This window comes from Brachionichthys hirsutus, chromosome 18 (genome assembly GCF_040956055.1).
Source record: "Brachionichthys hirsutus isolate HB-005 chromosome 18, CSIRO-AGI_Bhir_v1, whole genome shotgun sequence".
In the NCBI taxonomy this organism is placed as follows: Eukaryota; Metazoa; Chordata; class Actinopteri; order Lophiiformes; family Brachionichthyidae; genus Brachionichthys; species Brachionichthys hirsutus.
This window is the reverse complement of record NC_090914.1, coordinates 3,002,550-3,065,108: the sequence shown is the minus strand read 5'-3', so window position 1 is coordinate 3,065,108 and position 62,559 is coordinate 3,002,550. Positions and strand designations below refer to the sequence as shown.

Here is a 62,559-nt window from a genome sequence, read left to right as displayed (position 1 = left end):
TATGATTTGGGCAAGTTTGGCGGGCCGGATTAAAAAGACCAACGGGCCGCATATGGCCCCCGGGCCTGGGTTTGCCCATGCCTGATCTAGTACCTAGTAGTACTACTGCAGTCCAGACATTGTAGTACTACTACAGTCTAGAACACAATAGTACTACTACAGTCCCGAACACAGTAGTACTACTACAGTCCAGAACGCAGGAGTAGTACAGTCCAGAACACAGTATGAGCTAACGTTGTCGTCTTTATACGTGCGTGTCCGTAGCGACGACAACGTCTTCTTGTTCAAATAAACAGCATGAAGGACGACAAAGGCCAGACAAATGGTTTTTTTAATTAAAATGATTTAAAAACTACATCATCCGCAAACTTTACAAGCACTCAGTACGGAAGCAGTGACATTAACATACGTAGATGAGATTCTTAAATTAACATATCAGTTTCAGATGTACATGCTTTGAGCATAAAGAGAAATGAAAGGCGCAGGATTAATGAACAGTTTTGGTATATGGGAAAAAAAAGAGGAAATGGGCATCTTGCAAAAAGAAAACAAAGGTAAAAAGTAACGTTGTGCTCTTTAATCCCATATACAATAAAATAAAGCTCACTCGTACATTTTTGACTTTCTAGCTTTGCATTAAGAACGATGGTAAAGATCAAGACATAAATCACTTTCTTAACAGTATTACAGGCAGTTGTGAAGATCTTTGGTTTTTTTGGAAGGAACCACACAAATACATGTTTGGTTTTTCTAGCTGCATAATATTTTTTTTTTGCCTATAATAAAGTAAGGCCATCTACAGTAAAAAAAAAAAAAAGGCTCCAAAGGAAAAAATAGGAATAAGGCAAATCTTCAAAATACCTTGCATATTTTATTTTATTTTTTAAACCTGAGCTGCAAATGCTAGCCTTTTTTTTTTTGATCACTATTCACTTTGAAATGAAATCTCACTTTTATAGCAACTAAATATACCCATCTTGCAGAGTCAAGGCTCGTGGAAGGCTTCTCTTTATAGACTCGAGTCACCTGATATCTGCCTTCACACAGCTCATACTCAGATGCTCTCTGCAGGTGTGTGACATATTGCTGGAGCCGTGAGCCCTTGACACTGATGATCAGTAAATTAGACCAGAAAAAGACAGAATCAGGGCCATAAAACCTTCAAAGCACTCACTGATTGTACAGAACAAAGGGACATGTGCACAACAAGGGAAGTTTTTTTTTTTTTTAATGACTGCCCTTGGTGTTTGTAAGAAGATACCACTCTGACCCCACCTCCTGCCTCTGTTCCTTCATCCTCACACTCTTCTTCCTCCAGGGATAGACGTTCTAGACTCGCATGTGTACCTGCCTTATAGTCCGCACATCAGGAAATCCCTGACTGCATTTGAAGGAATCATTAAAAGGATTTCTTAAAGCACATTGAGCAAAATGCTGTGAAGGAATTGTGTTAATATTTAGTTTGGCAGAGTTTGAGCGAGGTTATTTGTTAGAACATAACCAACAAAGAGAAATGGAGGTTCAAACATAGTGCAAAAAAAAAATTATGAATGTCTTATTTGGTGCTGGAAGGCAATTGGAAAATGTTTCAAAGATTTTGGCTCGAGATACACCGTCTCGTCTGCCTGGGCGTTGTTCATAAGGAATAAAGGTTTTTAGTGCATCAAAGCTACAATGGAAGACAAAATAATTACATTAAAGGTTTTGTTTTTATAATTTAGGAGCAATATATTACACAAATCCAAAATTTATACTTAACAACAAAATACGCTATATATACATATATACGGTTTGTGTGTATATACTGTATATATATATATATATATTTATCAAGGAAAGGGACAGAGAAATGCTTAAGGATTTGGTATAAGCGGACATTTCTTCACAATTTGGCTCAAATAAATATCAAAAAGTAAAAACTTTTTTTTTAAACAAGGGCTTGGATAAGAAATCAACAGAAACAGTGAAGATCAGACACAGCAGGACCCAAATATTCCTGCTAAAGAAAGCAATAACCCCCCCCACTGTGTTCGTCCTTTACATTCCTTATCAGCCACTGTCCCGGTGACGCAGCAGAGGAGAATGCATTTCCTAAACACGAGCCATGATGGATAAAATGCTTTTTCCTGTCTGGGGCTGTGTTGAAGCATCACACTTGCACACCCCACACACATAAGGCTGATGTGTCCGTTTGGGTAATAAATTAGGCAACGAGGTACTGCATAAGCACCGTGAGCGCGAGTCAAACAGCTCGAGAGGCAACTGTTTCCACAAAAGTTATAAGAGACGTGGACGGGACGGGTCGCTACAGCAGCGCAGCGACGTCGGAGTCGCTCTGGGAGCGAGCCTCTGGTCCGACTGTGGTTTTCAGTTCATCCACCGCTCTGACTGCTACCGACATTGTCCTTTGTCTTTGGCGATCACCGGTTAGCACCAGACAGGTAATCCTGAAAGGTTTACGCCGGCTTCTCTGGTTTGACCCTCGCATCTATTTACAATTTTAAGCCCGATATAATCTCAACCTTTTTTTTTTTGGCTTTGCTATTCGTTTGGGAGTACGTGGTTGTAGCACAGTGCAGGAGTCCGCCCGAAATGTACAAAATACGTAGAGAGTCTTGGGAGAGTCGGGTGAAAGCGAGTGCAGGAGAAATGAAAGACAAACATGCAGCATTTCTCTCTTTTTTTGGTTTGTTGTTTTTCTGTCAGTGTTCATTTTTTGTTGTTGTTGTTGTTCATCATCCCACTTAATTTCCACCCCTCCGTTCTCCGCACCCTTCAGCTGTCACGCTGCCCGTCAGTCAATAAGGCCTCCAGACGGACTCATCCAGGCGGCCCGAGGCGCTCATGGTGGTGGGGGAGTTGCTGTGGCTGCCGTCGGCCTCCACGCCCTCGCTCTGGGCGTTGAGGCCCGGATTCATCAGGCTGTTGGTCCCGCCGGCGCCCGTGGCCCCCGAGCAGGACAGCAGGCGTGTCGGGGAGCGCTCGCCTCCAGTGTTCCCCGGCGCCACCATGGAGAACTGGTAGGATCCAGACCCTGTGCCGTAATACAGGTAGGAGTTGGACTGGAAGTTCTGCGTTTGGTTGTTTGAGTAAGGGGGTGGCAGGTAGGTGTGGTATCTGGTGGACGCCGACATGCTGAGGCCGCTGATGCCGGTGCTCGGGGTGTTGGCGGAATACGGGAAGGCACCGGGGTAGTGCATCCGAGGGTCTGAGAAGCGAGGATCGGTCAGCGGAGAGAGAGATGGAAAGGAGGTCCGCTGCTGGAAGAGGTCTGTAGTCCCTGTTGGAAGAAGCAAAGAGCCAAACGGTTGGAAAGACTCAACTCAAAGTGAACCAAAACGGCTTTCTACTCTGAAGACCGACCCCCCCCCCCCCCCCCCCCAGTTCAGAGCTCGGATTCCCTCTGATATGACCGTCTGTGGAACTGCTAGAAATAATGAGCTGAGACATTCAAACACTGACAAGCACATCAGCCTACAGCCCCATGCACAAGAGCCAAGTTATGGAAAGACGTCCTGCGACTCCTTCAAACGGAGATGAACACACAGTATTATGTCTTCCTACGAGCAATGAAACGCATCATTGTCAGTGCGGGGGCGGGGGGGGGGGGCGGTGCCTCTTATAAACACAGACAGGTTTGATGCGCTGTTGTGCAGCTCATCATAAATCATACTTAGATGACAGGAGCAGGCAGTCACAATTAGAGACAGACATGAAAGGTAAGAAGGAAGGAAGGGAGGGAAACAAAGAAGAAGAAGAAACGGTGTTTCTGTGTGAATATCGTAGAATATCGTAGAAAAATATTGTTCAGGTGTTTAACGTCTCCAAACATTGGGGGGGGGGGGCGACTTAGCGACTTAAGTCGAACACCATGTCGTCCCCTCTCATTTAACTGAGCTGTGTCCTACGCCCTGAGCCTCACGACACCATTCTCAGCGCTTGTAGTCCAATTTAAAAGGTCAGTTTTGCGCGAAGTACAAAGCGCTCTCTCTCTCTCTCTCTTTGTTTCACTGTCTGTTGAATCGCACCCTACCATCATCGCTGCTTTATATTTGTCATTTAGAGACTTGCCCGACGAGTCGAGCACGTTGAGTCTCAAGCTGTTTTATAATCAAGTATACCACGATACTGGAAGAAGATAAGGTGGCCAGCGGCCAGGCTGAAAGCGCCGTAGACGCCCTCAACCTGGTTGTGTGCCACACAACGACGACTGGGCGAGTTCCTCATGCTTGTAGTCGATACACAGGACGCTCCGAACACCCTTGCCGTTCACACACACAAACTCAAGTCCATGGCTATTTGTTGGTCTGCGTGGATCCAAAGTGCCCACATGACTACAAGTGTAAAATGTGGATTTGGATGGCAGAGAAAAGAGAGCCTGTATTTGTCTAATAGCAAGCGCTTGCACGCCACAGCCCTGGGGGGGGGGGGGGGGGGGGGATGCCAATGCTGCGTGCCACAGCACAGACTTGTTGAAATGTCTTTTCCCTATGTGTGGAGAACTGGGTCCATTTTCAACAACAACAAAAAAAAGAAGCTCTTTTGCAATTTCCATGGCCTTAACCCTAACCCTATGGTATTTTTTTATTTTTAAACAAAAGATTTCTGCTGTTGAGTTGTTCTTCTATTTGGAATGAGTTTGGTGTTGGTGGTAGTGGCAGTGAGGGGGGGGGGGCTGTTTCTTTTTCCAGACACTGGAGTTGGGCTGCATATCTGATTTCATACAAGGAAAACTCAAGCCTTCAGCTGCTGTTGATTCGGGCGAAGTGGAGTCGGCGCGCTAATTCCTATCGGACTCCCAAAGCCTCCTCTCTCTCTCTCTCTCCCTGCTCAATTTAGGCTTCAGGGTGAGGCTTGGGACTTGATGGCCCTTGCTGCTGTGGCCCAGTCTGCACATGATTGCCCAATTGGAGTCGGTGGAAACATGTTGGCTGAGCTGCGGTTGGGGATTGGGCCCTGTGTTCTGTCAGGGGAAACTGGACTGGACAGTTATCACAACACCTTAATGGGACTCGTGCAGGACGGGGGGGGCCTGGAGACGCCTGCTCCCACATTAAATGCTCCACAGGAGAGCAGCTCCCTCTGGAGGAGAGGGCCTCCACAAACATTTGTGCATCAGAGAAGCAAAGTTTTGCAGCTTTTTTCCTCTATCTTTACCAAGTTGCTTACTTCACCCCCCCCCCCCCCCCCCCACCCAGTATAAGTACAGGCTGCTCCGTTGCGGCTGTGGTAACCGTGGTGTGTCTTTGGCAGAGATGGTCTTCCTAGCTGGGTCTACTGGTAGCTGCCTGTAACCACACGTGATCTCCATTAGGCTCATCTGAAACATGTTGACTAAATTGCAGGGACAGGAGAGGGGACGGACCCCAGAGGGCTCGCTGGCACAGCCCGCTTGTCTGTGATGTTCCCAGTCTATGAAGCGGGTAGCGGGAATCAAGGGCTTTTACAGAGAACATTCCAGCCCCGTCTTTCCTCCTCGAGCTTTGAAGCATGAGCCACGTTCTTATTTAATCCAGTAACACCAAGGGTGGAGTCTTCCTCCTTTCTGCTCAGCTCAAAAAGTCCACTAGTCCACAGTCAAGCGTGCAACCCAGATATGACAGGGAGGTTTGTCTCATTTGCGTCAGGAAGAGAAACTGATTTTGCTTGTTAACATAAGGACAAGTTTGAGGCGGTCATGTCTACGTGTGTACTTGTGCGCAGCGCTGTGTGTGTGTGTGTGTGTGTGTGTGTCCACATGTGGTGGCTGGTGATGGAGAGATGCAAATCCAGGCGCTCACCTGTGAAATGTTTACTCAGGCTTGATGCAAACTGTGACGGCCAGCGCTCAGGGAATGGTGTCCCAGGCAAATCAGTGGAGGGAAGGGAAGACCGGAGAGACGCTGGTCCAGCTACACGAGACGCTCATCTCATCTTCTCCCCTCACATCATCGCTAAAGACACATTTCTGCCCTGCAACTCCTTCCAGATGTGGAGAGGTTCTGTTTCATTCCCAGACTCTACTGTCTCTGAGTAGTTTTAACAAAGCGGATGCCATAAGGACGAGCAGCCCCCGCAGATAACAGGGCAACGTAACACCGGGGGGGGGGGGGGGGGCAGATTTGCTGCTGTCCAGGCCAAAGAATAGGAGACCCAAATGAACACAAATGATCTCCAGGTGTTGTTTTAAGGCAGCGGGCCTTTGGGGCCGGCGCATCATGCCGAATGCAAATGATAATCACCTCTGCGCCACGGTCAACTGCCCCAAAGCCTCGTCCACGTTGAGCACTTTGGTCATGTGAGCAAAGAGGACTTTGCATGTCTCCAAGTTGTGACACACAATGCAAGCAACAATAAAGGAAGTCTGTGATTGCAGAAAACCGGATATTTTTCCTAACGTGTTGACAAAGAAGGTGACGTGTGTTCATGTTGTATTATGTATATATACAGTACATGTATATATACGTGTGTGTGTAAAGCCGCAGATGTGGGCTAATGGTTGTTAATCGCTGGACCGCGTAGTGCTAGTGTAAAGATAAAAGCCTGTGACCTCATTATAATTTATGACATATTACTGAATCTACTTGATGATTTTAGTTCTCTTGGTATTTACAACCTCATTTTCGCAGGCTGTAAAAAATGCCTTGCACGATCAGTAGTGATCAGTCACTTTAGGATTGTGTTAAATCTGCGGCGTAGAAAAAGAAAATTCCTCCTTCCGTGCATGCGTGCCAGAATGTGTGTCCACGATTGGATTGCTCAGCGTGTTTTACGTGGCGGTCTCTGGGTAGAGGACGGGTATAGGAGACCGAACGGATTGTTGGACGGCATTGACAAGCACCAAATCTCCAAGAAAGAAATGAAAGGGAGAGGGAGTGGAACAAGGCAAGGCTGGGTGGCGGAGTTCTAGGAATGTTGTGGGGTGCAATTGGACCCTGCGGGCAAAAAAATGAAACACTCCGAAACCGACACAACAAATGACACATCCTACTCCTCTTCCTCACCTTTGTTGTCTTCAGTCATGGAGTACAGTAATTAAAATAATTTCAACAATATGTCATTTGAAGGGCGTGGACTTTCTTTTGTATTCCAGAGCACCTCCTTTATCTCCTCTGTTTTTTCAATACCGGTTTTCTCACTCTTACCGTAATAATTAAGGCAGACAATGACATGGTTCTGCACGCTGCAGTGATTCTGTCTCCGCAAACTAACAAACACCGTTGACAAGAGTAAATGCTCTTGTTAGCATACGCAGAGGCGTTGATCTAGGGCTCTGAATGAGGAAAGGAAAGAAGAAGGGGAAATCTATGCTACACAGGTGCATTTGGGAAAGCAAAATGTCTCACCTGGCCATGGTCTCAGGTCCTCTTCCACCTTACATGTTTTTCAGAGTCGGGGTGTCCATCTGCTCCTGCCACAGGGCTGGTGAGAAACACAATTTTGAAATCACGTTAACACTAGACATGGAATTCTTAGAAGTCAAGTCTAAAGCAGGCTCCAAAACAACAGTTCCTGAAAGACTTGCCAAAGCGGTCCTGACACCTGGCAGTTAGGAGATGTGTCTTCCTGTCACAGGTTGGGGCTTTGCTGAATCAGCAGCAAAAGATTGGGACGAGGAGGGGTCGATTTCTCACCAGAGTGAGACCAGGCATTGGAAAAAAAAAACATGCTTGATGGGTGTGCACGGTGAGATATTTTTGGTGTCTTTTCAGGCGAGACGCTGAAGGGGGCTTGCGAGAGGACACTCGCTAGGCTGACCCGCCAAGCTGTCAGGAGGCAGAGGCGGGTTTGGAGACCTGCTGGCTCAATGCGTGGGACTCTGCTTCACACTCCACGTCCATACCGCTCCTTTTGGTGGTTCCACCAAAAGGAGCTGTTTGCTTTAGGTCTGAGCTTGTACAGTCGATACGTGACGGCTTGCACAGAGCCCTGCAGGGAACTCTAGCCTGCATGCCTCTAAACCAGGGGTCCCCAAACTACGGCCCGCGGGCCGGATCCGGCCCATTTCCACATTTGGCCTGGCCCCCCTGAACAATACCAGAGACCCAAAATAAAGTGACGTCGTACTGGATTCAAAACCAGTGCCTCTGGTCTAAAGTCAACAATGCTACTGTCTATTTATCCTAACGCTTGATAGGGTAAAATCTAGGTGGTGTAGTGGGTGGTGCACTTGACTCCCTGCCAGGGGAGCCTGGGTTCGAAACCGAGGTGTGCAGCATTCGGGTTTTCTACAATAATTTGAGGTTTGTTGTTTGCTCCTCTGCAGCTGTATTGGATCAGCTGATTGATCCAGTCGTTCTTCGCCTCTGCACTTCCTGATAGTGCTGGAGAGAGACTGAGTTTGGGTGTGAGAGGCATTGCGTGTGTGACACTCCATTCACGTCACTGTGTGTAGTTGTGATGGTGAGATGAAGCCTAAACTACAGCCTGCCTCCGCATTCGGCCCCTAAATGTTTTGGCACCCCTGCCATCGTCACACTTTTCCTGTACAAACTGACCCCGGCCCTCCATCAGAGAAGGGAAAAGTGATGTGGCCCTCACAGGAAAAGGTTTGGGGACCCCTGCTCTAAACAATTGCATGCATTGTTAAAAACATCATCATAAATACAGACACCTGCATTCTGCACAACTAAACGTCTGGTTTCTGTCAGCAGCAGATGACCGTGTGGCATCCCAACGAGATACCGCAATGTAGTAAACTCCTACCCTCCTGTGGTGGCAATTAGGGAAGGGAGGGGGGGATCATGTTGGACAATTCACCTATAGCTGCACTGAGTTTAACATGTGTTAAACCTGCGTTTCCTCTCGAGCTCCTCCACTTCCTCTGCCAAGGCCCAAATCAGCACTCAGTCACCGAGAGGTCCTGCACCGCGCCTCACAATGGCAAATTCTTACGCATAAATGGCCTTATTCAGAAAGACTTCCAAGCAGCTGGTGCGATTCGCTCAAGAAAATAAACATTCCCTTCAAATATTTTGATTGGCCAGCAGACAACGTCAATACCAGGGGCACAGATTTACCCCTGTTAATAAGAGGACCAACCCCCCCCGTTGGGCGGAGCTGAGGAGCAGGGAAGGCTGGGGCTGGAAATGGGAAGAAGCAGTGGCTGCGTCACCAATAAGAAGCCTTGGAGCGGTGCCAGAGCATAGTTTGGGTGGAAGGACGCAAATAAACGCATGCCCTGCTTTTGAAGTGCACGCGTAGATGAAAGCAGCGGCCGAGGGGACGTTTTTGAGCCAAGATGGCATCCGTCCTCGTGACTCCCGGATCCAGCGACGCCTCTGAGACATGCAATGCGCCTGGCGAAATGAAGCGTGTCATTGAGAAACAGTGAATGCCGGTCCTTGTGCTGGCTTCCTGTTTCGCTTAGGCCTTAGGCGTCGCAACGGGGAGAGAATGTGAGCGAGCGAGCGAGAGAGAAATAAAGACGCCAGCGAGGGAAGGAGAGAGAAAGAGGCCGTGTTAGAGAGGGGAGGAACACGGCCTTGGCTCAGCTATGTGGGACATTTGATATGTCTTTTGAGCCCTCACTTATAATGTGAGCAAAAACAAACACATGGGCTGAAAAATCCTATGTTCTCTTTGAGAGCTCGCGGGTCCTCCCACCATTTCCCTCGCCCCAGACTCAATAGAGACTGTTCATGGCACACATGCAGTTTCTGTAATTGCTGAAATGTAGAACGCAGTTTGGCTCTGATGTGAAATTATAACTTACACAAAGAGTTGAGTCTGGTAAAAAAAAAAAAAGAAGACAGCTTGCTCGCAGTTCTCTTTTTCGTTTTGTTCTTTTTTTAAACAAACCGGAAAATTCTTTTTTTTTTGGAGGAAAACAATATTTTATATTTGAATTATTCATGTCAGGGCCACCAAAACAAAAAAAAAGAAGGGAATAACCACAAATGAAACTCGGGCTCTTAACAAATGGACTCCACGGCGGCCATTGGCATATTATGTAAATAGTGGCACACAGAACAGAAGTAAAACACGGTCTAAAGGGCTGATGCAGATTCCTGCTCGTTTTGGTTGCATTGGCCTCTGAGGGCCAACTTCCTGCTTGGGTTTGGCAGAAATCTGCACGAAATCCAACTGGCGTGACGGCTCCGCTCAAAAGTCCACACCACGGCAACCTGACGGCGCTAATTTCCTGTCCCGCTCTTGCTTTTAATTGGCTGATCATGTCACTGGATGTGCGAATTAGTGTGAGTCCTCCTGCCCGCAGCAGTAGCGGAGCGCCGCCTCAAACCTAGGGTGGGTGGGTGGGGGGGCCCAGGCCGGCGTGTTTATGTGGAGTAAACAGTGTGGTCGCTGTGGACGGGGCGGGAGGGGCAGGGGCCGCGTCGGGCTGGTCCGCCATCAAACGGGACTTTCTGGAGTTAGGTCCAGAGGCCGCAGCTGAAAAGCTGCTGGACAATGCGAGCAAAGCAGGTGTGTGTGTGTGTGTGTGCAGGTCGAGCGGCCGGAAGTCAGAGGCACCATGAACGCATCACACGCTAGAATTTACAGGGAAATAAAATACATGCTGTGTTATTTCTGCAAGATCTCCATATTCAGACGTAGAGGACACACACTCATGCACACACACACACACACTGAAGGTGCTGAGGGCTTGAGTTGACAGCGGAACGCTATGTTACCATCTGATATTCATCTTCAGAGAGGAACACACAGGTGTTGGAACAAATATCTAGGTAAATGATACCCTCTCAAACGTGCCAGGATTTTTTCTTCTTTCTTTTTTTGTATGGTTAAATTGCTTCTGTATTTATCCCCCCCCCCCCCCCCCCCATATTGACACCACCTGCTCTTTGACTGTTAAAACACTTTTAAGTTGAAAGGGATGCTTTTGTCTTTCCTGTTTTGTTTTTTTTGTCGGTTGGAGTTTTTGCCCAGTGGGCCTGTTCACGTTTGTCTACATGCCAAATAGAAAAAAGTAAAAAAAAAAAATGAAGTCAGTTTACAACTTTGCACCTTGGGAGGGAAAACAAAACAAAATCTAATCCTTCTATGCCCTGTTATGATTAGACGCAGAGGACGAGCCGCCACCCACAGACGCATTATAGCATATCTCCACACACGCCTCACTTTGAGGTTTTGAGAACCAGAGTAACAGTTTAGCGCTGGCTTGTTTGAATTCAGATACGCTCGACTGCACTAGTCGAACCACACACGCCCTCCGCCCTGGCTGAGAATCATTCCACATGTCTAGCGAGCTTACCTGTAGAACAAAACAAGCAGTGAACGCAACGCCTGCCAACGTACGGGAATCCTGTCGCTGCATGCACCGTAATGAGCTCTTAATTACCCCGTCTGTCTGGGACGCTAACAGAACTTGCAACACTGGCAGAGGATCGTGTTTGTGAGCGTGCGCTTTCTATTTGTGCCTATGGCGCAATTGCCAGTGTGTGTGTGTGTGTGAGAGAGATTTAAGAATCCAGGTTAGCGTTGAGCAGATGTCTGGAGACGCGTCCTGTTGACACGAAAACTGAGACAGTGTTTCATAGCTCAGACAACAAAATGAAGCAAGGAGGCTTTAGGAGGAGATGACACTATTTTCTTATTTGGTTGCTTTCAAGGGGGGTGGGGGGGATGCAACGTTTCAGGCACGGCACGGATAGTGGAAAACATCTTTTGAAACAACCAGACGGGAATCCATTAATTATGACGTGTTGACGGCGATCTGTCACTCGGCAAACCTCAAACAACAGACCCCGGGATTAAAAGTATCTGCAAAATACACCGGCGTCTGGCAGAAGCAGAGTGATGTGTGTGCTGTTGATACTTAACCCTGTGTCTCTGAACGGGGGGGGGTCTAAAACAACAAGCCTACTTTTTTAATGCTGCAGCTCCGTGCGTGATACGGGACGGGGAGCGTTCCAGGTCCGCAGGTACGCCGCTTCCCTGGCCTATTTCTTAATTGTTTTACCACACTTGCCCCGCAGTATGATGGCAATACCACAGATTAAGGTGTGTGGTTTTAACAGCCCTTCTCCTTGTCTGCTTCACACACACACACGCACACACACACTTCTTACAGATGGCCTCCAGTCACTGGCAGCTGTAACATGGAGCTCAAGGCCTTCACCCTCTGACTGTTCCAGCCGATGTTAATGTGTTGTGTCTGCTCGCAGTATTTGTTCTGTACATGTGTGTGTCGCAACATCGCAGCCCTTTGAAGCCTGACAAGCCCATGACGCCTCTAATTCGTGCACTAATTCCCGTGTGAGGCAGACGAGCAGCTCTTCATCCGCCGTCTCGACGAGGCCTCCACGCCTCTCTCTGCCGGCCCGGAGTCTCTTCTCCGGGGGTAAGCTCAGCCGTGGGTGGGCGGCGGGGGTGGGGGTGGGGGGGCAACCTCTAAAGCATCAGGAAATGATCATCGCACCGGTTGACTCGTGTTGAAGTTCCACTTCGGCCTAAACGGGTCAGTGCCTTTTTACGAAAATGGCTGACACGCGTTTTCGCTCGTACACGCTGTGCGAGAGAACATAATCGACACCAGCAACAAGTACGGACACAGGAGAGCAGCACGAGACGCCCGGCGTCCCCCCCCCCCCCAGTCAGCCGCTAGATAGGCCCACGCCGGTGACTCAGTGCTGGCTAAGCTGAGCACAAGGCCAAACACCGTGTGTGTGGCTGTGATACACACCGATGGATTTCCTCCCACACATGGCGCACGGCTTCCCAAACAAGCCCCTCCCGTGCACAGCAACATGCCGATGCACACGTAATGAGATTCATTAGCAGAGCATGAGAACCAGGGAGTGGGTGGGAGAGGAGGAGTGTGTGTGTGTGTGTGTTTGGTCTGCATGGCACCCTGTTAAAAAGGCTCTGACAGACGGCGAGAGCGAACACGCATCCTCCATCCCACACACGGATGAACCTACCTACCCGTTCTCCTCCCCCACATCACCTCAGTTTGAATCTCTACCCCCCCGTCCACCCCGCCCCCGCACATTTGACCAGTCTGAGTGTGACGTGATTGCCAAGGTAACGGGCTGATGTTCCATTCCTGAGGCTGTAGCGTGCGGCGTGTGGAGATCAGGTTCAGCGCAGGCCAAGCTCTGCTGGCATCGCCCACCTTGCCACCTGGCCACAGACTCACCCCCCCCCCCCCCCCCCCCCCCCCCCCTCACCGAGCCCACCAACGCAGGGCGTCCGGGGACAGGAGTGACACAGGCTTCCCCAGCAGGAAGCTCTTGTCTCGCCGTAATGTCCGATTTGTAGTCGACCTCTGGCCTGAGGATGCTTGTTTTCATCCACGGTGCTATTTACATCTGGGGGGGGGGGGCAGTGCATGGTCCTTACCTTGCGTGCTGCCGAGGTGGCTCTGATGGATGGGGCGGGGATTGTTGTTCACTGGGCCTATCCTCATGCTCCGCTGGTAGCGCTCGATCTCCGACAGCCTGTCTGAGAACTGCATCTTCTGGGGGTCTTCCATCTTCACCCTGTGTCCTGCAGCAGCGACAGAGAGACAGAGAGAGGCGTTAATGAGCCGCCTATCGGACTACATATTTTCACAATCGTGCCAAAAATAGCAGGCAGTTTGACACGTCCCCGAAAAACTGCCGCAATTAGTGCCAAATCGACTTTGACTGCATGCTGAGTCACAAAGAATGAAATTACTACGAGGAGGCCAAGACAAAATATTATTATTTTTGTGCATTTTATCAGACCTTGACACGCATTGGCTAGACGCTAAAGTGTTACCCAAGCTGCACCTGCTGCGGTGTCGTCCACGGCTAACACAGATAACGCGCTGGTTGAAACCGACACCTTGAGGAACGCCGTTTTCCCTGAACCGAACCTCAAATGGAATAAATAATAAACAATCGCCCTTTATTTTACACACGTCAAGTTATCTTTGCTCAGATTGCTTAAAAACAAGATAAAATGGGTACCCGATAACCCCCCCCCCCCCCCCCCCTGATAAACACCCACCCACACACGCATTCAGATCTGACTGACACAGCACTTAGTCAGACGGCAACACCCTGACACGCCGCCCAGACCATGTAGTCATCAGTTTAAAATAACAAGAATAGAAAAACCAGAGAAGGACAGAAGATTTATTTGGTGTGTCTCTTTAATCCAGACCTGGAACAGTAAGCAGCACACTTAAGCGCCACCATCACTTAGATGTCCCGTCCGGGAGACGGTAACCTCTGGTCAGGCCTTTTACAGGAGACACACACACACACACACGTATGTGCACATGCTTTACGTGCGAACACGCCTTAAATGTCAGACGTCAGTCCGGATGAGGCTGCGCTCTAATGGGAGGAAGACATTTTAATGTAACTATCAATGCACCAAAACCGTGTGTTGAACCGGTACGTATACATTCTGTGGTTTTCTCCCTGGCATCTCTACAGAGCAGCCTAATGTGAAGTAATGGCTGGATTTGAATATTTTATCACTATATAAAGGGGGCAAGGCAGACGGACCAATATAGATTTTGCCCGTCCTTTCTCTTCACTGACCCATGGGCAATATATCTTCCCTTTGTGGCTGACCCATGGGTAAAGTTTCCTCTCGTTTACCGCTCTGTCCATTTGTTTGTGCCCACCGCCTCCCCTCCGTCCTCTCTTTACGAACTATATAGAAAACATCCAGCATTGAGGACTTCCGGCGCGAGCGCAAAATGAATGAGCTGTTTCTGATGCTCCGATTGGCCGGGGGCTGTCCAAAGTCAGAATGTTCTCACGCAATATTCTGGTGCAATTTTTATTTTTGCGCCAACTGGTCAACAGTTGTGTTGCGTTTTTACATCTGTGAGGAAGAGCGTGACTCATTTGTGACTCGGTCTGAGCGGAGAGAGCGGTTCCGTTGCTGCAATCGAAATGTTTGTTTCCTGAAGGACGGAGATGTTGGACTGCAGCGGAAAGTAACAGTGTGTGTGTGTGTGTGTGTGTGTGACAGAGATTCCACCCCCCCCCCCCCCCCCCCACCACCAACTTGCTCCGTGCCGTTACTGCAGGAACATATCCCGGGCAGCGTACACAGAGCCACACACGCTCAGCGAGATCTTTTTTATTCACACTCACACTCTTTAAACTGTGATGGAAGGAATGAAGGTCTGCGTTCTCACTCTATCTCTCTCTCTCCTCTCCCCTCTCTCTCTCTCACACACACACAGACAGCGCCAGCTCCAGGCTCCATCGCCCACATAGACACTGTGGCTACTGTCTACTCCGAGCCAAAGCAGGGGTGGCCGGGGGGGGGGGGAAGCAGCCATCCAAATATAGCCCCTATATGTGTCCTTGTGTAGTTATTAAGAGATTTACACCACCTCAAACGGCTGAGGTCAGGGAAATGATACATCCCACCACTCTGGTTGGAAAACAGGCAGACGGCAGGAGGAAAAAGAAATGATTATTGGTCAGTTTGGTGTGGCCAGTGTTGGTCTGAGATGAATCGGCTGGACTTTTATGGATGAAAGTGATCATTGAGCCGCCCGCTACAACACACACACCGGAGCCGGGCGGTGGGCCCCGGTTCCAGCTGGCTGGGGCGCCCTTCATTTGGCGACACACTGTTCAGAGCTTCCAGCAGTGGGGGGGGGGGGGGGTAGTGGGCTGAGAGGGCGACTTTTTGGGGGGGGGGGGCAGCGTTAAAGCAGGGCCTGGAGCTCATTTAGCCCGGACCCACAGTTGCTGTTAACACCACTTATCAACGGGGAGGTGCCTCAAGATCCCCTCTACCCCTGGCTTTGCGTCTCTCACAATATTCTAACATTTTCAGGCACTTTTTAAACTAAAGCTTTTTTTTTCCACATCACTTTCATAACTTTATCATGACTGACTGGTGATCGCAACAAGGCTCTGCGCTTTATTCCACTCTACGTGCATTCTGTGATGAATAAAGTGTAAAGGCTTTGACATGTTTTACTCAATGAAATGGAATCATTTATTATTATCCCCCCATTTTACGTGTGTAGTTGTGGATTCAGAGATAAACATTTATTTGTGTGTAAACGTGATCATTGTGGCCGGGCTGACCCCCCCCGCCCCGTTCTGTCCACCGACATTTGACTTCTACTCTGCAGGTCCGGGGGGCCAGAGGGGTGCCGGCTCTCCACGCCGGCCCCCTTTTCAGAAGGGTTTCTGTGGTCAGATGAATATTTAATGTGTCAGGGTGCACTTAGGAGAGAATGCCCTTGTTTTTCTCTCTATGATATCATAACCACAAGATAGAGCTGGGAGATGGGGGGGTGGAGCGGGGGGGCTGGCGCACACATGAGGCCTAAACATGGATCTGAAATGGATGCTAAGGGCTGCAGATTTACTAGCCTCCTCTAGAGTAGCGGTCGCATCATCTGAAAGCATTATGGAAGCCTATGAAGAACAAATAAAATGCTTGATATAAAATGTCTGGCATTAACGGCGTGCTGAAACGCAGTGGCTGTGTTTTGGAAGGAATGGGTGTGGCCTGCTTTGTTTTCCGAGCGAGCGCCTCTTTATTTTCCTGATTGTGTTTTATCCTCTGTGGTCTAGCTTCAGACGCTGCTTTGACAGTTTTTAGATAGTGTGAAACGCAAGTAATGTGAAAAGTTATTTTTCAGAAAAGGTTACCCCCCCCCCACCACGTGAACCAACAACCTACGGCAGGCCCAGCCTCTCTCTCTATCCGCTTGTCTCCAGCCTCTACTGAGAGAAAGAAACATATGTCGCTGTCCAATGGGGGTGGGGGGGGGGGGGGCATTAAACACAGGCTCTTTTTTCAGGGGCAAAATGAAACTCTATCTGGACGGCAAAAGGCAATACGTGCTTTGGCATCAGCCCAAGTCTGCTCTGAATATATTTGTGATGTAAATATTTGGCCTCTGATAAGAGACCAGTATTGATTTGGAATACAGGTATCACACTGACGCAGTACTGTAGGGATTACATGCAAAAAAAAATATCTGCGTAAAGTAGGGAGTATTCGTGATTGTAATACGCAGGCTAGCGCGATTTAGTTAGCAACAGAGGGAGTTTGGAGCTAATTCAAGTCAATAGAGCCACAACCTGAAAAATGCATCCAGCTTCACCTCTCATGCAAAAGGCCTCCCTGCTTCTCGTGCTAAATGTAGAGAGCATCAAGCAAAAAAAATAAATAAAAAGACGAGCACGACCCGCATCTCTGTCGAACTTTTACACCCCAATGGTGAGATGTGAGGCGACAGTTGAACGCATATTGCAGCGAGTCTTACTAGCCTGAGAGCAAACTTCCGCTTGCGCTCAACAGACACTGGGGTGGGGGGGGGGAGTTTTGACATCTGTTGAGCAAACTCTTGTTACACCTGCCATCCTCTTCCTCCTCTCTCACAGAACTGAACCCGCTTTGTTTTGGTTCCCACCCTGCTCGTTTCCCTGCTTTCCCGTGCACCTACTGCTGGCATCATATGGCAGCTCAAAGTATTTTGTGCAGGAATGCATTGGTTTCCCTGGGTATGCACGGTGGGGGGGTGGGGGGGGGGGGGGGGGGGGGAATCAAAGTTTCTCATTTTAAGGCTGAACCTGAAGGATGTGGGTTTTCGCCCTTGGCTGGTGATTGTGGCTGTCTCGTCTCGGCCTAAATGAGTCGATGCAAGCCACACGCAGGCTTCACGCTCATTTACATAAAACTCTCTAGCATTCGAGAATGATTGCTTCAAGTCCAACTATCATTACCATGCATTTAATGTACATGCTATTATATCTCAGCTGGAGCTGTGCGTCCGTCGTAAACAAAGGAGGGGGGGGGTTGTGAAATGTTATTTTCAAGCTTTCAGTAGCAAATATCTTGGCAGGTTCTTAAGTGTATTCCACCCTATCTGACCACCGCTGGGGGATCGTGTGATCCCTCAGGCAGATGCATCAGCCTCTCTGGGGACATCAACAGTGTGACCCCCCCGCGCAGCACTGAAAGTAGGCTGCTCACAGCGGAAGTTGCCACATAAGTCAGTTTGAGCAAAGAGCGTGGCCTTCCTTTTCTGATAAGAGGATAAAGCTCTTTGTATACGTCTGTTTTTTTGTGTCTTTGTGGAACAGAGGCAGTTCCACACAAGGGACATCCCCACAGCGGGGCAGGTTGAGGCAGGCAAAGAGAGCGGAGGGGTAACCCAAAAAAAAAAAAGAGGCCCGAAAACAAATGCACCCGGATTCCCTGACAATACAGCGAGGCCCGTAGCACACCGAGAGCAATCATCCCTCTTTTGTCCCACCATTCCGTACTCTTTGTCTGTGTGTGTGTGTGTGTGTGTAACTGTCTTCTACTCCGGAGTTGAGGCGTGCTCGGGTTGATATGAGCAGGGCTGTTTTGCAGACCTTTTTTTTTTTGGCTGCTTGCCTGCACACTTTGTAGAAACTCTCAGTGCCACCGCCGCCGCCGCCGCTGCAGCTCCCGCCTTCGTGGAGCACAGAAGGCTCCGGTTTGGCTCCGGAGGCAGATCATATTAAAGCAAAAAAAAAAAAAAAGAACGAAGAAAAATGCTTCTCTGAGTGCTGCTACTCTAGCGCTGAAGGTGAATGGAGTTGCTGTGCGTGCCTGTTGCAGTCGGGCCGAAGCAGCAAGGTGCCGAGGGGAAGGTGGCGGCCTCGCTCAGGCGGTGGGAAAGGAAGGGGGAGCTGCTGCTGCTGTCAGATACATCAATACCGACGCCAGCAGATGTGTCAAACGGCTTCGCATTCACACCTCCGTGCATACTGAGTTGCACACAATCACGTGCAAAAGGTGTACATTGACCCCCCCCCCCCCCCCCCCCCCCCCCAAAATATATGCACACAGAGTTCCTCAGAATGGCAACTGATATTTCCAGGTGGGTCAAAGCAAATGTGTGAGATGTGAAATGTGTGAGTTTTCCACCGCACGTGTTTCACGTGCAGAGCCTTCGCTGAGGTTAGTGTTAGTGGACCGTTGCCGGCGCGTCCAGGCTGCAGAGGCTGACCTCGCCTTTTCTATCCAGCCTGTTCTGAAGAGCCATGGCTTCCCTGCGTGTTTACCCAAAGGATTACAACCTTCTCGGGCACCTGGAAGCAAAAGAAAGGCCTTGCTACACCTATTATTTGCTCACTGTTCCTAACCATTAAGACCTGAAGAAATAAATATCCAAAAACCACAGGGTGGTGTTTTTTTTTCCAGTAGCGGGTACCTTTCTTGCCTCAAGCCGCCCCCCCCTCCCAAGTCCAGCCTCGTCTCCACGGCCCCAACACAGAATATGGTTTATTGTCCCAATGCAACAGGGGATAAAATATTCCTCCCACTCATGGATCATTTATGTTCTAAATGCAGAACAGAACTTTTATTACATCTTGACTGAAACGGTGTAATGGCGCCTTCCTCTGTGGGTCAGTTTAAATAAGGAAGCGTGAAAACACACAGAGCTGACATTTTATTTCCCCTCATAGGTGGGTAAACAGGAAAGACGTTTGGCCACTGAGTTTGGCGGGGTGGGGGGTGAAGGAAGGTGGGAGAAAGGCCTGAGCAGCAGCGTGGGCACAGCTCATCCCCAATTCTGAGAAAACGACTTCTGCTTGCATCGTCACAGGAATTAAAAGTGTTTCCTGGGGACTGTGTGAATAATTCGATCGTTTTAAATGCGTCTTGCTGTTCTATCTGGCGTCAGCAATTACTGGGGGTGGAAAATTTTGTCTGTGGAAAAAAAAAAAAAGCCCAATTCGCCCTGAGGGTGTTTTATGTGTCTTCGCCAGTCATTCACTGACTCGAGGAGGACACATCATGCTGTCTGAAAGATGTTCCACAATGTTCCTCTTTTTTCCTCGCTTTCGGCTTTGATGCTGAGCGTCAAGCCGAGGAAGAAACCGAAGGCCGAACTGCGAGGAGACGAGAAAATCGCCAGTGATGGACGAATGGATGCGTTTTCGGTGTTTTTTATCTCATTTTGTTAGTTCGACTAATTAGATTCGCTTTCACAGGAAAGCCATAAGTAGCAAAAGCCTAAATAGGATTATCAGCAGCTGTGCATGCATATGCGTGCGTGTGTGTGTGTGTATAACCCTCAAAGGGAGTTGGCCTCAAAGCTTCTAGATGTGGTTAAGGTGGCAAAAGTGGTCAAAGAGCTCCCATCTCAGTCCTGTATTTACTCTCCCACATCAACATCTCATTACAATATGCTTTCATGTCGAATGCCATCGCCCCTCAATAACAGGAACTCTCCCAATTTGATTTAGATGTGACTTAAAAGCACTTAAAACGACTCATATTTGTCTCTCCGTGACGCAGACATGCAGCCTGGTGAGCATTTTGTCCTGACAACTGAGCTCTCCTCTCTGAAATCAATGCGCTCTTAACCGGCATGCACCACTGCATTCCGGCAGATTTATCAGTCTGCCAATATTTGCTCGATTTCTAATAACTGAGGCTAAGTATGACGCATCTGGATTGACCCCCTGGGGTAGAGGAACGCCACAGCCGATGGCCTCCAGTCAGCGCAGACGCCACAGAGTGTCGTTTCTCTTTGAGGCTGTAAAACGTTTTGTCTTTATCTGCTCCGATCTGTCCGTTAGTGGTATTGGGCAGAATATCTCCTCAACCCAAATCGTAAATTAAGTCGTCATGAGTTGTATTGGAGGGAACAGACACTATCTGTGTGTGCGTTTGTGTGACTGTGTGCACGTGAGTCGCTATCATCTTCGGGTTTTGGGAGCCACGGTGAGCTATCAGCAGCCAGGAGACAACCTGCCGCTAGTTTTCCCTCCGCTGGCCTACCGATACACCTGTAGGCCTTTTATTTCAAAGACGCCCATCTCCATTTTCAAACATCAAAGTTGCCTTTGAGAGCAACTCGCAGCTGGGGGGGGGGGTGGGCGAGCCTTTCATGTGATTTGTGGAGCATGGGCGTGGCCCACGCGGGGGCAACTCAAAGAGATGGACACACCTGACAGGTGTACACACGCACACTCACACGCACAACAACACGCAACGTGCTCTCTTCGTGTTGACTTTACACAGAGAATGCAATATCACAGGAAAAACAACACAGCAAATGTCATTGTTTGAGCATTTGCATATGTTGTACAGTCTGTGTGCTAAATGCAAATACAGACCAGCCCCCCCCCCCCACACACACACACACACATACACACCTCCTCCACACCCACCATTCTCCTCATGGAGCTGGTTGAACACACCCAGCCGAGTAAACAGGCATGCAGCTAAACACAACAGCACTTGTGTGATTCAAGTAGATGTGTTGACCTTTGCATAAGGTCTGCCCGACCATGTGCAGGTATATTGCACGGGCACCGTGTCATTGTGACAGTGGCTGGGGTGCATTCGTGCACGTCGTTTTCACGCACATGCTCTACTTTGACCTCCCTGAGCCACCGTACATCAGGCATCAGCCCTCAGACCTCCCGACTGGGCATAAAACCAAACTAAATAAAATAAAATCCATAACATAATATTTGGGGAGTTCGGTCAGACATTTTTAGAGGGGCTAGAATTTTTTTTTTTTGCTTTGTTCAGTCAGAGTCAGCAGAAAATGTGTTCCTTGTGACTTCAAACTTGATCTTTGAAGGTTGCTTTTCACACACAGCAGCTTTGATTCTGTCCTCCTTTATTCAGCTTTTTTTCTTTTTACTGTCTCAAATTTCAAAAAACCATTCAATCTTCAAATGGAAAAAAAAAAGCAATCACACATCTGAACAATAATTTTTTTTCACAATTTTAAAAAAACAACCTGATTAAATAGTTTAGGCCCCAATTGCATACTTTCTGGACGCAATCCTCCTCCTTTTTTTTTTTTTTTTTATCTCTGTCCCAGCCTGACCTGAGCTGAGTTCATCTTTTCTTCCTGGGGTCTGATTCATTTCAGACCGAGAGAGATACAGAAATACAAACAGCCCCCACCCCCCCGTGGGTAAATAAGCAGCGGCTGATGTCATGTATAAGTGCGAGAATGAGAGGTGCACCAAAAATATAGTAGCGGGATTAATGAGAAAAACCTGCAGGGGTGCATTAGTGTGTGCGGCGGTGCGCGGAGGATCTGATTGCAGCGAGTTTAATTCATCTGCTTTTATACGTTTTGTTTTTTTGTGCGTCTCTCCTGCGGCTCGTTGTGAAAACTGCTGCTCAGCACTGAAGCGCACGGGAGTGTTTCAGTTGTAACAGTTGTGCTTCCAGTTTGGTCTCAGCAGAAGTCGGATAATCTATCATGACAGACAGACAGACGGACAGACAGTCCGGGAGGGAGAGAGGCAGAGGGGAGGCGCGCAATGACGAAAGGCGGATGTGAGATGAGGAAATCGGCATGTGAAGGAAGATAAAAATACTTAGAGGTGAACATTTAGCCTTTTCTGTTCGGGGATTAGATTCCCGTCGGTGTGTGCGTGGATGCTTTTGGGTAAAACATAGAAATAAAAAACATTTATGCGTTATCTAAGTGTTTTCCTGCGCGTATGACGCGCGTCATACATTTGCAGCAGGTGAGGCGGCGCGGCAGTCCTGCCCGTCAGGTTGACTGGATCAGTCAACAAGAATAAACTCCTCCTCCGTATACCTGCGCCAGATCCAGCCACGCAAATGCAGGTCCTATGCAAACAGCCCATGCATGAGGAGCGGGCCGGCCAGCGGACAGCTGCGCGCAACGCTGCCAAAGGTTCGGCCTGCGGGCCGTCTGCGGGGCGCACGATAATGCGGAGATGATGTTTATCGAAAAGTGATATCAAGGTCGCGTTAGAATATTTAGCTTCCGACCCTAAACTCATTGTAACATTATCATACATTAAGGAGGCTCCATTACGCGCACGCTTCAGTCGTGTTCCCATGTTGTCTTTGTTAATCAAGCCTTTGCAGAGGTTTATTTTCTGTCACTCTCAGCACCAACGGAGCCTTAAATCCCCCCCCCCCCCCCCCCCGCCCTATAATAAACAGTGTCACTCTATAGCCCCAGCACCGGTGTTAAAGTAGCACGGCCGCGCCGACGCCTCGGCTGGACAGACAGACAGGAGACGGCCTTAATGTACAGTTATTTCAAGCTGAGACGCACGCAGATGCGCATGAGAATGCGTTTACGCGCGCAGACACGCGTTTAGCCCCCCCCCCCCTTCAATACAGCTCAAATTGAAACCATTCACACGCGCGCGCGTACACACACACATACACACACATATCAAGTGTTTATTATTATCTAGTCCCTTCCTCTGCAAATAGTATTAAAGCTGGCAGGTGGGGGGAGGGGCGATGGTCCCTCTCTCTGTGCCCCAAGCTTCTTCTCTTCCCCGTCGTACCCCATTTATGTGGCCCTTGCTGCCCCCCCCTGCTGTTTCTGTTTTGACTGGGTTAAATCCAGCACCCCCCCCCCCCCCTACTTCACATGAGCGCGCGCCATGGCAACCCGCCCGTTCAGAGACCTGTAAAGCCATTATAAACACGCTCTCTCCATTTATATACACCATGAAATCCACCCCATCTTATTTACACCCCCCCCCCCCCCCCAGCTCATGAAAAACTCATACGTGCGTGTATACGCACAGCCCCTGACTCATCCGGGTAACCCTCCCACCAGTCCTCACAGCAGGAGCTTTAAACCACACGAGAATGGAGCTGCGGCTCAACGATGGCGCTAACAGCTCCAGCGCGCCGGGTCTTCCTGCCGGGGCCAACAGGCCAGAGTCTAGCCGGTGTTAAACCAACGAGCCACTTATGTGGTCGGCCAGGTACGGCCTCTCTGACCAGCGCTGGGGAGGGAAGAGGGGGGTCGACTGAGCACAGCCACCTGCGGCTTGGAGACTCACTCAGCTCCTCTTAGTGGTCTTGGGTTTTTCCTTAATATGCTTTACAATTTCCTCTGACTGGGCCCTGCCCTGTGCCCCCGCGCACGCACGCACGCACACACACGCACACACTATAACACGCTTAAGACACACGCACTATCAGATGCTCAGGTGTTTAGTTCAACATCTATACGCATGCGTTTGTTTTAACGCGAACACATTCTGACACCCACCGCGGCAGCGTTCACGCAGAAAAACGCACAATCAACAACAGTAACAGCGTTGGTGTACAGGGTGCGGGTGCGTGTGCGTGTGCGTGCACTCACTGCGCGGCTCCCGGGGCCCATCCACGGTGACTTTGATGGCTCGGTGGTAGGTGGCCACTTGTGGAGGTCCGGTGAACACAGTGATGGTCAGAGTGAAGCTCTTTCCTGCAGGACAGAAATGCGCCAACTTTCATTTACTTACAGGCCTAATTATATTATTATATGATCACAAATACCCATTTTGACTTATCTGCACACAACAAACTGTTTTGTTTGCAACAATGCGTCGCTTGTTCAATTTGGATTCCGTCTCAGCCTTTGAGTTTAAGAGGCAGAGACCACCTCGTTCGATGGCCTGGCTGCGGGTATATGATTTTGATTATTGAGAGAACGTGTTCCAGATTGTCCTAAAAGGGCTAACAGCGATAGTTTATTGTTCAACAAGGCGGGATTTTTTGCTCCCATCCCTCCCTCCCGTTGGCAGGGAGGGAAGGAGGCTGCGTGCGTCGTGCGTCGTGCAGCGGCTCCGGTATACTTGTCCCTCTGAGAAAGGCGTCTCTTGTTAAAAAAAAAAAAAGAGAGACGGCGTGGGAAGAAAAAGCATCATCGGGTGAGGTAAGAGACCACAGAAATGAAAGGTATTTGGCTTGCATGTTAATTTGGACAAGAGGCCTTTTAGATCATCAAATGGCAACTGGAATATAAAAGGCCACAAAAGGCCTGAAAAGGCTCTGAAATTATTACATTTATTTATACCCAAAATTAAGATATTTTAATTTATACTGCACAATAGTATTGCTCAAAAGCCCAAACGTGACGCATCTTTACGCGCCACGTGAATAGTTCTATCCGAGGGATTTTGTAGATATAAATTTTTAATCTAAGTAGTCCAACCCAATGATAAGAACATACATCAGCCGACACGCCTTTTTAGCGGCTGTCGCTGTTACACGACGTGGATTGCGTGGTTTTCACGCGCGGGTAATTACGCGTATTCCTTTGGATTTAGAAAATTACAGTCACATCCCCAACTGCGCACACACCGTGATGCAGACCAGATGTTTAGATGTCACCCGCGGACGTCAGATGGAAAAAACATGGGCCGTTTCTTTACCCATGCAGTGTTTCCAAATGAATAGAACATTTTTTCCTTTGCAAAGAAATCTGACCTAAACGGATCTGTTCTTTATTTTATTTATTTGCTATAATTTAATTGATCAGCTTGTCCTGTATATGCATGTCTCACGAAAGATGAACATCATGTTTAATAATATTTATAAAAAAAAGCCACACAAAGAAATATCACGCTGTTTTAAGTCGCTCTTGAGACCCATATATTATAATATTATAACATTAAATCTTTATTTTGTTGTCCAGGTATCACAGCAGTGTTTGCGCGAAAGAAAGAGCGATATAAAGACAGATAGAAGAGAGAGAGAGAGAGAGTTCTGCTTACCCCGTCCGCTCCTGCCCACGAAGCGCAGGTCGTTGAAGCGGGCCACTTGGTTCTTCATCACGGCGGAGGCGTTCCTCAGCTCGGCCGAGTAGTTCTCGTCGTTGCCGGCCATCACCGTGACCAGAGTTCCGTCGGGGACGTCACCGAGAGCAACGACCTGCTCAGGAGAAAGCAGTCGGTAACTCAGACTCACGGAATCAAGCGCAAAGCGTGCGTAAAGTGTGCGTAAAGCGTGCGTAAAGTTGCCCCTTAATATTTGCCTGCAGTTTCACCATAACACAGACCGTCTTTTTTAGACACAAAAAAGTGGGTGGAGATGCAAACGTTAATAATAAGACGAGCAACAAATCTTTTAAAACTACAAAAAAATAAAAAAATAAATAAAGTAAAATAAATAAACACTTCGAGTTCAAATACAGCTTTATATATATTCCCCCCGGTTCGATTTATGACATAATTACATAGATGCGCTGTTTAAAGTCTATAAAACGACTGCCTTTTTAAAATACATATAAAATGTTCTACAAAAAAATATGAATGCAGAAGAAAATGAAACCGGATTTCCTGAGCCCACTCCGAATAAACGTAATTAGATTTATCCAATAAAATACAGCTAATTGACTTAAATAAGTTCAATTGAATCCATTTCTAAAGCATTTCCGGGTGAATTCCAAACCACCAGCGTGCGTCAATAAAAATAAAAATATAATAAAAGATAATTATGCGCCATGCGTCTTGCCTTGAAAGCCACCGGGAGCGTCTTGTTGCACCTCCAGTGAGACGGGAGGACGGAGCAGAGGAAGTTGGGGCTGTCGGTCCGGACCAGCTCGCCGGCGTGGTCCGCCAGGACATCCACCACGTTCCTGGCTTCCGGCCGTGACCTGAGGGGCCCCGGGGTGGCCATGGAGCCGCTGCCGTCTCCAATCTTACTGCAGGGGAAGGACGTGGAGGGCGGCGTGAACCGTCTGGTGGTGGGCGGCTCTACGGGAATATGCATCACAACAGCGGGGGTCAGCGCCACCTGACTGGCTTTTGTGGAACCAGGAAACTTTCGGATAAAGTCTCTGTCTCTGTCCCTCCAGACGCGGGACGGGTCTCGGGAGTCTTTGCGCGCTGAGTCCGACTGATCTCAACAGAAGCAGTAAACTCGGATTGAACGTGAGATCATCAACGCGGAGGAGGTGACAGCCCGACGGGGCATCCGCGCTTCTTTTTGCGCCTCACACGCTCCAAAGGCAGGTAATCCAGTCGTGACGCAGAATGCCAGACAATCCAGACTCTCTTTGACTCGCACCTCTTCAGGTTTCACCAGAACCCCGCAAAACTAAAAGGTCTCAGACTGAAGTGGGAGAAAATCACTGTCCTTCCCGTGCGTAAAAAGTTCTTACAACTTCATCCGTGTTGGAACAACAACAACAACAACAATGGGACGAGCTGTCCCGTCGCTCCCGTTCAGGAGTTTTCCTTGAAGTTATCCTTTTAGCGCAGCGTCACGACGCACGAAGGAGCCGCGGAGCCGAACGGACTGCGGAGTGCCGCGATATTATTTAACGCGAGTCGTTTTACTGTTTAGTGGTCGGGAGTATGGAGACGGTCTCCACCAATGAGTGGGCTGGGTTGGGCTTGCGTCGGACCAATCAGACCTCTCTGGCGCTCCTTCTGCAGCCGTGGACTGGAGTATTGATCCATATCTGAGGCGCTTCCCTCGCTTCAGAATGAAGACGCGCGTTAACGCAGGGAGGAAATACGATATGTTTTCTTAAAGAAAGGACAAATATAGGCGGTACAGGTTTGCACGGAAAATAAATGACCGGATATTAGCTCATAAAAAATGTCTAGAATAAATTTGTCATTAATTATTAGACGGACTAATAATTGATTGTCTAATAAACATGTTCACCTTTACCTCTGTTGCGTTTTGTTCTGAAGGATTGACGGCGCGCAGGCCGGGTGGGCTCTACCGCCGCTCATTCACCTTGAGATCCTGTCTGCAGGCTTTCACCTCTCTCATGCAGGTAAATGACTTGTTCCATAAAGCTAAAATATGAGCTCAGGCAGATCTATATCATTTTAATAGACTTCATAGAATTAACCAGATAATTAAAGCAAATAGACTCAAGCGTTTTTTTTTTCTTTTCTCCACATCAAACGGCACGAGAGTATCGGTTGGATCGCCTGGGGAGGAATTCACCCGAAAGCTGAAGTATTGAGGGTTCCACACCCTGTGAAAGCCTCCGCCATGCTGCTTACTGACACTAGTTGGCGCATTTGCCTTTTCAATCGCTGTCAGGCTCAACCAGTCGGAGGAAGACATTTAACATCGGCACAGAAAATGAATAAAAAATAATAATCTGCGCTCTGAGATAGAATAATCTGATATTATTCACCATTACATTCAACTAATTGCTTTTCGTGAGATGCTTCGGTTTTAAGGGAAGGCCCACTTTCCCCCCCCTCCACATATATTTATGTTTGTCTTTAATTAAATTATCCCCCCGCTGTTTAGAAGTCAAACTTTATTTTAGAAATGCGAACGTTCCGTTCGTTTGCGACGCTCGTTACGAAGTCATTCTCCGGGATGGAGTAATGCGCAAGACTCTAAATATAGTATTTATTGAAATAACCGCGCATTTTGTTGTCTTTTTGCTTAAATCCATGAGCAATTCTCAAAACAAAATAAAATGCTTTCAATAACTTGACTGTCTAAGAGGACCATATTATTTATTTGGATCTAAAAAGGTTTGTAACATTTTTTTGCGAATTAAATAGGTCCTAAATAAATAAGCACTTTAATATCATGTCAGCTTTGGTTCAATACAAAAAAATGTGTCAACAAAGTTTATTACATTAAAGATTATTTATGCGAACAGAAATTGACAGAAAGAGGGGCATTGAAGAAGACGTCTATAGATTTTATTCCGTGCGCATTTTACAATGCAATCATTTTCCTGTCGTGTGTGTCTATTTTTTTTAATTGCGCGAGAATAAATCAAATACATTGATGTGACGGGAGGAGTTAAGAGAGTGAGATCTTCCATTAATTCCGATCATCAAATTAAATCTGAGACAGTCACAGAGAGCTGCAGAGGGATTCAAAATCAATTAATGACATTTAAAAATGTGTGTAATTAGAACGTCACAGCATCAGACATTAAAATTAGAAACGTGCCTTTATAGTTTACCTAAATTATATATGACATTATCTGGACGCACTAAAGTGTTTCTATTTGAAATAAATCGATTAAAAATCTCACATAAAGTATTGTCTTTTGTAATATCTTAATTTAGTTCACGTGTTTCAACCCACTAATCTGATATTTCCCTCTTTGTGGTTGCTTAATGCGCTGCTACAGGTTCGGTGTGCTGCGGCGAGTCAACAGGGTTACCAACAAATGAAATAAAAAAGCCACGCTGCTTTAAAGTTCAAATCATCACTGAGAGAATAATATTCCAGTCATAGTAAATCCACTTCAATTCCCAACTTCCTCGATTTTTAAATTGGAAGTGCAGCAGCAGCTAAATACCCACAATCCTCCCCTCAAAAAATCACCTCTGATCAGATCACCTGATGCGGCCTCTATTTCGAGTGTGGCTTCATGGGACAGTGACAATGCTGGTGATATTTTGGTCACCCCCCCCCCCCCCCCAGCCTCTGTTCAACACGGCACCCCGCTCAGTCCTCATGCACGCTCCGGGCGCCTGTCACATTTAGACCTCCACATCTCCCCATGCAGTTTCTACAGTTTCAGCCGCACCGCCATTGAGAGCCAGAGCGAGTCGAGGCCCTGAACGATTTTTAATGATCCAGGTGTGGGCTGTGCCTGAAATCAAGACAGGGCTGCAAGGAGGACATGTGAAACCCCGGGCCTCCCTCAAATAGGCCTTGGCTCTTATATCATTGAAGGATAAAAGGAGAATGAATCCTTCAGACATTAATCACATCATTGTTTTCTGACGCTCGCCCTTGTCTGAGATCTCACCTTCATCTGTGTATGATCTGGATCCAAAGGAAATCTCATCACAGAAAGGGGTTTTCTGTGGTTTCTAAAAAAAATAAATGATTCGTTTGGCTTGAAAGACACCATTAAGAGGCACCGCAGTCAAACGGTTGTAAATGGGACCCGAGGCTAAAGTTTAACGCTGAAGCTCCTCTCTCAGTCCCTAAAGCAGCTCTTTTCTCCTGCGAGCATGAAACCAAAGGAACTCACTGAATGGGTTTTTATATGTAATGAGTCAGATTGTAAAGACTAATATGAGTGTGACCCCCCCCCCCCCCCCCCCCCATTAGCAGAGAAACCAGTGGAAGGCTTTGGGGCCTGTAAGCATATACACCTGAATCTAAATGCCACCCACGCAGCTTAAAAGTCACTTTGAGTCACTCAGATATGTAGAGATCCCTTCAGAGTCGTCGTCGTCCCCCCCCCCCCCCTGAATATAATCTATCAGCCAGTGTAAACTCTCATGCTATTTTCAGACATGCACACATAAGCCATTGGATGGGTAGCTATTCATTTGGTAAAGGGGTCTATGGGGGCAATTAGAAATAGTTTGTGGTTGGGCGATGACATAAGACAAAGATTTCTATCTTTAGAGGAGCTGTGGCGGTCACACATTTCTGTACATTCACAAATTACAGGGCAAGCTTTGGCCCTCAACCCACCGAATGCATTCCTTCCGAAAAGTGTCTGCTCGGATTTCAGCCGGGGGCTTTCTGCTGAGTGGAAATATGAGTGTTCTGAATGGACGACTTCTATGAAATGGACTTTTATTCCTCTTTGGATTAAATTAGCTCTACTCTGGGACTCGGAGTGTTTTTTTGTATGAATGATGAATTCTGTGGTCACTGTGGAAGGCAGGCCTTGTTTACTCTTCCCTCCTTTTTATATATATATTTTTTGGGGGGGGGTAGCTCGCTGATATGAATCTGACTTTTCCCTGCTTGATATGACAAGAGTGTCTGTGATTTGGATTTCCAAGAGCGATGTAAGTCGCCAAAGCCATTTGTGCCAGTGCCCTCAAAGCCAAATCATATTCTAGCGTCGGAGTGTTTATATACACAAGTATATACGGAGAAACTTTTAAACAACAGTGAAGTGGGTACAGACTGTTTGGCTTTGAGCTCTCGCTGCTCTGATGGCTGAGCCTTTCTCAAATTTTTGATTACATAATGTGTCAGCACATCACAAATGGCGGCCATTTTTGTCCATTTTGATGTTCAGACAAGAAAATCAGAAACACATTGGACAATTTTGATCATATAAATTTGTATATTATTTTTTTTCCTCGCCAGGGTCGTCTGTGTTAGTTTTCAGGATTATAGAATGTGCTTGTGTATTCAAACTCTTCCTAACCTTTAAAAAAACTTGTTTCTTTTTCTTTCATTTCTATAGTTTTCCTTCATAATGTTCCCCTCGTAGCGCTTCGTGCATCCAATGACACACGAGGTTGGCCAGTCTCAACTCAAGCTCCCTGGAGGCGTTTATGTGACCATCAATACGATGAAGACTATACGGTCGGGACGCTTCCAAAAAACCGGCAGCTAATTACCGAGCAGACGTGGTGAGTTGAGATGTGACGGTCACCAGAAGATGAACACAGTCCCTGCTGATGGTTAACTGTGGAGCAGACAAAGATCCTCTCCGTCAGAGATGCACGGGAAAGGAAGCAACCGCATTTCTGATCAGAAGGAGAAACGCGCTTCTACTTTGAATCATTAAAATGGATTTGGAAAACAGCTTGTTTGTGGATATTCAGTGTGTATCTGGTTACTCTATAGTCATGATTGGAACCTGGTATGCATAAAGAAAAAGTCTAGGGTCAAAATCCATTAAAACAATTTCTACTTGAACCTGATTTTAATGTTAAACTGATTTAACTTTAAAAAAAACCCAGAGCTGACTGAAGAAAAAGATGTCAGACAAAAGTCTAACTAAAAACATCTGACTTCAAATTCCATTTCTTATCAGAACGCTTGGAGTTAAAGAGAAGACATATTGTTATCGTCATTTTTTACAGTGTGACAGAGGAGTCATTAATAATTTTTACTGTTTTTTTTTACTGGTTGAGGTTCTGCATGTGATACTTAGAACCTCATGCATGCGACAAAAGATCATCATGTAGCTTTCCACACATCATTTTGTGGAAATCAGTTCAGTAATTTTTGCCGTTTAGTAATGTCTTGGAAGGAGAAAGAAAATCTGGATCTGCAGTGAAATTGAATGAGTTCCTTCCTGGCCCGTGCCCCATCCTTCCACTGGTTAATGTTCCGATGTAGGTCCAGGGCACACCTGGGCGGAGTGGAGTGGACCAGAGGTCCAGCTCACTCCGCCCAGGCAAGGCCCTAGGCCTACCCTGCCACCCCTGCTCCACCCCCACTCCCGCAGCTGGACGCGAACCCAGTTCCTCTGGCAGCAGACCGGTAACCCTACCGACTACACCACCGTATAGGTGAGGAGACTTGAGGTATTCTCAGACCACAGCGTGTTGTTGTGTTGTTCTGTGTTGTTATGTTGTTGTGTTGTTATGTTGTGCTTTTTCCTTTTGTGTTATGTGGAGTGGGCGTGTCTCCGACCAGGTGACGTCGTACTGGATTCAAAACCAGTGCCTCTGGTCTAAAGTCAACAATGCTACTGTCTATTTATCCTAATGTTCGATGGGGTAACGTCTAGGTGGTGTAGTGGGTAGTGCACTTGGCTCCCTGCCAGAAGATCCTGGGTTTGAAACCAAGGCGTGCAGCATTCAGGTTTTTTACAAGAATTTGAGGTTTGTTGTTTGCTCCTCTGCAGCTGTATTGGATCAGCTGATTGATCCAGTCGTTCTTCGCCTCTGCACTTCGTGATAGTGCTGGAGAGAGACTGAGTTTGGGTGTGAGAGGCATTGCGTGTGTGACACTCGATTCATGTCACTGTGTGTAGTTGTGATGGTGAGATGAAGCCTAAACTACAGCCTGCCTCCACATTCGGCCCCTAAATGTTTAGGCACCCCTGCCATCGTCACACTTTTCCTACAAACTGACCCGGCCCTCCATCAGAGAAGGGAAAAGTGATGTGGCCCTCACAGGAAAAGGTTTGGGGACCCCTGCTCATAGAGGTCAAATTATCTCATTTAGTGTAAGTGATTCTATCAGGTTTTTTGAACAAACAGAACAATCTTTGTCCAACAGATGAAAATACACCCCCTATTGCTGTTATCCTCTAACGGGTGAGACCGTGGAGCAGCAGGCTACAAAGGAAAGCTGTGATCGGCGCTCAGGGGTCGAACACGTGGTCAAGCCCCCTCCATGTCCTTTCAGTGGCAGTTCAATGGCGCGCACGCCACACCCGAGGCATGGGTCGGGGGGGGACTCGCCATAGACCCCAGTGTCACGGTCGCTCCGCCCTCACATCATCCGTCGTGTACACTCACCCAATGATGACAGTAGCAGCCTGTGATGTGGCTCCGCAGGCCTGTTTACTCTTTGGAAACCCACTAAAAGTATCATTGGACGGCAGACTCACCAAAAGGCCCCCAGTGCTATTATGGGAGCGCTCTGGGGGTGAGTTTTGATCTGGTGGGTTTGTAAATAGGGCCCTGCCTTGCTTGCGGGCCACCACTTTGGGCCCATATTGTTTAGTGCGACCCCCGAAGGAAGCTTTTTGATATTCACGGTGATGATTTGTAACTCCGAGCAGAAAGCAGCGTCCGCGGTTGATATGACTCACGCAGTCTGGGGTAGCAAACTGCATGAGGATATCAGCGTGTGTTCGCCGTTGATGATGATGATGATGATGACGATGATGATGGACAAAGGCCTATGAAATGTACCCTGCTCTATTTTCCGTCATTTCACCGAAGGACAGATTCCGTTCCAGGATCTTGATTCTGGAAGTCAGCGTCACTCTTAAAACTAAATGAGTCCCATAAATACGTCAGCTCTCTCATTTTTCTTTTTCTTTCAGTCGTGAGCTGTAATCATTTCTCATCTTTCTTTGTCTCTGTGTCTGTCAATTTGTGTGCAACGATGCCACACGCACGCACGTACGCGCACGCACACACACACACACACTCCTTTATAGCGAGAGCTTCTGATGCGAGGACGGCAATCTGTAATCTGTAGTAATTGCATGTTGCAGAAAAACATTTTTCCGCTGCGGTAATCACTGCAATATGTGCAGTTGCGTTACCAAAGTGACAGCACCCCCCCGCCCCCCACCTCCTACACACACACACACACACACCAGACTATCCTGACTCACTCTGACTTTACCCAAAGTGTCCGGATAAAAGTTTGGAGACTGCTTCTCAGGATGGGGAAACGACAAAGCTGGCGCAGACAAGCAGAGGTAGAGCTGCAGCGAGCTTTTCACTGGGGTGCACACAAACACACACACACACACACACACACACACACACACACACAGCGACGGTGCTGTCACGCTGCATTCACCTTCTGCAGGGAGATTTACAGTTCCTGCCATTGACAGTTTAACTGCCATGCAGCCTCGGCGCCAGAGCCCTGCCAGAGCTCAGCTGCCACACACAGCTCAGGAGACAACTCTCACACAGGAGCTGAATCACTTCACTCTCACTGCTCCTATTTAACAGGCAGCCCCGCTAACCAGTGGTGAAATTTAGGATGCTAATACCTTAATATTACTTCGCAAAAGCACACACAAAGCAGAATTACAGACAGGTTGTATAGAAAAAGAGTCTGGCAAAAGGCAAACGTATTGATTCGACCTCCTCAAATGCAGGCTCTGACTTTAGTCTCAAAGTTTGAAGGAGAGTTTTGCCATCAAAGCAAACCTCATGTCATGTTATTGTAACCGGATGGGATGTAATTAGGCAGGCAGGTGTGGGAGGGAGCACCTGTGGCCCATTTGCCACTGATTGGGGGGGGGGCGTATATAGGTGCTTCCCCTCCCTCGTTCCTGTCCTTGTGTTTTCCCCGTCAAAGGCAGGTTGGCCATAGACTGTCACTGCCTTGTCTTAAATAAATATTTTGAATTATTAACCGCCGTGCTGGTTTTCACTGTGAGCGGACATGTGGGTGGGGAAACCCGCTAAAACGAGCTGGGAACCTGACGGAACACAAAATAGATCTTTAGGTTGAAAGGCCTAAAGTGGTGTTGTTGGCAACATTTCGTTTAGCCCCATATGCCCGACGCCATATTATCATAATATTGATTTTCGGGATTCCAAACTTTATTCCAGCTTCTATTCCGATTCACAGGCAGAGAGCATTTTCGGCATGAATGACCACCGTGCAGAAGAAGTAGAGAAAAACAAAGCGGAGGGGGGGGGGGGGGCACTGACATCACGCCTTTTCCTTGTGGTCGAGTTTCTAGCATATGTTTCTTGTCTGTTTGGTCTTCTTCCGTGTTTCATGTCTTCGGGTCTCGTTTCATCTGTATATGCACCAAGGGATCGTCTTCTTCCATGTGTTATCGTTTTATCCATTTCGGTGGCAATCAGCCTCGATGTAGGAAAGCACACGACGATGCAAAAATAAGACGAACCTATAAAGTAACGTCAGTAAAATAAATAACTCAGATACCTGAAAGCTGTACTTAAGCAAATAAATATTTGAGCCTGGCTAGTTTCCTTTTTTTGTTTGTTTGTTTGCGAGCGTGACGTGGAGAATTGAGTCATCTTGCCAGCGTTCCTTCTGATTAGTGGAAGTTAAAGCCACATTAAATGCAGGGAGTGTGGCAGCAGCGGCTCAACCATCAATGCATACTTATCAAACCAGTTCGCCACCGACACCGCCGTTGGATTGCAGCGCAGGTTAGCGAGGTCATCGCCACCAAAAGGCCGCATCCTTACTCTTCTCTGCACCTCTGAAAATAATCTCTCTCTCTCTCTTACACTGTAAATAGGGCCCAACATATGTCAGCCCAGTTGGCCTCCCTTGCTCTGCGCCGGCCAAAGTGTAACATACGCACGCAGTGTATGAACAAAATAAGGCGGCGAGACATTTATAGATGCAGCGACAACCGAGATTACAACCAGACTGTGTGTGCAAACCTTCGCCTCTGCGCCTGCTGAAGCCATCCCAACCTCCCAGCAGCTGAGCCTTCCTAATGGAGTCTCCCTGCATGTCAGATTAAACAGCTCCTGCTGACGAGGAGAGGAGACGGCCCCTGGAAGCCGTTCAGTCTGACGAGCACGAGCACACATGACTGGCAACGCAGGCCTGCGTCTGCTCTCCCGCCGCTGGAGATCTCACAAACATGGGAAGGGATCCTGAGCCCGTTGGTTCAGAAAATAAATTGTGAGGCGTCCCCCCCCATCCCACCCCCCCCCCCACCCTCACACAAAGGCAAAGCCTCAATAGCTCAGTCTTTTCCTAAAATGAAATCGCATGTGAGTTGAATATTAGGAAGTGTGCATGGCTTCCAGCAACCGCCAGGCCATTATAGCAGAGCCTGCAAACCACATCTTCACCAGCCAACAATGCTTCTTTGTGCTTGTTGTGTGGCTGCCCCCCCCCCCCTCTCTCTCTCTCAAAAGGAAAGCCGTGCACGTTTAGACGCTGTGAAGGGCTGGAGTGAAGAAGCGAAGACAAGCAATGAAGATAAAGTGTCAGTTTTAGATCTTCTGCTTAATTAGTGGCAGTCGTGTCCGGGAGGGGCGGAGCAGGAAAACTGCAACCCCACAGCGGGGAGGACTTTGATGTGGGCGAGCCAGGAATGCTGTTGTTCATTCCTCTCTGCAACAAAAGCCACATGTTTTTTTTTTTCCGACTGAATGGCTCTTACGACGGGCGATGGAGGAGCACGGCGAGGAATGCAAACGCATGGCACAAATGGCACGAATGCTAACCTGCAAAACATGAATGAGTCAGAGGAGCCTCTGCTCGCCAGGCGCGGGGCCAAAGCTGCTGCGCCTCAGCTGCATGTTCGCATGTTTAAGGGGCGTGAATTCTCACATGTATGACAACGCTGCACACGCGTGCAGGGGGCCGCCTCGCCTGAACAAATGCAGACCAACGTTTCGACCATATTCACCAGCGTCTGCAAGCTGCTCTCATCCCAGAGAGACTCGTTCAGAAAAAAGGTCATTCCAGGTTCTGTCACACTCGTTCAAGTGCAAATTGACTTCAAAGAGCCAGCCGATATTGAATTTGCATTAATTTCCCTCTTTGACAGAGAGTTCAGCCTCGCAGGCCCCATTTGACTCGCCACTGGATCCAGCCGGATTCGAGCGGGAACCACTGCTGGTTTCCCGGACTGTCGCTGCCATTTTTCTCTGCAGACATCAGACTGATCTTGGAAAGTACTCGTCTGGCCCTTGGAGCTTTTTCATTGTGAGGAAACGAGGGTGTGGCGACTGCCGGCCTGGGAGCCGAGGATCTTATGAAAGCACTTACACACATAATATTGTCAGACCTCATAAATCACGTGTTACCAACATTCTCGTTGATTTTCGAATTCAGTCAAAAGGAAATAAATCGTCTCCAAATGCCACTGAGCCTTTGTGCAGCGACTGCACAGCGCCACCGTCTGCGGGTTCGATTCCCAGCACTAGATTGAGTCAACTTAATCGGAGGCCTTTTCCAAATGGAGTCCTTCCATTAAAATATTGCTTCAGTCCGAGACTTTGGCTTTAATTGGAGCCTGGGAACCCAACCAGCAGGGAAGTGAGTCTCATCTTCCCCGGCAGGTAGCACCCTGAGCCCAGTGGGCTCGCTCAGCAGCAGGACTTTCCCCGTTGGACTCAGAAGCTCAGGCGTCCGTCCACTGAGGCTTTGCTGTAACTGCACGCTTAATCCCCTGATTGCAGACCATTGCTGCTCCACGTCAAGGCGGCCGCGGCTAATGGCAAAGCCGATGACACGACGATGACAAGGGACATTCTGTGGAGCCAATCGGCAGCCTGGAACGCCTGGCAGCCGGGTGATTAGGTTAATCAAACTCAGCACTGACTGAATGACCGGCCTCTGCTGTCTGCCTCTGATGTCATCACGCTGATTAAAGGGGAACGCGTGCGCTCAAGTCTGTCAGGCCTGGCCTTCCTGGCAGGTTGGCAGCGTTAGCACAGCTTGCTGTCATAATGCAATGTGTAGCGCTAAGAGGCTCAATTTACTCTCAGTGTTACTATTCTTATTTTAACACGGTAGAATGTGCAAACCTTTACCTAAGTTTACCTTTGGTCAGCCTCATTTAAAATTTTTACTACTATTATTATTATGCAATGGATAATTTTCAACAGCAGAAATCCATTTAACCGGTTAAGTCAATTGAGAATTAATCCTCTTTTTCAATAATGACCTGGACTTAAGCTGCATGCATTTAGGTGCCGGGAGGAAGCCGGAGAACCCGGAGAGAACCCACGGGGAGAACATGCAAAGTCCACACAGAAAAGCAGCAAGTTGGATTTGAACCTGCAACCTTCTTGCCGTGAGGCAACGGTGCTTACCACTGTGCCACCTTTCATTGAAGTGAGAAACCCTTACCTACATTTTGCGTCTGTGAATGTCTCACGCTGTCAGTACGAGAGCGACTGCACGCACTCAGTAGTCACTTCCATGTTTTTCAAACATGAGACGGAATTATAAAAGTCAAGAAGTAGTCGCTGATCTTTTTTTTTTTTTAGTCCTCTGCTGTGTTGTCATTGTCTGGGTGACGCTACACTGGACTAAGGAACTGGGAGACCGTGTGTTTGTCCTGACCAGCTTATTACACTGAGGTTACACAGCATTTAGTGTGGGAAAATACTCCAGGTCATCACGTTGACGTCTGACTGACTCAGCACGAGTGAACATTCAGGTGGTGTGTGTGTGTGTGTGTGACTGTCTGTGTGGGTGCGATGCATCAGCTTTGTGTGCGTATGGAGTTCAGTTCCTTGTGCCTTTCGCTCTCGTGACAGCGGCGTCTCGGACCATGAGAACAGTGCGAGCGACAGACGTGACCTCACAGTCTATGGAGAAGAGGTGGAGGGGCCACTTCTGCTGCACAGCTGAGGGGGGGGATTCCCTGCTTTGATATTGTCTACATCTACACAGAAGTGAGGAGCTGCAGAGAAAGTGCAAAGCTCACTAAAATTGATCTCCGTGCAAAAGTGATTTTTTTTTTTAGTAGCAAATAAATAATTTGCTGCTAAAATCGAATTTTTTTTTGCTGTTGTTTTAATTTGCCGTGAACTTTAAATTTGAGACAAAAATAAAAATGTCAACGTTCTTTCTGCTTATATAAAGGGTTATGTTTGACGCAGTGATTCTTGTCAACATTGTCATAATTTCATATTAGAAAAACACATAATAATTGATGCTATACTCTCATCCAGCTCTGAACAAGAGAGCTTATTTCCTCCTCTTTCAGCTGAAATAATTGGCCACACTAAATGCTCAGATTTGCCGCCTCCCTCCCTCTTGTCCAAAAGCACAATTAGGTGGCCCATTACTGACGCATGTGAGCACAGTCCATTATTTATACCCCCCCGAAGAATAGGCTAAGAGAAAACGAAAATCCCATAAAAAAAAAAAATCCATTCCCTGTGGTTAAAATTATGTTTTAGGAAAGAAGCAACCCGAAAACATGTTTTATTGTAGCAATGGTAATTAACTGTATGTAAACAAGTCAAGAAGAAAATCTGGGAAAATAGAGAATCTGAAAACATTGCATCGCCTGCAGCATCTCACATCCTATCATTAGCTGCATTTTTCCTCCACCGTAATTAAAAAAAAATTCTTTATTGCTTATGGGAAGAGGGATCGACTATAAGGATGCTTTGAGCATGAGTAAAGTTGCACACAATGATGTGAAGATTCAATCTGAGATGAAGATTTTATTTTGTCTGTGAAAAACATTCCTTTTGATCCTTTGATGGTGACAGAAAGCGTTTCCCTGGGCTTTAGATCTTTGCTAAACTTTCACACATGATAAAAATAAAGCCCTCTGCTCCTCCTGTGTTCCATCTCATGAGAAGAAGAAGAAAAAGAAGAAGAAGAAGAAGAAGAAAAAAACCTTGCTTTCTGCTGATATGTTTTTGAACATGTGGCATCCCCATAACTTTGAGTCATTTTATGTGCTGCCAGCCAGACCCATGCCTGGCCATTAAAGTCATTTGTGGCTTAGAATGCAACTGTAATGTCAAAAACAAAAGTGCACAGCAATCGACGTTGTGCTGAGTCACAGGCGGGGCTTTGGCTTTGGCTTCCTGCTACAGACAGGATGTTGTTGCTGTTCGGTGATACAGGGAGGGGTCCAAACAAAAGGTCCGTTTCATCTCAGCCAAACTCAGGTTTCTGTCTGCATCCGAAAACACAGGAAGCAAACAAAATCTAATTCTTTATTCAGGTTTTTCAGGTTTTATTCTTATTATTGATCTTATTGGAAGCAAATCCCATATATAGACTGTTTAGGTCATTGATGCATAAATTAGCTAACGGTAATACTTGAGTGTGTTTTTTTTTCTACAGTCTCAACCATAGCATGTAATAAGCCGTGGGGCTGCCCTGCGGTTTGGGGCGTAGGCTTAGGACAAAATTAAGAAATAGAAAATTGAGTGGAAGGCTTTTCCTTCACTTAGACGTCCACCGTGCAGGACGGATGAGATCATGAACTGTAATAAGAGCGATGTGGACGTGCTCATTTTTAACTTAAGGGTTTATATGAAATATTATCAGCTCGTAAGTGAAGCAAATTAACAATAAAAGAAATGAGTCATATAGGAGGAGAGAGAGTCTCCTCCGGAATGGACGCTGCTTTCTGAAGAAATCAGAGAAAGAATTTTACTTTGGGATCATTTCCACCTCGTTATCCATTTTCACAAAAGTTTTCAAAGTCTGCATATTTTTCCGTCTGCAAGACGTTTGTTCCAGTTTCAGTTCCTTTGCTTCCACGTTGAAAGGAACCAGTCGAGACATCATTGATTCCTTTCATGCATCAAATCAGGACATTTGTGCCCGTTATTTTCAACCGCCGCTCTTCAATTATCATGTAAGACTATGGTACGTAATCGCTCCCTTTCTGTTCCATCCGACGGTGACCTCAGTGAATGCGTTTAGCATCCCTTCACTGTAGGATCCTTCCTGCTTGCTGGTCTCTCCTCACTGGTTGCTGCTTCTACTTTTACTTTCGAATGGGATTACCCCCCCCCCCCCATCCACCCCCCGGCCCAATCAGAAAAAAAAATGACAGCATAAATTCAGATTATCAGATTGCCTGAAAAGAATCTGGCCCCTGTGGTCGCATGCCGACCACCAGGAAATTCTATTTACTACAACACTTAGCGCGACTTTAACCTTGACCAATGCAACACTGAACGCGGGGGGGGGGCACAAAAGCGGAGGAAGGTTTGGGATTAGTCGACCGCATAATCAGCACGCTCCTCGGCAAGCTCTACCTGGAAGCCATCTCGCTGGCTTACCCTGAAAGTGTTCTTCATACAGTCGTGTTGACAGACGGTGTAAATGGCGAGACGGACCAAAAAGTCAATAAGTACCTCCAAAAAAAAAGGTTCCCAGCCCTAATCAAGTCCAGAGCCTTCCTTGCAATATGCCTTCAGAGTTTCATAAATACAGATTATATTCGGGCTAAATTGAAGACAGGATTTCGCTGCTCTGCGGCCGTCATGAGTTTTCGATTATTTGCTTTCGCTTCAGAATATTGGAACTCGTAATATCTGGTTGCAGATTTCAGCTTGCTCAGCCCAGTCTCCGTGTTTTGGCGTCGCTCAGAGGCCTCACACTCAGCGGGACTTTGAACCGGCTCCAATCACGCATATTAATTTAAGAGAGGAGAAAAAAAAAGACTTCACCCAATGACATTTCCATTAATAAACTCAAACCAAGGTCAGCCATGTGTTTACTCAGATTTATAGCTTTAGCTACTGTATACCGTCCATTTTATTTGTCAGCGGTTCGGTCTTGAGATTGATCTGCTGCGAATGAGAATTTTGATGCATTTAAAGCGTCTTTTTCTCACAATGTCGTACGCGCTCCTCGAGCTTCTCCCTCCCCGAAGCTTGGAGAACAAACCGGATTCCACCTCCCAGAATCCTCCAAAATAGCCTCGCTACAACTGTGGTGAGGCATGGCGGCGTTTCTCACACACAAGCTCTCACTTCCATTCATGCAACACAAAAAGCCAAACATATAAAACCATTCCCACTCTAATAAACCAGGGCCCCTTTTCTCTGCCACAAAGGGAGCTGGCTCCCAAGAGCGTACGTAACACTCTTAAATAAAAAAAAATGCACCCCTGTATAAAACAGCCTGCAGGGAAACTCGGCAGCCACTTCCAAGCAAGAGGGAAATGTGGTGACAGAAACTGAGCCAAGGATATGAGCCGCCACACAGGCGCAGTCACAGCTGCTATAAACCAGGTGCCCCCACCTGATGCAAACCGTCGACACGTCAGGATCGGAAAACTCAGGAAACATTACACGATTCACAGGGTGGAAGTCCGGTGCTCACTGCTGTGAGGGTGAGCAGGTGTAGCCTCATTGGGGTTATTACCAGTGAGCTGCAGCATCAGATTAGCGCCTCTCCTTCCCTCAGTGCACGCAGGCAGACCATCGGCCTTCACCCACGAAGAACTGGACACCATGGGAATAACAGTGGCCGTGTTTTGTCTGCTCGCTTTGTGACTTTGGTGTGTCACATGTTTAACATGTCTTCATGTGTGTGTGTGTGTGTGTGTGTGTGTGTGTCTATGTGTGTCTCCCCGAACTTCGACGTAGGCCTGAGGTTTCTGAGGTGAGGCGGCCTCTCGCTTCTCACGCGACGCGCATCAGATGTCGCGCATCGCATGCTAACTTGTGTGCCCTGCGAGATCAAATGAAATGCGATATCAACGCAACAATATAGCACATGGGTTGCGTTGAGATAATAACGGTCATGAAGGCGGTGCCTTTGTTTTTCCTCGGAAAAGATAAGATGAGAATTGCATTTTTATTTCGAGGAATTCACAAATATATTCAAGATAAATGAGACGCTCAGTGAATATGATGTTCTGGATTAATGTAGCGTTTTACAGTCGCCTTGATTCCCTGAAACCACTTCTCTTCATTTCAGTTTGATTTGAGTCTAGAAAAAAAAAAGTGAACTTGCCAAATTGCTTTTCCTGAGTAATGCGAGTTGTTAAACTAACCACGAGGGTATTTTGCTTACATGAGGTAGTCCTGATTTGAAATGCTTTCAGATTGAACTGCAGGGTTTAATGACCGTTCTCCTTTGTTCTCTCCCTCCAGTTCGGTTTCAGTCTCCCGACAGACTGAATTGTAAAAGGATATTGCATAGTCGCTAATGATTTCCAATGGATGATTACAGCTTTAAACGCTTGTTTCTAGTCCCAGTGTTGACCTGCTGTCTCACATCCTGTCTCAAAATCAGACGTCAAAAAAAAAAAAAAAAAAAGAAACGCACACCCGTAAGTTCTTTTAATGGCTTAAACAATCTGATGGGTGGCATGCTTGAAGGCTGGAGTCAGTGACACTCTGATCTGTAAACAGTGAGGCGACAAAGGGATGCAGAACCGGCGCCGGCGGTTATGAGGAGTAAAATCGAGAAGGAGGAAACTATAAATGCCTTGGTGTCAGTAGAAACTGCGAGAACACTGGAACACCGTCCTCTGCCACTGCGGTTCCACTGAGGATATCAGAGGATCGTTCTCATATGACACACAGATGTGCCTGTGTGTGTGTGTGTGTGTGTGAGGCTCCACTGAATTTTAAGATATATCCTGCAAACAATTAAGAGCTGGTAGTACTTCTCTTGTGGGTGTCTCTCATTAACACTGCAACAAGGCCTTAATCTGGAGGGGGGGGGTTGTTTTCTTCTGCTGCCCTTTGGCGTTGGTCTCGGTGTTTATGCGATGAACAACGGGAAGAACCGAGTCCCACCAGCCTCGACGTCAGAAGCCTGCGCTTCGCACTCAGGGAGCTTTCCAGCTAAAAATCATGTGAAACTTCGCCTCAACTTGAGAGCTTTCGCTTACTTGTGATGAGATGCTGCTTGATTGGAATCGCCATGGCAACAAATGGCTCCTCCATCGCGAGGCCAGTGTTTAGCGTTGCCAAGTATAGTGCACTCACCTCACCACACAGACCAAAAGTACCTCCTGGAAGTAAAGCAAGAGAGCCTAATATGTTTTCTTGCTCTTTTATTGTATTGCTATGTTCCAGTAAAAGGGCCCAGTCTCGTGGAGCCTCTGAGCTCGTATTCTCGCAGTGAGAGCGCCGGGTTTCACTTGATAATGAATGTCTGTGGTGAGAATCCCATTATGGAGCTATTCCATCAAGCCTACAGAAAACACAAGGGCGGTGAGGGAAGGCATTTAAAGGGCCGTATCAGTCAACTAGATGAGGGCTACTGTGCAAATCCGATCCCCCCTCAGCACCAGAGAGACGGATGTGTCCACCAAACACTGTACGAAGCAGCCAGCCCGCACCTCCAAACATAATCATGTTGGTGATTTAATGTCAAATGAAAAGCATGTTGATCAAGCTGCACATTCAAAACAACCGGACAGAGGAAGTGATGGAAGTGGAGAGGGGGGGGGGGGGGGTAAAGGGGGAGGATCAGCACTCACCTCTGAGGAAACTGCTGCTGTAGTTGGAGAAAGAGTCAAAGATGCTGTTGGATGCCATGACAGTGAAGCCAGAAGGATAGGAAGCCCTCGCTGCAGTCGCTCGCCGCCGACCTTGGGGAGCGGGAAAACAGGGACCGGATTTCAGAAATGGAGGACAAGCGGGAATGGAGGAGAGAGGATGGAACTCCTGAAGCTCAGAGCCGGTTCGCAACCAAGAATCTTGGGTTTTTTGCGACTCCACCACAGGAATCCCAAGCCACAAGCCTTGCAGAGAGAGCGGCAGCATGTGTTTGCAGCCGCACCAGGAGACGTAGGAGAGAGGAGAGGGTCGGCGGGAGAAAGAAAGGAAGAAACAGAAGAAGGAGGCAGTTCAGAGAGACGCGCGTTAGCCAGTGGCAGAGGGATCCGCCTTTCCAGGTGTGGAGGTGAACTCACCAGGGTTGAGAAGAGAAGGGGCCCGAGAAATGGAGCCCGGGTGCTGGAAGGCGGGGTGGTGGGTTGGGTTGGGTTGGGTTTGTGGTCCTCAGTCACACAGGAGGGGTGAGGGTCTGAGGTTAGCCGGTTGGCCTGGTGGCGGGCTCTGCGTTCTCGTTGTATCCCACGATGGCGGTGGCCTGACTGGAGCGTCGGCGTCAGTAAGAGGCTAAAAGCCACAGTGGATCTGCATCCTCTTCGCCATCCTCCACACAGAAGAGACACGCACACGCACACACACACACTCCTCTCTGTGAGTGGTGGAGCCCACGTCACATGTCACGTGAGGTCACCGGGCCTCTCCCTCCCACCCTATCGCCCTCCTTCCCCTCCCATCCTTTTTTCTGCTATCGTTTTTGTATTTTTCTTCCCCATGGTTTCCTTGCCTCGTTTCGTTTTTCGCTCCGTTTTTCTCTCCCTCTCACTCGCCATCCTCGATCTCCCTTTCCGGTGGTCGTCCAAGGGTCTCGGAACATTCCATTTTCTTTTTCCCCATCTTTTTGCTCGCTGATCTTCGCGGGGAGCGATGGAACCGCTCTGAAAAGCATTTGAAAGACATCAAGCCAAACGCAGAAGACAGGAGCGAATCGGATGAAGAGGAGACATGAAGGTGTCGGTCTGCCGAACGCCATTGAGGGTTGATCGTGCGCGTGCACGCCACTGTGCTAGTTTCATGTGTGTCTGACTCAAAAGCACATCTGTGTTTGTAAGAACCAGTGGTTTTGGGCCTGCAAAACCTCCACCCTCACTTACCACTTGATAGTATCACACTGATGCCAGTTGCTCGTCTCTGCTGCCCCCCCACTCCGATTCAGGTCATGTTTACAGGTTACGGGCATATTTAGATTACATTTTAACTCACCTTTAAATAAACATCTTCTTCCTCCTTCGTGTTTATTTCAGTTTGCGTTCACTCGCCGGTGCTTTTATGATAACTTTTTTTAGAAACGTCTTTGTGGAACAGAATGAAAAAAAAGAAACTCGAGCCTTTGTGGCCAAAGTGTCGTCTCCGCGACCCTTTTAAGGTGCAGCCAGATTCAACCTGAATGTGGGTTGGATTTTTGTCCGTGAATCGTGGCAGCTTGGACATGCGATTGATCCTGATGCTATTTATTTGAGCCATTTTAAGAAAGAAAAAACAGGACCGTGATTGATGTGTCTTCGGATGAATACGGAACCGAACCGAGGAGCAGAAGCTGTTTGTTGTGGTGCCGTTAACCTGATGATCTTACAGAGTGTGTGTGTTTACTTCCGCCTGTTTGTGTGCGTGCACAAATCACTGGCATTTGCAAGCCTGTGGTATCCGCACTTCCTCTCTACTTTCTTCAGCGTCTCGGTGACACACTGACCATGTCTGGCCATCGGACGGCGGATCCAAACCGCCGTCTGGTCGCTCATGTGATGCTGCTGCGTTCCCCTGCAAACCTGTGTGAAGTGTGCGTTGTCCCCTCATGTGTCAGTTTCACACCGCTCTGTGTGCGAATGCCCCCCCCCCCCCCCCACTGCTAATTACCGATCAACATGGACCGCAACATGTGTCTATACAGTACCATGTTCTAAGTGTGTGTGTGTGTGTGTGTGTGAGAGAGAGAGAGAGAGACGGGGCTTAGCCGCTCTTCCTGGTAGCCCGCACTGCCCTGTAAATGAGCAGTTGCTGCTGAGTTAGGCGGCAGCGCGGGTTAAATGACACGGCGTGTCGGCGAGTGTGGCCGAACGCTGAGGCCACAGCCACGGCACCAGGGCTTTTATCAGTCCGTCCACGCGGCCGCTACAGGCCTCTGGCTTAACCTCACGCACACAGCGAGGCTTCCTCTTCTAACACCTCTGCTGCCGCCTCCCAGCGCGGCCTCGGCCTCGGCCCGCCGGCCCGCCAGCTCGCTGTGCCCAACGACTCCCACGAGGCCCGGGACGCGATGCTGAGCGTCGCTGCGGAATCATAGCGATGTTCCTTCAGCTGAAGATGAATGAGAAGAGAATTGCAATCGTATTTTTATGCTTCCCGGCGTGTACATTTGGAACAGAGGGTCTCTGCAGGGTTGTGGTCTTTTTCTGTTTCTTTTTTTTTGTTATCTGGTCTGTTTGACACGAAGCTGGTAATAATTCCACAGTTTTATTCTCACATTTCCTTTAAGCGTATTTTTCTGCCGGCTGCTTTTTACAAGGCGACTGTCTCAGGCTATTTTCAGTTTCCTAAACTTTTGTCCGTTTGCGGTCGGAGATGTTGCCGCTGGATTTCCAATGAGGAATAGAGAAAAGCCAAACAAACATCACACCATCCCACGGCATTTTGCAAGAACAGGAATTGGCTCCATTGTAGCGCAGCCCAAATTTGACATTTGAAGAAAGTTGCTGGAGTCAAAGCCTTTTTTCCTCCGCGCCGTGTTTTTTTCTTCTTCTTTGTCTAGGTAAACATCTGCTTCATGTTTTGAAATGTATCTCATTGCTTTTGCACTGCCCGTGACCATGAAGGGGAAAATAGTCTGAAGATCATTGTGGCCGTTTTTCACTCAATTCTTTTTTTTCCCCTGCCCAGGCCTTGTTTATCAAGCCCCTGTATTTAAGCTTAATATAACTCCTGTTTTGCTGAGAAAACTGTGGTGGTTTAATCACTGTCAGTGGTCCTACGCCTCTTGGGTGTGGCCCGCGAGGCAAAAAGGACCCGGTGCGGTTGTGCGTCCAGCTGCAAAGGGGCTTATTTTGTGGTCTAAAAATTGCAGGCTTCCCCATGTGTTCCCTATAAACGTGGAATGCAGTGTGGGACGTGAGGAGGCTTTCATAATGAAGTGGCCGTCGTTGCATCAAACACCACGGCCCTGCTTGCCTGGAAGGAGAGGCTATGGGAGTCTGCTGTTGGGCCACACGGGTCCAATGTCCTACCGGCTCACTCACACCTCATACTGGCCATTCTCTTCAAATTACATTACGCTGCTCCCTCTGCTGACTGATGCTCCTGTCCACGCTTGACATAGCATGTCATAAATCCTCTCGTGATTTATCACCTTGCACGGTTTTCCATCAAACGCATATTAATACAAGACGTCGAAGAGATTTCTTCTGGAAGTTTTCAAGTTGCCAGAATTTTCAGAAGAAACCCCAAAGAGGAAGTCAGCGGGGGGGAAAAATAAAATTATAAATTATAAAACTTGTAAAAATTCTGACCTTGTCACAATTTAAAGGAACCCTTGGAAATGTTATTTTAAAGCGCTCGGAAAGTCCTGTCACCATGTCATGTGTGTGTGTGTGTGTGTGTTGTCATTGTAAGCGAGTCACTCCCAGATTTAGTGGTTTTAGCATGCAGTATCACAGTTGGAAGTGATCACTGGGCCCATTATTTATTTATTGGTTCCAGACGACATGGAGACTTGTCTGTGGTAACCACACAGGGAAGGCGTGTGTTCGTTGTACTCGTGCACTGAGTGGGCCCTAGCAGAGTGTTTCAGGAGCGACAAATGCACACAGTAACCTGTGTCAGGAGAGGACATCAGAAAATCCAAGTTGGGATTTCTGTCAGCAGCAGAGATCAGAGATGGACTCTGTGACTGAGGCTCTCCATCCTCACACCAAAAGATTGTCCTCTTAGTCCGGAACTCCAAGACCAAAGATCCAGATTTCCTTTACTACAGGTTGGGTCAAAATATTCTCAGCAGCTCGGTTTGAGTGTCTGCACCATTTCGCGATGTGAAAAATGTCCTCCCGAAGCACAGTGCAAAACATTAATAGAGCACTAATCGGTCTCCGTTTTTGTTTCAAGTATCCTGCGATAAACCGGCGTCTCATCCAGGGTGTGCCCCGCCTCTCGCTCAGCGCCAGCTGAGATAGACACAGGCAACACCCCCGAGACGCATTTCAGATAAGCGGCTGAATGGGAAACGATTCCGATAATCTTGTCTTCAGGAAGATGAATGAATGAATGGGTTCTCCAGTGCCCCCCACCCTCAGAAACATGCAATATAGGTGAAATAGTGAATGCGATTGTGCACCACCTCCCACCCAAGTCTGCAGGGATGACCTCCAGCCCACCGACGGCACCGTGCAGAACAAGCAGTCCAAAGTTTAAGTTGAAAACATGATGTGTTATTCCTATTTATTTATTAATGGGTGTTTAGTACACCAGTGGGGTACTGGGTGCAGCTCAGTGCTGAGACAAAACACTTCTCATATGTGTCGTCATTCTGTGTTATTCCCTGTAAACAAGTCCGAGCCTTAAACTGACCGCACCGTTCAGTTCCATCTTTTTTACGTGACTGCTGCTGCCTAAAATATAAACGTTAAATGTAAAAAAATAAATAAAAGCTTTAACAAGATCGCTTTGTGTGAATGTGCGCTTGAAAAATTCAGTATGATCCTGTTTAGTGCATTTTATATGTTCTTACATTTATTCCGAGCAAACCTGATAGGTAATATATGTTTCCATTAGTGGAAAATAACACAACTCAAATTGTTTTATTTAGTTGTAATTTGCGATTTGATCTATATATTTTTTATTTATTTTTAAATCTGGGATGTGCTGTGATTCTCTTAACTGGTTTGCAGCTTTAACACACACTGGCTGCTCCGCATTCGGCCCCAACTGGAAAATCTAATCAGGAAAGCGAGTGCTAGAACAAAACCAAACACTCCTCTGAGCGCCGTTCAGCTCCATCGTGTTTTGCATCACGGTGTTTATCGCATTTTGCCGTGTGTTTTTTGAACAACCTATCGTAACCAGAGTGGTAAATTTACACTCGACTTTGAGGTACGCACGCAGGCACCACATCATTGCAGCAGAGCAGCTGAAGGGTGAAGCACTGAAGCCTCACATAAAAGCACCCATAAACCCGAGACCTCAGTTACCCCAAATGCCCCAACGCATTCAGTCAGACCAGAATAGAGCAGACCCAGGGTCTTGCGGCAAACCCAACGGATCCCAGGGACCTCAGCACAACATCAGAACCTGCTACGCTTCAAAGTTGCAGCGTCTTTGTTATTTTTTGGTTTTTTTCACCCTTTCATAGTCGCCAATGAAATGCAACTCACAGCAAAAGCATATGATCCACGCAGCTGAGGGGTTTGCTTTCTTACTTGTGCGTGTATACGTGTGCATCCTTTTGTGTCTGCACACGTCCGCGTACGTATTTCCTGTGGTTCAGGCATGGTTTGGATGTGACAGACGAGCTTGCAGGCATGCTAGTCTGTGCCGGGCAGGATGTTCCTCTGCAGCAGATACACGGCGGTTTGTGACACCATGAGCGTGTGAGCATGTCGAGGCTTTCGCTGCCTGCATGAAACAGTCAAGTGTTCAGCGTGCGCGCAGGGGCCACACTGGAAAAAGTGTCACTGAGTGTTCACCTCTCTATCAGTCTCTGTGTAGCAATTTAAGTAAAGTCAATGAAGTACTCAGTTGTCCAGTTACACACGTACATGTACATGTTTGAGCTCATTTACATTGGTAAAAAAAAAAAGGTTTCAAGAGAAATGTCAAAAATATTCCTACATTTAAAGTAAATGAAGCAATGAACCAAAAGTATCATTTAAAAAAGCTATTTATTATATTGACAAAGATAATAAAATAATTGTATTACTGATACATTTAGGAAAGCAAATATGAACTATTGTAGATAGTTTTTAAATACAATATACACTACATGTGTGCAAATATGATTAATAATAATACACATACTCAGCGTTTAATTACTTCAAAATATGTGTTAAAGATATTCTCAGTTTAGTCATTCAGATGTGATTTTGTCTCCAGCAGCACTGATTAGTGATTACAGCAGTAATCCTCCTACCTATGGACTGGTAAAAACCCCTGGATGGTGTCATCAGCGGAGGATGTTCACATTATCTGTTGATAATCATCACTATACCTGCTGTTCATAATGCAGCCGCCATATCTCCATACCTGTTTTTTTTTTTTTTTTTGCTGACCTAGAACGAGGGGAAAGGGGCTGAGGCGTTGCCCGACTGTGTGTATGTGTGTAATAGTAAATTCAAGCATATGTGCCTGAGCTCCTATGCCCTTTTGAAATCCAGGAACAAAATAGCACACTCCATTTCTCTCCAGAATGTCAGTCTCACTTTCTTTTTCACCCCTCCCTCACACCGCCTCTCTTTCATTTGTCTCTCTCTTTGACAAATAGGAGCGGCGTCCATTAGGATGCTTTATGAGGTGATGGTAACACAGGGCACTCTTGACGGCCCTAACTCTGCCTCAACCCCCCAAAACACACACACACACACACACACACCACCTTCAAATTGTTCTGCCTCTCTGTCTTTCCGTTCATCCTCTGCGCTTTAATATTAGACCTCATTGCTCATCCACTGCAATGCATGCCTGTGCTGTCTGTCTCTCACTATGTGTGTGTGTGTGTGTAGGTGTGTGTGTGTATGTATGTGTGTGTTTAGCTGTGGTCAGTCAAGAACCAGATTCAGCAGACGCTACTTGTCTGATCTATGATCCTGGGCTGGCTTTTATTCTGAGGGAGACATACAGTCTTTCCTTTGTGGGAGGGGAGTTAGGGTTGGGTTGGGGGGGGGGGGTTACTGCTGCTAATGAAGGCCACTCATGGTGGCCTCTCCCCCGGCCTCTAATGCATCCCAGCCCCCCCGGACTGGCTGGCAGGCTGGATGACTTGGGAGCTCAAGTGTGTACAACAGCAGGGGTATATAACCTGCATCACTCCATCTGAAACCGCGTAGCAATAATATGTAGAGTTTACCTGTACCTGGCTTCTGATTGGATGGGAAGCAGAAACTAATCGCTTAACCTAAACTCATTTAGTTCATCCAAAGTATGTTGATATTTTTTTATATCTTTAAACAAGCCTAGTGCTGCGTATATCAGTAGTAGGGTACACCCTGAACATTCAGAGCGTTGCGTCACGGATGTTGAGCGATGTCTGCGGAGAGGACAGACATCCTCTGTGACATGTTGAACCTGCACATGTGTCTGTATCCATCTTGCTATCTAGCTTTTGTAAGTGTGTGGGTCTGGGTGTCCTTTTTAATCCTTTTTAACCGAAATACAGTTGACTGTAAAACACGAGATATTAAATGTTCAAACCGATTAAAATATTTCTGTGACATGTTTCTAAAAAAGTGAGGGCAGCTTTTCCTTTCCTATCTTGATATGTCGCTCCAGTAGCTCAACAGTCTGGCGTCTCTGATATGAATCCAATTAGGAGGGGAATGAGCTGCTTGGCGGAGGTCTGTGCTCTCTGAGTGCTTTACTACTTGTATTTAATATATCACGGTTCACAGAGTATAATGTGGTAGACAAACCGTAAATTATATTAATGTGTCATGTGACACGTTAGTGCTTTGGTGCGATCTCTTGGTTTTGAAGACAACGCTTGATGTTTCCCACGCTCGTTTCTGTAAATACGTCTACAGATGCTGCTGGGTTCATGTGTAGCACAAATACATTTGTGCAGACACACACACACACACACACACACACACACACAGGCACACAAGCCGTGCACTGCTCCAATCTGCATGCATTGTATTTGCAAAGACAGAAGCTGCTTCTTTGTGTATCTGCTCAGGAGATGTGTATAATTTGTGTCTGTCTAGGAGGTGCGCAGCCAGGTGCGTGCTGACATACTGGGGCTTTGTGGTTGTGGTCGGTGGCTTGCTTGCTTGCTGTGCAGAGAATGGAAGGGGAACCGTTTCTTTTTTTTTTATGTCTCTGTCTGCTGTCTATATGTGTGAGTATAACATGAACATAAATTCTGTATCACTCGTAGACTGAAGAGCGTTTCCTGACACGTATACGGGATTTGGCTCCCGCCGCAGTGCTAATTGTGTGCACGAGTGCGTAAAGCGATCTGCGTGTATGTTTTTCTCTCGACGTGATCCTATATTCTTCAGTCGTCCTGATTTAACTTAAAACTGCATGCATATAATTCAGCGGTGCAATGCTGCGGACGCAAAGCGCGGCGCCGTTTGTCATGCGATCTTTTTTTTTGCGGAATCCATATTGAATCTCTATTCAAATGAAGCGGCGCCGTATAAACAGAGCAGCAGAAACCAGTGATAGATAAGCAGATAAACTTGCATCGGTTTCAAGCCACACGAGGAGCTTATTGTGGCCTCACTGCAAAGGGAAACAATGGCTGGAGTGGGAGTAAAGGCGGCTTTCCGCCATTTCCACAACCTTGGCTGAGGAACCAATGGCAGCGTGTGGCGTCACACAATGCTCAAGGTGAATAGCTTTGTGGCCTACAGGCCTGAAAGCAGCAGCTCAGGTCTTGTGACATGGGTGTGGTTTGGTGAAGCTGGGCTAACCAAGGATCAAACATCTGGTTTGTCATGTGGTGCAAAGGCAGATTGCACCACGGCAGAATATTGATTGTGACTCCGCCGACACGATGGATCACCACTAATCATGAATAATTTTGAGTGTGGCTGGGATATGAATTTGCTTTTTTTGGGGGGGGTGTCAATTTGGTACATTTAGATTCTCTGCTGATATTTGCATATTGGTTCAATTTATAAAGTACAAAGCACATTTGTTCCATATTGTAAAAAACAAAGGGGGTTTGAGGCCGATGTTGCCACAGACCAGGATCGCACAATGCCACATTCTCACGGTGTTGGTTAGCAAAACCTCTTTACCCAGAAGAGTTGGCTCTTACAGGTTCTGCTAAGTTGAGTCATTTTGACACAGTTAAAGGCTTCAGATTTACCCTCACACAAACCACTGGGTGCTCTCTGAGTCACACAGATGAAGCACTTCAACTGAAGAAAAAAAAAAAGATCAAAGTCAAAGACCTGATTTGACATCATGAAGTTATGGATCCGTTATTTTCAAGTTAAACTCTCGGAAATTATTTGAGGAAAATTATTTGAGGACTTTTTTGGCAAACCCACGCACACCCTTATACACATGTAATGATGCATCGCTGGTAGTGCATGTGTGAGCCGTCATTCCGCATCAGAAACCGTTTGACAACTTGTTCTACACAATATGCGCAATGTTTGACACGATGGTCCGCTCTGCATTAGACAGATTCGTCCATCGCGGCTAAGATACAGAGCCGCAATGTAGACAAAGGCGATGAAACTGTAATATTAGATGTAGTTCATGGTTCCTTGGTGTATTATTCTATATGGGAAGAAAATGTGAAAATATGCATTAATATTAAATTTAACTGAAATAATCAGGATTTTAAAACCTCACTCCTGTTTCAAAATAAGCCATAATATGAAATATTCCTGATGGAATATGTCGGCAGCCTCACAAATCATTTTTGTATAAAGGAGAAAAATGCTGAAGGATCCTATTTCCTCTCTGAGTTGATCTTTCTGCTGGAAGGTTTCAGTGTGTGTGAATGTGTTTTAGGTTTGTTTGTTATGCGCGGAGCAAAATCAGAGACAGGTCGGCATGGGTAGGCCTCGCCTTGGCACAGCTCAGGCCACAGTCGGGTTCCGGTATGAGTTTACAGTATATAGTTGCCTCTCTGTGGCTTTGACGACTCTGTGCTCTGAGACATTCGTAACCCATGCGACAGACATGCTTTGCACTTTCCCACAGCCGCCGAGCAGCTCCGGATACTTTTATGGCTGCTTAACACCATTGGCTGCACAGCGTAGATTTTTCTCTCTTTCTTAAGACAAGCAGAGATTTCCTTTTGTCTTTGGAGAGAGAGAAAACATTGTGGCCGTCTCATATCTTGTTTTTTTGACACGTCCATTAACTTATGTTGTGACGAGATGATCGATATGTGCACATTTGTGACTATTAAAGCTGTGAGATGCATTAAATATTGTGGATTCAAGCAGTGTAACACCCTCCAATAGTTTTAGTTATTGATTAAATATAATGAAGGAAATTAAAATGATGACGTTTCGCTCCCAACCTGTGTCAGCCCGTTCTCAGCGATGACCTACAAAGTTCCAGCAATAAATCGAATTCATTATTCAAATGCTGTGGAATTTTCTGTAGCTTATCCAAAATGTGAACCAAAATTAATCCGCACAAATCATCAATGATTTGTATTATTATTTTTTTTATGGAGGGGGAGGCAGACTTCCTCTGCTGTCGCTCGCTGTCTTGTTGTGACTGCACGCCCCCCCCCCCCCCAGCCTTCCCTAAACCAAGAAGGCAGAAGTGAGAAACGGTTGAGAAGTATGACCACCAGTCTTCCTGTTATGTGTGCGCGAAACCCCAGACGGCTGTCTAAGTTGCTCGCACGCAAACGCCGGCCAGGGAGCCATGGCAACGGCAGAAGGCGGAAGCGAGATGGCATGCTGAGGAAGTTATTGGCTCCTTGATGGCCATTTAAGCGTGGTTTCATGAGAAAAACCGTGACTCGGGCCTTGTGCTCTGCTGTGTGGGACTATCATCCTTTTAATGTCTGCATCTGCACCCAGGGGGCTTTTTCTCACACTGAAGTGGAATCAGCATCACAAAGATTCTGCAGAAAGCAAAGATGCGCTATGTGAAGAGCCTCGCACGTCGCCTGTGACCCATTTCGCTCAGCAATTGCACACAATTCTAAGAAAGACGGAATCGCCACAAACTTGCACAGCAACGTCAATTTTAGTTCACCGTCACCTTTCCCTGAAGGGAGGGGGCGAGTCACAAGCTCTGATGTCACAGAGTCCATCGGTGATGCGAGTCAATCTCATACTGTTTTCACACGGGAGCTTTCTACTGGTGGAAATGATGGAAAGACATGCTCAAGGTAACAAAAGGCTCGCTCCGCGGTTGTCTGGCTCAGGCCCAACGTCTCTGAGAAAGAATATATTACAACACGGATGAAATTTCATCTGCGACTCTGCATTTCCCTTTTTTTTGTTTTGGTCATCTCCAGACATTGAAGACGCTCTCTGCTTTCTGTTTCGGTTTATATCCAGTGGGTAATAAACCCAACATCTGCAGCACCACTGTAAGGCCAGGCCATGTTTTACATATCGTTTAGGGATCAATGGGGATTCTGACACTTTCACAAAGAATATTTCCTAATATGATGCCGTATAAAAGCCATGTTCTGCATTCTTTCCTTTCCTTTAATTATTTGCTGCAGTTACGTTGAGTACATTTACAGTGTTCAAGTTTATGTGTGTCGCTGGATATTTAATCTGAGCATTTAATCTGCCCACCTGCATGAACAAAGAGTCAGAAATCAGCATCCCTATTCTGTATTTGAATCTCAACACACTATTAATTATCTTCTGCATTGTCTTCTGCATCTAAGGATCCTACTCCTGCACGGCACAAGAGGCATTGCAGCAGTGCGTGCCTTTGCATGTAGCTGATTCATCCTGTATCCCTCAGCCACACCTGCCACAACCCGACTTCTGCTTGGCCTCAAGCTGCCCGCGAGCTATGCCTGACTTGACCGAGGATCCTACGGAGCATCCTATGGGGGGGGAAGGGCTCCCCCTTGGCCAGAAACTCACCACCCAAAGGCCTTAGCTTGGTCTGAGGCGACTGGTGTAGAAAGGATGACGAGGGAGAGAAGGGGGGGGGCTTTATGGGCTGCTAAATGCCAGAGTCACCACAGGTGGGAGCTCCGCTATCGACCTTATTAAAATTGAGCAAACGGGAGGGTCTGTTTGACGACTCTGTGAATCGCCATCCAACAATGCAGGCAGTGGCCACCGCAGAAATAGAACAAGTCAGCAATAAGAAAGCGCTCTTGCTGCTTGCTTTCTCAGCCCGTTGACACAGTTAGAAGAAATGTCATGCGGTTTGTTTTAAAGAAGGACAAGCAGCAAGGGTCTTCTGGAAAGTCCCGCCCCCGCCCCCCCTGCTGTCATCGATGCGGCTGCGCCCATGAATGTTACTTATGGTGACATACAAACAAACACAAGTACCACAGGTGACTCACTTATTCGCTGAAAAAGAGAAAAGCAAATGTCACCGACAGAAAATAACCTTTTTTTTTTTTCCATTCTTGGACATTTGGAGTTTGAAAATCCCCCCTTCTCAAAATGTACATCTGTTCTGAAACCACTCGCGTTAGCGTCCCAAGCAAGTAACCAGTGAGATTTACTGCGGCGGCTGCTCTGAATCTGTCAAAAAGCAGCATTTCATTTTAGAAATGCTGCTTTTCCTAATTGCAGTTCCTTTCATACTCGCCCTGTATTTTACAGATCTTAAATCCACACTGTGGCCAAATGCCTTCAGTGGCATGTGATTTTGCGGTGAGGAGCATAGATCTTTATTGAGGTCTACTCCATTGTCCGGTAAAAGGCCGCTTCAGTCAGGACTGGTTTTTAGGGCCTTGGTTAAAAACGCAAAAACCATGCCTGGCTTTTAGTGTTGGTCCAGAGGAAAACCACCACTCTGTGACAATGAATATTTTACCTTGCTACCGGCAGTCCAGCAGCATTTAGTGACCACAGGCGGTGTTAAGTGTTCCTCGCCAGAGGCGAAGGGGGCACTTAACAAATGATAATGCCCACTATCTGTCAGTGGTCGGGGCTGCCACTGCAGCCTGAGAGCGCCGTGGCAGCTGAAGCCAGACCCACGGCTGACCGGCCAGCTAACCACGCACTCCACGGCCTCCAAGCAAACACACGAGCACACACCTCTACTTCCTAGTGTCAACTGTCAGACGATAGTTCCCCCTCTGGTGGGCGGCTGACCCTGTGACCCCAGCCATCAGTGAAGACTCCGGCACTGGGATGACCCTCCTTAAGTGGATTCCTACAGTAACAACGGCAGAGCCAGCGGGGCCTCTGTGTGTGAAGATCGGTTTAACTTTTGCCAAAGTGTTTCTAAGTGTTACAAGTGCATTAGTACCATGGGTCATGCCTTTGCTTGGCTAACCTTTGACCCCCCCCCCCCCCACCCTCCGGCCCCTGCAGCAGCGCCAGGCGGGAGAGTGAGCTCACATTGAGCGTTTCGGCCCTACTCCTTGGAGAAGGAGTCCCCCCCCAGGGATGGCTGCAGGGACGGCCGGCAGCAAACTGTAATGCTCTCCTCATGGATCGTTAATGGCTCCCCTCAGTTAGTGTCAGTGTTCACACTGGGGGGGGGGGCTAAATTATTCAGTAGGCTACAACTGTGATCACACACACAGACATGCTTGCTAATATGTCCCCTTACACACACACACACACACAGAGATCCATTCATTCCTCATACTGATTTCATGCAGCATCAGAATCCGTTTGATGCAGCGACTGGTGAATTGCAAGCAGCGCTGGCAGAGATCATCCTCTCACGGCTGCATCGTGTTTCTTCTGAGGCCGCTCACATCACGCTCTGAACTGTCTCTGCCTCCTGCAGGTCAGCAGTCGATCAGTAGCGAGGCACGGCGTGCATGAACCTCTGAGGTCCGGCTTTTCTGTCCTTTGCTTGCCTGTGTTCAAAGTGACAATGCCACCTAGTGGTTCTTCAGGGGGTGTAGGCCTCTGGTAAAGGTGGGGGGGGGGAGGGGGTCCTCACACTGACGACTGGGCTGCAACCTCCAAACACAGATGAAGATGTCAACAGAAGCTCCTAGCCTGATCCGTCTGGACTGCGATGACCCCTCTGTTTCCAAAACCTCTCAACATATGAGACGCCACAGACCATAACCACTCTTGTGCAGCGTTCATATGCTCTGACCCCTTTGTGAGGAGGAAGAGGAGGAGGAGGAGGAGGCTTCCACTCAGGCCAGCTGTGTGAGTCTTAAGGCCTGGAGCCTCTTAAACAGCTCTGGAGTGCGTTGCTTAATTGCCAGCAGTTGGAAGCAGGTTTGCTTCATCATCGGCGGCGGCGGCGGCGGCGGCGGCGGGGGGGGGGGGGGGGTCTGCACCTTTGCAAACTCAAATATTTCATTCTCGCCTCACTGCAACAACAGAAGCATGCAAAGCATTTCGGTGAACGTCTGCGGCTGCTTAGCCTCCCGGCCTGCAGCCTTACACGATACGCACTGATTGAACGTGTCATTGATGGCTGATGGGGGGGGTCCCAGGGTGCTGAGCAACCCACCGCCTCCCCGGACGAGCTTCGTCTGTCTCTCGCTGTCCCTCTCCTTCCTTCAGCCGCCTTAAGAGGCCACGCTGCAGTTTCTTTTTTTTTTTTTACTGTAGGCCCAGGGGTCAGATGGAAAACATATACTCATAAACAGCATCTATTATTCATCCCTCGTTCCACTCACAGCACACACGCCGGCTACAGCAGCTGTCCAGCCACTCCAGTCACCGACAGACGGATACGATCGGCCCGACGCCAGCGTGTTTTCAAACGCACTTAAGTTAATATGAGCCTGCTTAAGCCGACCGAAGCTACTGCTGCAGCTATCTGCGATGCACACATCTGCGCTGCATCTGCGTTTCGTGGATTCTTTTGACGGCCGGTAGCATTTTCAAAAAATTGTCCATGTTTGTTTTGTCAATGTTTGTGTTCACAAAAAAAAGAGCTATTTGAGTCTCATGAATTCCTCTGCCGATGTCTAATAAGGGTAATTATGAGTTCTGCAGTACAATGATTATGTCATTTGACTTTCTTTGTCAGTGTGGACCCAGCTCGGCACACGGTCGGCAGTGTGTTAGCGTGCTACTCCATTAGGGTCCCCAAAGGCCCCGTGATTATACACTCGTTGGTGCTTCTCTTCACCGACGCTTTGCTGGTAGTATCGGGGGCAGTTTGGGTGGTTTTGGTGCATGTGGTGCATGTGGAGCTCGACGGGTGGGGCAGATGGATGTTTGCGCCTGCATGCGCATTTGGGGTTTGACAGCCCACAATGCTTTGGTTTAGGTCAGAGGAGAGAGTGATATTTACCCCCCCCCCCCCCCCCTCCACCAGACCACACCCAACCCATACAGTGGGCTGTGAGCGTAAGTGACTAATTACCTCTAACGATTCTAATCCTCTGCAATCAGCTCCAGGAGTCTTGAATCTCTAGACAAGAGACAGAGACAAGACAGACCAGGGGAAAGTTTTCTTAACTTGGGCAACAGAAGGGGGGGGGGGGGGGTTACATGGAGTGTAGGAGCGTGGCACAATTACCTCCAGAGCTCCGCGGGAACATGACTCCCAGCTCCAAAGCAGGGCGCTGGGGAATGGGAGCGCCGTTGTGGCTCAAGCAGGCTTAATTTTCCGGCTGTCTGCTGTGATTTCTGTAACAGGAGAATCTCGAGTTCTTCGTCTTGTAATTTGACAGTCGGTTTCCAGCTCATCGCTGCAACTCCGAGTAGCAGCCAGGCCGGTGGAGGATTTCAGTGCTGCCTCTTGATGATGTTTTGCTTTTTGGTCGTGGTTCATTGGCTGAGGGAGACACACAAGGACAGACACAGTAACACAAAGAGACAGCGTCAGTGAGATGGAGAGGCTTATCCAGAGGTTGGTGTGACTCAACGAGAGGATATCTGTGCTTCCCTCCAATCTATGTGAAGCATCACATATACACTTTTACTGCCCCTAAAATTATGCAAATACATCAAGAGGAATTCATTTGCAGACTAAATCAAAACACCCCTATAGACTTTATATTTTTCACTTCTTTGAAACCCTGAAAAATGCAGCAAATCCACATCCTACCAAAGGATAAAAATATAACTTCGACTTAAACCGACTTAGTCTCAGAGGAGCTCCACATTGGGAACACAGCAAGGTTGTTTGCGGCTGCTGAGGGAGCCGGAGAGGAGGGGGGAAGCGGGAGGTGGGCGAATTGAGCTGGGTCCTTGCCGAGCCGCATGAAGCGGGACCACCCAGGATGGCGTCAGGAGCTTGGCAGGGATTCAGGGAGGTTGGTCGCCGGGGCCGGCTGGCAGCCCGTACCCAGGGCCGAGGCAGCGGGCGCTATGAGGCCCTGCCAGAAAGGACAGAGATACCCAACCCACAAAGGCCAATTCATCCTCCCACAGCAGAGCCACAGTGATAGGACGTGTGTACACAAGGAGGATCGAGTGTGTGTGTGTGTGTGTCCAGCCATGTGGGTCGGAGTCTGGGGTGAGCAGAGATATTTTTAGAATCTAGTTGGAATGAGACCTCCCATATGGAAATGAAGAGGTTAAACCAGGAGATGTTTATTCATAAGAAGTCCGTACATCAGCAGGCTGGTCCTATAGGATAGCAGGATCCCTCCAGTGTAAACAAATATTAACCATTTCCTCCCAACGGTCTATTAGGCCGCAAAAAAAAGGACCCCCCCTCCCCTCGTGTTTATATCCTCCGATGGAGGTGGTCGTTTTATCGCAGCACTTACAGCGTATAGAAACTCATTGACAAATCGCGTTAGTATTTGCCCTCCCTCAGCAGTCTGTTGCCTTGCTGCCAAAGTATCATTTATCACCCGCTAATTCACTTGGCTAGCTGAATTCACTTTGGCAGGTCCGCTGCTGTTTGAACACACCTTTTCGCCATTCCCTCCCGTTAGCTGTTACCTGTTTATCCAGCAGAGGATCACTGGTTCCAGAGGAGGAGCGGCGCCCGGGCAGCTCCACAGCCAATTGAGCCACACCGTTCACACTTAAGGCATCATTTAACTTTACTCTTTAGATTGTGGTGGGGAAATTGGATCGCCACCGTGGGGAGGGGGGGGGGGGCGCAATGCCCGTCGGCACGGTTTGAACCCGGAGCATTGAGGATGTGCGCCAGCAATGCTAACCACTATCATAAATCATCTAATATGTGTAACTGGCATATTTTAACACAGTCTCCACTTAAAACTCTCTGCAATAAAGGTCCAATTTGAAAATAATTGAAAACCACAGACAGTGACGATGAGCAATTTTGCTGTTTTTGGATCATCTGGACACCATCTATTTTTTCATTCTTGTCTTGTTTTTCTCTTTCCCGTGAGACGACCGGCATGAATCACTCTGAGGCCTGATTCCATTGGAGTCCTGTGAACTATTCTCTAACACAGAATAATATTTGCTGTCAAACTTTAATTGAATTATGTCAGCGGGAGAAAAAACAACCGAGAAGGACGTGTCGGCTCCAGATGGACCGCTGCATGTTTACGAGAGTCACTTCTAGCAGCGTGCATTTGTCAAATATTTACTACGGCTTATTGTTAAAACTGTTATTCTGTTATGAATACGGTCATACATCAGTCCAATATCTTAATAAAGTCAGCAAATGATAAATATTACAATATAGAAATGTTATTACCTCTGCCGTGGAGGTCATGTTTTCACTGGTCTGACTCAAAAACTGCTGACATATTTTATTAAAATTGGTGGGAGGTTTAGCAAAGGAAGAATGCGTCAGATGTTGGAATTTATCCAGATAAAGAAGAGGGCTCCAAGAATTTCTGTTTTTGATCTTAAAGATTTTGTGATTGGGTTTTTATTCCAGCTCCATCTGTTACAGATAAACCACCCGATGGATTTGGATCCAACTCTTAGCTTTTAGGTGTAACAAAGTTTTGAGTCGTGTCTCTCTCCAAACATTTTCTGACTGTCTTTTTTTTTTAAAGCTAAAGTTTGGTTAAAGGAATTTAACGTGCTTGATAAAATATATAATCGTCCAATATTTTAGCAGCAGTCTTTCCACGCTTTGGCACGAATGTACAGATTAGCGTAATAGAATTTATAACTCACGTTATGTGACTTAAATCGAGATTACTTTTTCTGTTGGCATGTTTCATCAAAAACCTTGGAGAGGTAACCACACACAAACACACACACACACACACACACACAGCATGTAAAATAATTACTGAATAAACCACCATTTTTCATTAATATATTTCTAACATTTCATCAGGAGGCCTCTCGCCTGGCGTTCAGACTGCTGGGATTGGTTCCAGCAAAAGCCGGATTTTGGATAAGCCGTTAAGGAAATGAATGAATGATAAACTACTTCAGTGAAAGAAATGTGCATATTTCTAAAGTGTTATACAAATTTAAATGCATTTATTTGGCTTTCAACCAGCATCGATTAATGAGCTTGCATTTATTTAACACCATAAATCACGATCGGCCTTTGCACTGCCAGACTCCTGTCAGGAAGCCATGAATCCTGATCTCGGTTGGGATAAACCTGTCCATCACATCTGTGGCTTTGCAGCAACAAAGGCAGTGGCGATGGAAGGAGAGTCTTCTCCCTCCTACATTGGCACACGGCTACCGCATCTTGTTTGAGTTGAGCTCATGCAGGGCAGGGCAGGTGTTACACTGATCTCCATAGCAGCCCCCCCCCCCCACACACACACACACACACACACCCAGGCCGTTTATCATTGTCACAGCCACAGATCAAACTCTGGCCCATCAGCCCACAGCCAGCTCCCTTA

The 62,559-nt window shown here is 47.5% G+C and overlaps 1 protein-coding gene across 1 annotated transcript; it reads right to left on the bottom strand.

Moving 5' to 3' along the window:
* Positions 1 to 2,798: 2,798 nt before the first annotated feature.
* On the bottom strand, positions 2,799 to 43,970 carry runx3 (RUNX family transcription factor 3). Its single transcript, XM_068751550.1, is given in 8 exon segments — positions 2,799 to 3,280; positions 7,326 to 7,365; positions 7,367 to 7,401; positions 13,285 to 13,431; positions 24,002 to 24,106; positions 25,398 to 25,554; positions 26,137 to 26,378; positions 43,913 to 43,970. Coding segments are annotated over 8 exon segments (1,266 nt in total).
* Between the last annotated feature and the right edge of the window lie 18,589 nt (positions 43,971 to 62,559).